This window comes from Propithecus coquereli, unplaced genomic scaffold (assembly GCF_000956105.1).
Source record: "Propithecus coquereli isolate 6110/MARCELLA unplaced genomic scaffold, Pcoq_1.0 Scaffold209, whole genome shotgun sequence".
Classification (NCBI taxonomy): domain Eukaryota; kingdom Metazoa; phylum Chordata; class Mammalia; order Primates; family Indriidae; genus Propithecus; species Propithecus coquereli.
In genome coordinates, this window is record NW_012145967.1 from 4,292,388 (window position 1) to 4,349,478 (window position 57,091).

General features: G+C 56.1%; 1 protein-coding gene across 1 annotated transcript; it reads right to left on the reverse strand.

The window, feature by feature from the left end:
• Positions 1 to 6,845: 6,845 nt before the first annotated feature.
• Positions 6,846 to 51,881, reverse strand: IGSF9B (immunoglobulin superfamily, member 9B). Its single transcript, XM_012644289.1, has 20 exons — positions 51,818 to 51,881; positions 41,267 to 41,464; positions 39,410 to 39,556; positions 33,927 to 34,078; positions 33,505 to 33,622; positions 32,214 to 32,355; positions 31,754 to 31,899; positions 29,312 to 29,454; positions 28,853 to 28,993; positions 28,650 to 28,766; positions 28,295 to 28,445; positions 27,057 to 27,168; positions 24,625 to 24,800; positions 23,436 to 23,662; positions 22,494 to 22,578; positions 20,257 to 20,418; positions 19,841 to 19,886; positions 17,631 to 19,280; positions 10,021 to 10,142; positions 6,846 to 7,513 (listed from the first exon to the last, which is right to left on the reverse strand). Exons 1-20 carry the CDS (start codon positions 51,879 to 51,881, stop codon positions 7,305 to 7,307), a joined length of 4,308 nt encoding a protein of 1,435 aa, XP_012499743.1. The 3' UTR covers positions 6,846 to 7,304.
• Positions 51,882 to 57,091: the final 5,210 nt, after the last annotated feature.

Consider the following 57,091-nt stretch of genomic DNA (forward strand, 5'->3'; position numbering starts at 1 on the left):
CACACACATATCATACACCACGCACACCACACACACACCATACACCCATCCACACACCAATCACACACACATACACACATATCATACACCACGCACACCACACACCCATCCCACACACCAATCACACACCACACACACACATATCATACACCACGCACACCACACACACCACACACACAGCATACACCACACACCATGCACACGCACACACAATCACACACCAGACACACCACACACACACCACACACACATCATATACCACACACCACACAATCACACTCCACACACACATCACATACCACACACACCACACGATCACACACCACGCACATATCACACTCCACACTCCACACACACCACAGACCACACTCCACACACGCATCATATACCACACATACCAATCACATACCACACACCATGCATGCGCACACACACCAAACACACACATCTATACCACACACACCCCACACACCATGCACACACACACCACACACAGATACCACACACACACACCATATACCACACACGCACCACACCATGCACACACATACAATCACACACCACACACACATGACATACACATGTACACACCATATACACACACACTACACACACACACCACACTCAAATACCACACACATCACAAACACACACCCCATACGGATACCATACACACCATATACCATACACATACCACTCCCACACACGACACAAATACATACCACATGCATACCACATACAACACACACACACTATAGAAACACACCACAATACACCTGCACACCACAGACAGACACACACACACCACTTCCTGGACCTGGAAAAGGAACTCCGGACTAGACGCCGGCTGCGGGCAGAGATCAGGGAGAAAGCCTAGTCCCTGCAGGACGGGCGGGACAATCCCGTTTCTCTGACCTGGCCAGGACCCCGTGGACCCACGACAGACCTCTCATTGTTTGCAGGAGGCAACGCAGACACTCACTGATAGAGGAATTCATGATCTCCCTTCTGAGAATCGCAAGATGACCATGAGGAGGGTTGCATCCCTTCCCCAGAAATGAGGTCTCGTAGATCCTGAGGCCAAAAGGCGGCAAAGGTCCCTGAACCCTCATCCCCGGTGTGAGGGGGCTGGGCATCCGCCCTTCCACCCACTTACGTGAAAACCCACGCGCCGCCCAAAAGCATGCTCGCAGCGTGTGTAAGGCTGAAAATGCAAATCCCCTCCCCCAGCCCAACCCTCATGCCCTCCCCGACTACTCCCCCAACCACCTCCCTGTCGTGGACCATGCACACATTCAAGATCCCCAGAGCCATAAAGAAGTGGGGGCTGAAGGAAAGGGAACCTAATTGGTATGTATAGGGGGCTAGGGGAGCAATCGCCCCAGTTCCCAATATGAACCTGGGAAATCCAGTGCCTGGGAGAGATGGGATTGGTGGAGAATATTTCTTCAAGATACAAAAGAAAAATGGGCCCAGACAGCCATTTGTGTCTCCATCCAGTGTGATAGGAAAGGTAGACAGCCTAGAGACCAGGGACAGGAGCTGCAGATTTGTGCCACTTTACTCGAACTCTCCAATCTAGCTCTCCCAGGCAGCAGTCAAAGCTGACGGCGATGTCACCAGCTCCCTTCAGAAACCCTAAGTCCTACCACTGATCCACTGCAGAAGAGAACACCCACAATTTCAGTGACTGCTTGCTGTTCTACCGAAGTATTTAGCAACAGTGATTCCCTGATTCTTCCTTCTCTAAGGTGCAGCCAGCCATTAATAACCTTTGCACTATGCTTAATCTTTCCTTCTGCTACACAGAAACCTTTGGGGTGTGAGGGTGTCTTTGGACCTCATTCAATCTATTGAGAGTTTTTCCATCAGCTTAAAATGAGGTCATGAAAAAACTCCTACCCTCTTAGCAACCCAACACACAAAATATTTGGTGAGGATATTATATCTGCCCCTGAAAGACTGTTTTTAAAGTATAGACGGGGGCCCAGAAATAAGGCTCCGGACCAGTGTAGATTCACCAGAAGTCAAAGGGAGGGGTGGTAAGGATATCCCCACCCAAGTGTCAAGTTGGTAAGAGTGCTAAAGTCCAATCTGGGCTTTGATCCTTGGTTTATTGACTTCTTCTAAAGAAGAGATTTTTCATTCTGCCTCTTGATGCAAAAAGCAGCAGAGTTGGAGACATTAAGGAGTGCAGAAGAATGGGTGGTCTCTGATCTCAGGGCAAAACTTTCACCTTCCTACCTCAGCCACAGACTGGTGAACTCGACCTATCAAAAGTAGAGAAAGTGAAGGCAAATCCTCTAGGTATGAAGCCGCTGCGTAGCTTCAGGCCCAAAGGGAGCCTGCACACCCCAAGCAGAAGGGGTGAGAGAGGGAAGTCGGGCCCCAGCCCCTCCTCTCCATCCCGATCACCAATGTCTTGCGAACATTTTCAGACCACGGAAGAGGGGAGGGGCCACCTGCCACTTCTGCTGAAGGAAACACACGAAGCTCTTGGGAAGGAGTCCTTCTCCTCCACCGACAAGGAGCCAGTGACAGGATGGGCAGCTCAAGTTTCCCAGCCTTGGGCCTGAGGAGCCCCGAAAAACAGACAAAGTGGAAATACGTTACAAAGATGTCCCTGTTTGGTTTGGGTACTTAGTGTTTGAGGCTAATTCGAGAAGAAGCAAGCAAGTCTGGCTAAGAAGCAAGACCTCTTCTAAGATCCAGTCTGAGCCACATGCCAGGACCCCACCCCGCAGTCTGTTCTCAACTAGAGGCCCCCTCCCACATGCCCTGCACGGCCACCACGCCCCAGCGGGCCCCCACCAGGCAATCACCCTTCAGGGTAGCTAAGCTATCACGTGCCCCAAAGAGAGTGGTGAGGCTTCATGTTCCCTGGCGTGGTCTCGCCATCCTACCCCAGGGTCCCTGCTCCTGATCCACACCTGACCTAACACCGTACGCCCCTTCCGGCCTCACAGACACCTGGCAAAGCGCACAGGCCTCCCCTCCACGCTCCCACTCTCTAACTCCCCTTCCTGAAACCCTCTGCCCCACCTATTACCCCATTCAATCTAAATCTGGCCATTAAGACACCTCCTGAGCCCCCTCCCCAAAGCAACAAACGTAGCACACAGGGCTCCACACACCCATCGTGCCGGAGCCTGCTCTGCTGTGTTTGGGAGAGGATCCCAAGGCAGGGCTGGGCAGAGAAGTCCCGGTGGGAACGTGCACAGTTCCCACAGAGAGCCGCGGGGGCTGTACTCACGGGGAGGGCCTCCTATGTTCCCACCCGTCTTGACCTTCTCACCCCTTCCTACTGCTACCCAATAATCACTGAAGTGCCCCCACCAAGAACCTCCTTTACATGCAAGCAAAGCAAGCCCAAGATTAACCATTAGCATTTCTTTTCCTAGGTTTCTCTACATATTAATAAAATGTACTTTATGTACAATTCTTCCCCCAGCCCACCCCTGAACTCCCAAAAGGATTTTGCTAACAGAATTGGAAGGAACAGATTCCAGCCACATACTCTTCAGCCCTGGATACAGATCCGGGCAGGGCAAAGACGTCCGGACGCTTCCTGAAATCTGTTCTCCTCTGCAGCTACTGTTTCGCCAACCTTGCCCTCCCCTCTGGCAAAAAAAAATAAGTCAAGAAATTCAACATCTGAACCTTACCCAGTTTCCTCTGCATGAAGAGAGCAGAGGAATAAATAACTGAAACCAGTTCAACCCCAAATATTTTAGATCACAAATCAAAAATAAGACAGAGGGCATGGAAAAAAATCAGTAAGTACTCGGCCCAATCCACCCTTCTCGAGCCTTCCCTGAGAGCATGGTCAGAGACAGGCCCCCTCCAAGGGGGACGCAGACCCCGTCAGCCCACTGGGAAGAAGGCCTCCTTCCTCTTGGGAAAGTAGAACCTCAAAAGGCCTCTTATAGCCCCAGTCCCTTGAGGAAAGCTGCCAACAGGCACAGCCACCACCAGACGCCGGCCCAGGCCACCCACGACGGCCCCGCATGGGACCCGGCTCAGCCACGGAGCCCTGGCCCCAACCAGCAAATCACGAAATGGGGTTCGCCTTCTCCCCCTGTGGCTCATGTTCGCTCCCTACATGTGTGCAGTCGTTCAGGCCCCTGGGGACCGTTTTACCCGCTTCCTGGTCTGTGGGTCACCTGACACTGACACAGCCAGTTTCCAGCCATGGCGCAGAAGGAAGAGGCAGCGCCAGTCCGAGACACAGGAAAAGGTTTTCTTCTGAGTCGCTTCTACCACAAGACCACCTGACCACAGAAAGGGACGTCTAGAAGACTTGGGATCTCCCACAGAGTGGAGCACGAAAGTCCTAAGAAGCTGGATAGTGGTCACTGCTATTGTTCAAAGGCAGAATACGAAGGACATTGGTCCCTAGAAATGGCCACACGCCCCTCATGCACATGTTCATGACCACACTGTCACACACGTGCTCATACCCAGCACCTACGCGTGTGCCCGTGACATCGCCACTGCCATCCCATGGAGGGAGGGGCTTATGTCCTGCCAATTTCCACTGGGAGCGTGGAAATGGCTCCAAGGGGTGCACGAAGGCTGTTGGCCTCCAAGGATACTGTTATAAGAAGCCTTCTTGGGAGAAGAATGAGTCCTAGGCCACTGAGAGATAGCTAGACCTGGTGTCCTTCCTCTGGCCTGGGGGACGCCACAGGGCAGCTGCCACCCAATGTCAACAAAAAGCACAGCTCCCACCGTTGGATCTGATGTGCTGAGGTAAGGGGCACTGCCGGGGAGGCGGAGAAGGAGGGAGTCAGCACCTCTGTTAGCACTGGGGCCCCTGGAACCCAGCGTCCAAGCATCTCCGCACACAAAGTGTGGCTCTGGGCCCTGTGACACCCTAAAGGAGTAAAGCTTCCCAACCCTCCTCCTCTTTTCTAACCTCGGGCCTAGAATTCCAGGACAGTGCTCAAAAAAGTTGGCCAAATTCATCCCAAAGTCCGACAGCCTGACGCCCCATGTTCCCAGTCCATCCCAGGACCTGGACCAACCACCCTGAGCTCCACCCTGGTGGAGGACTCAATGCCACCAGGGCACGGACTGGTCCCACCCTGGCATTCCAGGTAAGCCTGCTCCCAACACCCCCAGGACAGTGCTGGAGCGAGCAGCACGTGGAGGCACGGGGCAGAGGGCACGCTGCCTCTGGAAAGAACAGTCACCAGCATCGCCTCTTCCACTCCGCCCGAGCTGCCAACCAGTAGGCAAGTGGATCCGCACACCCCAGAGAAGGGCATCAGCCGGAAGGCCCTGCTTCCACCATGAGGTGCATGGCCCAGTCCCACAGGGGCAGAAACTCTGCCCCGCGCACCTCTCCCACCGCAACACCTTCAGACGCATTGAGAAGTAAACTGTGGTGGTGTGACTCAGGTGGTGGACCTCAGGGCAGAGCCGGTCCCCAGCTCACCAGGCAAGAGAAGGAAGCGCCAGGGCCTGTCTGGCAGAGAAATCCACCCCTGATGGAGGCGCCAAGGAAAGACCAGCTTCACAGCCCTCCGAGGACCCACCCTGCCCTGGTCATTGGGCCGAGCCTCCGGCAGTGGCAGTGAGACCCGCAGAAGCCTTCCAGTGCTCTGACACGGCCAAGGTCCAAGCAGGTAACCGGGGACGGGAGGAAGCCCCCAAAACCAACAAAAAAACAACAACAAAAAAGAAAAAACTCAAAGAACCCGGCAACCAACCTTAACCCGGGCCAAACCCAAAAGGGGGGCCCCCGCAAAAAAAAAGGGGGGAGATGGCAGATCCACCCTCCACCCCACCCTCAGGGCTTTCTGCCCAGTTCCTGGGCAGCACCATTATCTTACTGGAAGAGAAAAATGCATCTCGGGAGGAAGATGGCCTCACAGAAGCTTCTGGATGCTAACAGTTTGAACTAGGACAGGACTTTGGCAGAGGAAATGTCGGTGCCTAGACCCCTACTCACCACCCTTCTGCCTGTGTTCCTATGCCTCAGCCAGCTCCACGAAACGGAGCTGGGGAAGAGAGCAGGGACCCAGAGTGCCCCAGACGCAGAACCTGAGGCTCCCTAGCTCCATCTGATCCCATCCTGCTGGGGCTGGGGTCTAGGGGGTGGAGAACCCCAGGCAGAGAAGACTGGCAGGCAGCACGTGGCAAGCACAAGAAGGAGCCGCAGGCAGCTCTCAAAGTGGCAATTAATCAATGTGGGGAATTAGCTCCCACAAAGGAAAGGAGGATCCGATCAGCCGCCGTGGAGCTGTGCTCCAGACAGCGCCAAGCCAGACACGGTATAAATAGAGCCCGGCAGCCTGGCACTCAGCACAGGCGCCTCCAGAGTGGGAGGACAGCCCTCCGAGGGGCCCCCGGCCCGGCTGGACCTAAGGAGCTGAAGGATGAGCTCGAGTCTGTGCACCAGGGGTTGCCTCTGGCCCCACAGCTAGGCAGCTGCTACTTCTGTAGCGTGAGCCCAGTTGGAAGGAAGAAAGATGCCAGTCAGGGTGCCTGGCTGCCCTTTCTTCACCCAGGAGCCAAGAAATGAAGGCTTGTGTTAGTTCTGCAGTAACTCACTGCTGAAGCCCCAAAGCTAGCAGCCGGTAATCACAGCAAGTCCCCATTTCTGCTCTGGCTGGGAGAAGGTAGGAGAAAAACAGTGCATTCAGCGGAGAAGCATGAGTCCTGCTCTAGGAGGAAGAATCCCCCGAGACAGATGCCAGGCACCCAGCCGGCTCTGGACAGCCTTGCTCACAAACCCCAGCTGGCCACTGCCCTCCTCCTGCCTGCGCTGACCACAGAGAGCAACAGCACTTTGCTTCAATGTACATATATATACACATAGAGAAGCCCACATACTACATACATATGCATTTGTATCTATATCTATATATAAGCGGCGTCTGGAAGATGGGAGGGAAGTCCAGCCCTCTTCCAAGACTTGGAAAACTGAGACAGAAGCAGAGAGCAGGAAAAACCACTGCTTTCCTCTTCTTCGTTTCTAAAGACATTGAAAGAAGTGAGAAGAAAATCAATCTAACGAAGCAGGGGGAGGAAGGGAAGAGACAAATGTCTCCCTGTCCCCAATTCACTTCCTGACCTCGACCCACAGGTAGAAGGTCTGCCCCAGCCCTCCGTCCTGGAGGCGCGGCCGGCTGGCCTGGATCTGGAGGGAGACCTCCACTCCAGCGGGAGTAAGGGCACACGGAACAGAGGTCTGGGCCACCCCCTAGTGCTCAGAGGAGGACAAGTCCCCTCGCAACGTCCCTCCCTGCCCCCTGAGCCCATCACCTCGCCCTGGGGACACTTAGAGTGGGGCCAAGTTACAGCAGAGTGGCATGGCCAGGGTCGTCGTGGTCCACGCTGTTGAGAATTGCTGTCTGGTCTTCCGGAAGCTGGCGGTGACACAAGTCTGAGAGCCGGGCAAAGGGGTCGGGACGAGAGTGTCTCTTCTTCTTTCGGAGGCAGACAGCTTCATCGGGCCGCAGAACCTGAGAGCTGGGAAGCTGCTGAGCCTGGGAGGCAGAACCGTCTAGGGAGACGGGCACAGGTATGCAAGAGAAAAGAGAAGAAGTGGGTGAAAAGGAAGCGTGCAGCCTCACACATTCACCTCTTCCACCTGCCACGGACACATTCTGGGTTTCCAACAGTAAAACAAATGAACCACATGGGTGTAGGGAGGACAGGACCACATTGCTGCAGAGAAACCACCTTCTTCACCACAAGGCAACAAACCACCCAGCCCCGCTCACCTCATGAGAAGGAGAGTCAAAGTTGGATGGGAATGATTTTTCTTTCTGTCAATTCACAGAGCTAGTCAATCAATCTACACATATTGCTTTTTAGTGCCTCCCGGGTGTCAGGCATCATCCCAGGTACTGGGGATCAGAGCTTCTAAGAACAGGTCAGGACTCAATACATTTTTCTCTCCCACCCCAAGCAAGGACAGACTTCACCCAAGGTTTTAATCATATCCAACAGTCAGGCCTGGATGCTCCCTGGACTGCCAGGGCCACTTCTCTGCTTCATGACCTTGCTGGGGATGCAGCTGGAAAGTCTTTACTTTCTAGAAGATTATACTTTAGTGTGGGGGTGGGGAGGAAGAGACAAACTGTCAAGACGTAAAAAATACAGAAGGAAAATTTGCAGATACTGAAAGTGCTGCAAAGACAGACAAGGTGTGATAGCAAACAACTGACGCACTACTTCTGCTCCCTGAAGGGTTAACACGTGAGTGAGTCGAGTCTTGACTTGAGAGCCTTCCACAGATCCGAAGGAAAATTACTCCCAACAGAAGGAACGGCACGTGCAAAAGCCCTGAGTTAAGAGCAAACGTGGCATGTTCCCGAGATGGAAGGCAGCGCATCGCAGCCAGAGCAGGATGAGGCTAGAAAGACGGATGGGGTGTCACAGGAGTTTGAAATCTGTTCTGGTTGCAATGGAAGCTTCTGGGAGGTTTTATCAGAAGTGTGTGTGTATGTGTGTGTGTGTGTGTGTGTGTGCGCCCGCGCATGTGTGGGGGGGGAGGGCACGCATGCTCACGACTGAGTGAGGCTGCTGTTACGAGTTCTAGAGCTCGCTCTGATGGCTGTGTGTGGAATACACTGTGCAGGGTGCAAGGACGGGGCAGCCAGGCAGGAGAGGAGAGCGGCTGAGAGTGCAGGGGTAGCTGCGGGAACAGCGGAAAGGGGCCAGTTTCAGGCTAGGTTGGAGCTGCTGACTCGGCAGACCTTACCGAGCAGACTGGATGGAAGATGTGAAGGCAAGAGCGGAGGAGAAGCAGGTTCGGGGAGGATAATCGATAACTCTATTTTAGACATCTTAAAGGCTGATAAAACACCCACGTGCATTGCAGTGGGCAACTGGAAATATGAGACTTGACCTCACGGAAGAGATCTGGGCTAAAGACAGACATTTGAGAGTTGCGAACATAGAACAGGTAACAGGACCACTGCCATCAGAACAAGAGAGAATATAGGCATCTGATGAGACTTTTTGCAATGAATAAATACATAAATTATATATACATATACACACACACACATATATATATATGTGTGCATCTTAAACTGAAATGGGCTTAAATGGGTTGAAAATTTAGCTTTGGACTCCAGTTTCTCACTCAAGCCCTAAAAAACCCATTTCCTTTCTCTCTGCCTCAGTATTCCCATCTGTAAACAGATAGGCTACTAAGACCACCCAAAGGATAAGTGATCAATAAGTCATTACCACCTTCCAAAGATTCAAGGGGCGCCACTTCTGTAACCCTATCTGTAAAGAGAGTTACTCTCTAGTAGTTGTCAAAGATCTGCAAAGATACTGTCCCACATTCTTTCTAGACAGCCTGCCACAACACTCCCCAAACCACTGGTGACAAGAGAGTCTCTGATAAATATTAAGGAATTTTCTAAAGTCTAAAAGAGGGCTGGATTATTTTGCACTGTCTCAGAAGCTACCTATCCCTGCTGGATAAACATCAGACATATTGTAGTCGCGTGGCCCTTTGCATGACACAGAGGCTTCACTCTCTCTCACTGAGACAAGCGTGGCCGACATGCAGAGGCTGGGCCTGTGCCGCCACGTACCCTGAGCACCGAGCAGGGCTTCATCATGCCTGTGTTCAACTAGAAGGCCTGAAACAATGGAGGAGAAATTTTTAAGGAGCTGGAAATATTTGAAGGTGTACTACACCCAGTGAAAAAAAAACGCATATATATTTATGTTGTTTCAAAACACATTAAAACAATATGATACATTTTCTAAAGCTGTATGCACAGAAAAGGTTCTGAAGGCACGTGGTTCCCTAGGTGGGCGGAAACAACTTGGGAGGGCAATCAGAGATTTTAGCCTTATCTTTCTTGTTTTTTACATGAAAGTTGCATTTGTATATTACTTAAAAACTGGTGTTAAAAAAGAAATAAAGAACAAGAGAAGCTGGGGGATTCAACTCTAGAGAAAACCCAAGGCTGGGGCCTGAGCCCAACACTCCTCATGACGGCAAGGCACGGTGGAAAGAGGAACAGCCTTCCCACCATTTACCGGATCGTTTCTTTGACTTCGAAGAGCCCTTGGATGACTTTTTGGGCTTCTTTATCCGTTGGTATTTCAGAGCCTCCAGCCTCTCAGGTGCAGCAGCGTTCCCGGGTGCAGGTGGAAGTGTTCTGGAAGGGACAATTAGAGAGGACAGGTCAGCTCCCAGATGAGGGAGCTTTTGAAGAGGGGCTGGAAGAAAGGCAGATGGCTGACCCACAGGAGGGCAGGGTCCAGTTCTACGGAGCCCAAGGTGTCCACAAAGGCTCCTTGACACCTGCCTTTCTATGGCTCCTGGAAGGAAGAAAACCCTGTAGAAAACTCCAGCGGCATGGACCACCTCAGACGGAACCGCACCCGCAGAGCAACCAGAAGACCCTAGGAAAGGGAGAGAGAGACTTTAACGATAAGCCCCGTCCCACGTAACTCAAGCTGGGATGCGTCAGTGGCAGAGAAGGAAGCAGGTTCAATGTCTGAAGTTCCTAGAAATCATCACAGTCAAGACCTTTGAATGAAAAGTAAGGGGCAAATGAGAGCTGAAGGTGAACAAGCCCCCTCCCCACCAACAGTCCCCCGTCTGGGGGATGGGAAGGGCTGAATGAGAAAGCCGGCGCCCAGTGAGACACACGACACAAAACCTGGCTTCACCAGGCTCGTCCCCTCCAGCTGCAAGATTCAGGCAGAACCTCAGCAACTGATGGCAACAAATACTTGCTATGTACCACAGTTTCAGCAAGGGTGTCTCCTTGACCTGCAGACGAGGCTCAGACCTTCCAGCCATGTAAGAGAACAAAAGAGGGTGGCAGGAGATTACAACAGAGCACCGGGACTGGCAGCCTTGCAGAGCCCTTGCCGTCTGTGACAAGCGTCAGGGGGTCTCTGCATTTTAAGATCCCACAGAGAAAGGGAGGTGGTTGGGAGAGGAGAACACGTATCAAGTCTCTCTGTCTCCACCGTGATTGTGAAATGGATTTTGTCATTTGCGTGGCGGGTCGACTGCACGGTTAGGACGTGGTCACCAATTCACCTGGAGCCCCTGCAGCAGCCCAGGTAGCAGCAAAGGGGCTGAAGAGGACTGGGGAGGGGGTGATCTGCGACACTCTGCACACTGGAGAGAATTTTTCAAGAGTCATAAAGGAAGAAAACCTAGAAAACGCATTATCAATGCCATTTCTTCTCAAAGTTAGCCCAACTGGGTGCCTGGGGAACAAAGGGGGAAAGAGAATGATGGGTCACTCTGTCTCCCACCAGCGCTGGTATCAATCAGCGCGTGATCGGGGAAGCAGGGACACTCTAGGGCCATGACGCACGGATGTGACTCACACTCTTCCTCGCCTCAACCTTCATATCTCTCTCCCCCATCTCCAATGCAATCGGTTTTTGATAAATCCTGATTAAAAGAAGTAGGACAGACAACACTGTGAGGGCAAAAGAAGTCCCCAGAGGTCTGCAGGCAGGCTGTCTGAGGTGACAAAAAACGTTAGAGGGACGGGAAAACTGCAGCTCACCTCCCAACATCAAGTATCTTTGCAGGGAGGAGGGAAGAGGAAACGCACAAGCTAACTGTAGATAAGCCTCTCTCATCTCTGGGGATTCCTGCATTAACTGGCAATGAAGTGACCTCCATCTTCCTTGAGGGATGTCATCAATCTATAGTCCTTTGGTCCATAAGGTAGTATCAAGAAACTCCCTCAAAGTTCAGGTCAGAGACAATGTCTTCATTTCCCGTAGCCCCTGACAGCAGAGCTAAGCAGCTCACACAGGCATATGCTTCCCATGGGAAAGTGGTCCAGCTCACCGTCAGAAGTCTCCCCCAAAGACCCAATACGTCAATGCCACCTTCCTTCCTCTTTTACAAACCCCGCCGGCTACCCACAGAGATCCTGCGCCACCGGCAACAGCTGACAGGGAATGTGAAGGCAGACAAAGGGTGACATGCCTAGGGCAGGAGGGAGTGTGCCTCGCCAATGCCAGTGGAGTGTCTTCACCCCCTCCTTGACTAAGGCTTCTTCGTGCTGCCTAAAAGGAAAATCAAAGACATGAACCCACCCACGAAATCGACCTCTGTCTTCTGGTCCTGGCCAGCCTCTTCAGAAAGACTGCACAAGGTAGGCAACGCAGGGCCTGTGCGGGCACACGGCATGCACGAATAGTGCCTCCAACCCCACCCCGGTCCACTAAGGCACAAGAGAAACTGGGACAGGGGACCCCCTGTGGAGTCTTCAAGCCAGGTGAAGCTGCCAGAGTGATATGGTTGTTAGAATCAACATTTACCACTTCTATCTATTTCACTTTTATCGTCTAGCACTGATTTACAACTTACCATGTGAGGCACTGTCCTATGTTCTCTAGGAGAACTGCCTTTAATCTTTGTAGCAACCCTAAAAGGTAAGTACTACATTGAGCCCCATTTTTCAGATGAAGAAACTGAAGTCTAGAGAGGTTAAGCAACTTGTCCAGCAATCCAGTTATCATGCGAGAGAACCAAGCCTCTTGGCTAAACTGCTCTTCAAAACTTCTTCCCGATAAACACAGCTATAGAAGCTGTATAGAAGAAAACACTGCATGCACACCACACCTGAGAGATAAACCTGCCCCGCAGTGCATGAGTGGCTAGTCACTCATGTTCTCTGCTTCAGTGGCAGAGCCAGGGTAAGACAGACCAGCGGTAGGGAAAATCTGGCAGAAGTTCTATCTTCAGACAAAAATTCCCAAACAGTAATGATCCATTGAGAAGTAGAAGCCAATTTTCCCTTGAGAAACAGCCAAGCTACAGCCCTTCCAGGATATCTGCTGCCCACCTGTTTCAATTCTTGGCTCAGTGCTCAAACACAGCCACAGGACAGAAAAAGCCTCCTGGACACACCAAGACACTTGCCCAAGGCAGGAGGAAGAAATGTAAGCAAGTGTCTGGCAGGACGGGCATGAAATGTGTTCCAACAGACTTTACAACAGCATGTAAAGGCTTCCTGGAATCAAACTGCCTCCCTTCTCTAGGAAGGCTGACCATGTCCACTGCTGATGTCCATCCAGGGCCCTTCCAATAATGCAGGTTTGGTCCTGATGCCACAATGGGAAGTTTGAGTTAAGCAACTCCATCGTATCCCTAGAACCAAGCTGTTGCGTGAACCTGATTTTGACCTACAGATTACCCTAATACAACAGAATCCAACCCTGGGCTTTCCAAGAAGTTGAGGTCACAGTTCTCTTTCCAGTTGGCCAAAATTCTTCCTAAACATACAGGAATGTGCAAACTCTGGGGCTTTCCTTCTCCCAGGAAGCCTGGGTATTACTGACAGAGGAAGGCCTCAAAGCCTAGGCCTGGTGGTGTTTCTTGCAGTTCAGAACTACAAAAAATTGCCTAGAATTTAGTTTATTGCTCCTTTTTTTTCTTTCTCTCTTTTCAAAAAATCCATACAAAACCGAAATCATGCCCAGGTAGCCCAAGTGGTCTTAATTGCCTCGCTCTCTGCTTACCCAGAGGAGCTGAGAAAAGATGCAGCCAGGTTCAGGCAAACCTCAGGATGGGAAAGTAAAACCCATCTGGACATTTCCTGCCCTTCATGCCTGGGGAGCTGACCATTAACGCCCAGTTTCATCCTCCCTCGATCACCAGGGTCAAGCAGTGGCTTAGACAGCATTTCCCTCCTCTTCTAACTGCCTGAGAGCAAACTTCGCTTGCCTGATTATGCACTGCGGATGGGAGGCAGAGGAAGTCCACTTGTGTACAAGCCCCAGCCAGAGAAAAGGCAAATGCATCCTCCACGTCCACGTGGAAAGCCAGGGGTCTGCAGGTCTGCGCCCACCCAGCCTAACTGCAAGGTGGGACCTTGCCAGTGGGGTCAGCGCTCAGGCCCGGTGCTCCGCCTCGGAACTCAGCAGGGCTTGTTTCCAAAGCGGGGCTCCTTCCTACGGCTCCCCTAGCCACACCCATGTTCCCGGACCGAGGCCTCGCGGAGGTCACTGCAGGTCTTAACTGGGAAGGGGATTGGAAGGAGATGTGGGGACAGGGCACTACTAGTACCACACGGGGGGCTAAGGATTGGCTCGGCCACCCCGTAGTCCACAAATGGGACAGGCCAACTCCCCACGTTGAGATAGGAGTTAAGAAGAGGAGAAAAAAGGAGAGAGAAAAGCGGAGAGGCGAGGAAACAACTACAGGCACGGGCAGAAGGAACAGGAAAGAAACTGAAGGGAAAAGAAACAGCGAGAACGCACGTAGACAAGAGGTGTCACAACTTCTCCAAGCAAGACCAAGTGGGACACATGCAAAGGCGCAGCATGAAGACAGCATCTACGGAGGAGCCTGCGGCGCCCACGGCCCAGCAGCTACCGCACCCCGGGAGGCTCTCAGCAAGCAGCAGAGCGAGGGCTCCTGCTGCCGGCACCAGCAAGGGCTGACCTGAAGGAGGCAGGAGGATTTCCTTCTCCTAGGCTGGGGTGCGGCCAGGCCCGGGAGAGGAACAACGGTCCATCATCGCTGCCCCTGGTTTCTGGGTTTGCCACAGCAGCGACAGGCTAGCTGGGCTCTCAGGTCTGGCCCAGTGGGGGCCCTGGGGAGAGAGGGGGCCAACAGAGTCTGGTGAGGGAGAGAGGAAATAACAAAAGAGAATGGAGTCCAGGAAGCTTCTAGAAGCTGGGTGAGTGCTGGTCTAGAGCGCACACACCTCCAGGGCACAGGGAGGGAGAATGGGGGAGGTGGAGGGCGCCCCACAGCAGGTGAGCTCATGAACGCTCGCTTGCTCCCTGCCGTGGCTGCGGCGTGTGGCTCCCGACAGCCTCCCCTCAATTCCGGGACCTCTGGGCTGCTGACAATTTCATAGCCGCAGATCATAAAGACAAGCCAAGGCAGTCCTCTTTATGGGAGGCCACTCCTATGACTGCACGAGATTAACAGTCCTGAGTTAGGGGAATCAGCCTCCCTGGACATCTCTAGGTAGAAAGGATGTAGCTACTTTTTGCCTGGAAAAGCCAAGGGCACCCAGGCTGGAAGCTCACTCTCTGCCCCCAGGTGCCCACTGCCTGCATGGGCACGTTCCCGGGGGCACGGGCAATGGAGGCTATAGGAAAAACGAGCACCTCTAGGTTACTTGAGAGAGAGTGAGCCTCAGGTGGCCCTAACCCTCTTTAAGAGACTTGATAGTCCCTAAAATGCCCACGTTCCTTTAGCTTCCACCTGGAAGGCCGCTAGAGGAGGGTCAGCCCTGGCGGGGCAGAGGGAGGGACGCAGTGCTGATCCCTGGGGGTTTTCTCCTCTCACCAGCTCCCTTCTGCCGCAGGGACACCTGCCCTCTCCCCCTGGGGAGGTCCTCCCGAGATCCTTTCCCTACAGCATGACCCAAGGGAGTCAGCACGGCTACTACAGGGATCTTAAAAGCAATTTGGACCCGAGGGTGAGGTCACATTTCAGTCCTGTGACAACCAAGAACAGGATGAGAATGCAAGGGGCACAGGGAAGTGGTGACACTTCCCTGCTCTTGCCCTGGCAGGACTTCAGGTGACCTGACCCTGAGGAAGACCCGCTCTTGAGGGAAGATGTGGGCCACACGTCAATGCAGTGCTCCTGGAGAGGCCCTAATGTGAAGAGCTCAAGAAGGCAGTGAGGGAGCAGCCACCCCAGAAGAGCCTTTAGGGGTTTGGGGAGGCAGGAAGGGGGACACTATGCTTGAGACTGCTGGGAGAACAGGGCGGGGGGCTGTTCCTGGACACCAGGGGCCCCACGGTAGGCCCCAAGGGTGCAGGGATGCCAAACCAATGCTGGGCATCTGGGTCCCTAGGGGCACATGCAGGGCCCTGGGCTTCTGGGGGAGGCCCTAGGTGTGTTGGCAGCAGGCTGGCGAAGTGTCTGAGTGAGGGGACCTACAGGGGCTCTGGGGGGCGCTGGACATGGGGGGTGGGGGCCAGAAGCTGCAGCGAGGCGGGCGCCCGAGCAAGCATGGCCCGGTGAGGCAGCCGGAGCGGCAGGATATGGGGAACCCAGAAGCCATGGGGATCGAGGAGCGGCACTGCCACCCCACAGGGCGGTGAGGGGACATGGTTTGGATCCCCTGTCCAGGAAGCAATGGCCCTGCCAAAGCCCCGTCCGCCTGCCCGCCCCCGCCCGCCCAGCCGAGGAGCTCCCTTACCTATTGAGCTGAGGAGAGGCTTGTCTCGACAACACTGCCCAGATAGCTGAGATCAATCAGAAACAAAGCAGTTATCAACACCGGCCGGGGGCAACTGCCCACGCACACCCAGAGGGAAGCAGGGGGGGAGCACAGCGAGCACCGACAGGCGAGGCCAGAGAATGGGTGAGGGAGGAGAGGAGAGAGACGAGACCCAGACGCACGATGGGAGGAAGCAGATGAGCGGCTGCACAAGCACACACAGGGCTGCCACGACAGCTTCTGCGCAGGCAGAGGCGGGCCTAGCTGGAGCTCTCCTGTGCCCGCCACCCGCGCCGCACCCTTCTCCTCCCCAGCAGCCCGCGTGGGCTGAGGGTGGGAGGTGAGCTTGCACTTCCAGGTACCAGAGAGGGTGGGGGACGAGGGCAGGGGAGAGCACGGGGCTCCCTCCTCGGCCACCCCCATCCTGCCTACCACCAGGCCAGCCTGCTCTGGAACTCTCTGCTCCCCTCCACAGGCGGCTACATCAAGAAGAGAGACCAAAGGACGGAGCCAGAGAGAGAAAAAGAGAGAGAGAGAGAGAGAGAGAAGAGAGGGGCGAGGGGGGAGGGCATCCAGGGGCACTACAGAGACGTGGCAGGCTCTTCTGAGCAAGTCGGGCCAACTCAGAGGTGATGGCGAAGGAAGACGGGCAGAGAGAAAGACTGACTGGAGAGGAGGGGGGAGGGCAGGGCAGAAGACGAGAGAAGAGGAGGCACAGACAGGTGTCCAGGCCCTGGTACCTGGAATACCAGCTGCTACAGTTTAGAGACTGCTCTCTCAGGCAGGCTGATCGCGGGAGCTTGTCTGTCTGTCTCTCTGCAGCTTCCTGCGAGGCACACAGGGGGCATGGGGGTGTGGCTCCCGCACACGGTCACAAGGCCTGACACTTTTCTCGGCGCCTCCAGGATGCACCACTCCAGGAGAGGCCGTGGAGGGGGCTGGAGTCCGGCGCTCACAAATGCTGCCGAGGGGCAGAGTTTGGACAGGAGGCGCCTGGCCTGGTGGTCCTGGGAAGTCAGGCTCTGGTGTGGTCCTACTTAGCAAGGAGGAGCGGCCGGGAGGAAAAGGAGGCTGGACACACCACTGCCCGAAGCCAGGATCGCGGGGACGCGGAGAGCCCTCAACGCCAAGAGGGGCTGGGCGTCCCCTCAGAAGCCACTTGCTCTGATACACCATGCCCCCCTTTCTCCGGTGAGCCGCTCCCAGGAACACTGTGGGCCTCTGGGAGCTCTAGGCCGGGTGGAGAAGATCCCTCACATTTCTGGCAGGGCACCTGGGCAGGTAAGCCCCGCCAGCCCGTGCCCACAGCCTGCCAAGGCCGTGGCCGTGGTGGCCAGACTGCTCTCCCGAGGGGATGCTGCAGCATGTCCGAACAAGCCCTGTCATTGGGTGGATGGACGGGTGTGGGCAGGGCGGCATGTGGGGAGGGAGGCTGATCAGGTGCGGGTGGCAGGAGATGCTGCGCACACTCACCCTGAAGTAGGTAATGTGGGTGGCGGGGGCTCCGGTCGGAGCAGTTCTTCCCCCATCCTTCGAGGGGAAGGTGTCTGTCCAAACACATCCAAGTTGTCCCCAGGCACGGCAGGCGCAGGGCCCGGCGGAGGGGAAGGGTAACCTGTGGCCAGAGTGGTGAAGCCCATGGCGGGCCGGTAGCTGGGGCTCCCGCTGCGGCTGCTCTGGGAAGGGGAGCCCGTGGACGGCGTGGACTTGCGGGAGAAGCTGACCGCAGCTGGCGGCTGCAGGGTGATCTCCGACATCTCCGCCTGCTGCAGCAGGCCCGGGCGAGGCCGGGCACGGGCAGCGAGCTCTGGGGAGCCGGTGCGGGAGCTGAGGGGGCTTTGGGTCAGAGGTGAGAGCCGGGAGGGCTGTAGCACCACTTGATGTAAACTAGGCTCGGCGCGCCTGGCCTGCCGAGGGCTGGGCCGGGGCCGGGGCTCATACCACCGGGTGTCCAGGCCAAATGTGCTGGGGCCACCCTGCCCCCCCGGCTCGGCCGGCTCGGGGTAAGGCAACACGGGTATGCCCATACCTTGGCTGGTATGTCTTAGCTGCCCTTGGCTCGCCAGAGGTTGCATAGGTCTGTCCTGCCACTTGGCGGCGGGGGGCACTGGGACAGGGCCCCTGCCGGGCGACTTGCCCGCCCAGCCCTTGGGTGCCTCCAGGGACAGGATGCCCGGGTAGGCCGCGGGCACCTGCAGGGAGCTGGGGGGCAGTCCTCGGGGGAGGCAGGGCTTGGGCTGCAGACTCTCGGCGACGTCACAGGGGTGCAGCTGGTGGGGGAACATCATGGCTGGGGCTTCCAGCCCCCCAAAGGGGAATTCTGGCCGGCCCCAGGGCTCAGGGGAGCGCCCTCCTGTAGGCGTCTGAGTCAAGGGCAGCGTGCTGTTGGAAGCATTCTCTCCGTTCTCCTCAGGGATGGTGGGGTGCCCGAAGGGCCCCTCGCTGTGCAGGGGAGGGGATGACAGGACAGAGCTCAGGGGGCTGCCCACTTCTGGCACGTAGAAGGGGGGTGGCTCGACCTCCCCAGGGCTGCTGCTGCTGAGGTACCCATAATACTGGCCGTGGTGGAAGGGCCGGGGGGCAGGGGGCCTGGCCTGGCCTGTGGCCTGGAGCCGACCCTCCAGGCCGCTGGGACCCTCCAGCCCACGGGGCTGGAACCGAGGGCTGTATGCTGGTGGTGGCAGGTAGGACTCCTGGCTGGATGACAGAGGGGTCAGCTGGGACTTGAGGGCAGCCACAGATGTGGGCACCAGCGGGTCCTCATTCTCCTCGTCCGACTGGCGGAACTCCGGGTACATGTCCGTCTCTTCCGCGAAGGGGAAGCCCTCAATGTGCCTGCTCTTCATCGAGGGCTCCATCTCAGCAGGGTCCATCACAAAGCGGCCGTCGGGCCCCCTGCTGATGAGCTCGATGGGGGTGGTGGCCTCTGCCTCTGCCTCGGCCTTGGCCACGCTGTACTTCTTGCTGCTGATGGCCCTCTTGGTCTTCTTGTACAGTGACAGCTCCTTCTCCCGGGTGGGGCTCAGCATCCTCTTGGCTGCGGGCTGGCCCTGGTCGTCGGAGGACTCTGACGGGGCCCGGAGTGTCCGGATGCTCTCCGGGCTCACCTTGCCGGAGGACAAGCTGCAAGGAGCGAGAGCCAGGGGGCCATGAGGCGCAGGGGCATGCTGGCCTGGGACTTCCCGCCCTTCTCCCAACAAACAACTAAGTCCTAAGAAGGTGATGCTGGAGAAAACCAGCTGCGTCTCTTGCTGAGAGATACTTTGGCCGACTCTCCATTGTCTAGATGTGCCTCAGCCTTCTTTGCAATGAACACCCCTTGTGCTTTCACTCTGGCCTGCCCACGTTTGGCACCCCCGCCCAAGCACGCCTGCAGCTTCATCCCCGGCTTGTGCGGGAAGCACAAGCGCATTTTAATACTGACTAAAGCAAGACATATTAAGAAGGCCTATCTGTTAGGATGGAAACAAATCAGAGAAATACCTTCCAAGGTTAGAGAGGAATGGATCATTCGCTCATTTGGATTGTTACTCTACCGCTCCCTCTCTCAGTGGGTCAGTTAACAGTCAACAGCTTAGAAACTCGGAACTGGGGCTAGGCAAGGCAAACCATCCACCTGTGCACGCCCTCTACCTCCTCCCCACATCCCACTGTACGGTTCTCCTAGGGTGAGAGACACTTACGGCGACTCCAGGCTCTTCCTGCAGTGAGTGATGGAGAGTGGAGGGTCTGGAAGAGAAGAGAAGAGGACAGAGCCCACTGAGGCCTGAGCCGCCAGCAGCTCGGCCTCCTCCTGCCCAGGAGCAGGGCCACAGCAAGCGCAGAGGGAAGGAGCTGCCTTCACGTCGGGCATCTCTGGGCTTAGCTCAGAAGCCTGTGCCCACCCAGGCCCTGCCTTTGCGCTGGCTCGGGCCCCGTCAGCCTCTCCCCACTACCCCTGCTTCCTTACTCCCTTTTTCAAATCAAGTCCCATTGGCAGCTCTACCCACAAGACCCCAACGTCCCTATTTCCAAGGGGAGTTCATGCTAAAAATGGTCCATCTCTCCCGATGGGGAGCATCTGAACTCAGGCTAGGTGGGGAAGGGGACCGACACCCACCTTTTTTGCGCTTGAGCTTACGCTTGCGCTGCTTGTTGACAAAGCAGGCGGCCAGGGTGCTGAACAGGATGGCAGCTGCCAGGAAGCAGATGGTAGCTACGATTCCAGCCAACACAGGCCGTGCCAGCCCGTCCGCGGTCAGGTCCGGCTGCGGGAAGATGTCTGCAGGGAGGGCAGAGAGCGCTTGAGTCCATCCCTCCCCTGGGCCGCCACCGGCCCTAACACACAGCCCTCAAGTATCCTGCCCTGCCACTGTGGGACAGGCAGCACTGAGGCTCAGGCCCCATGCTCAGCTCTAACTGGAGAATCCTGCACGGCAACATGGCGAGGGAGAAGGGGAGGGTCTGCAGGAGTCGAGTGATCTTCGCATAGCTTCTGAAAAAGACAGACATCTATGCCTTACTTCAGCGATAATCTGTACTCGCTGGTGCTTGACATTTTGCAAAGCACTTCCATGCATGTTATTGGGCCTTCTCGCATTACCCCCATGAAGTAGACAGAGCACACGTATTGTTCCCACTCGCTAAATGAAAAAGCTCTGACTTGCTTAGCTGGAGAGACTTGCTTATGCAGACACTGCCATCAGTGCCAAAGCAGAACCCAGTTGTTCTGACTTCCAATCTGGGATCTTCTGCCTTCCACCATGCTGTCTCTACAAAATGAGAGCCCAGGTATGATGGCACCTTGAAGGTAAAATAGTATAGCAGGGAGAGGGATTATTACAATAGAATTCAGATCCACCCATCTTTTAACCCCTCACAGTACAGGCGTGCAGCTTTCTACAGGGAGGATCAGCATACTCTGGTCCTCTCAGGTACAGAAGAATGCTACCGCTGGAAGGGACAGCAGAGACAGGCCCAACTGTCTCTTCCTAGGTAAAGAACTGAGGCCCCCTTCATGTCCAAATTCACGGAGCTCATTAATGACACAGCCAGGACTAGCCCCCGGCCTGTGTATTATACCCACAGGACAGTGACATCAGTAAGTGCCACTCCAGCTTCATCACAGGGAAAATCGATATATTGTGATATATTTGGCCAGAATTCATTGCTACATCAATAATAATAATGGATAAAAATAATTGAAATTATGCTGATTGGTTGAGTGGAAAATGAACGCTACAGCCTTCGGAAAGGGGAGACCTAAATACAGGGAATGCTGAGGTCGCCGCGTCCTCATTCACCCATGTGGAATCGTCTGACTAGGCGTGTTTCCTTCCGGGAGCCGGGCACAAAGCTACCGGAAACAGAACAGTCCACTGAGATGAGCCTGCAAAACGCTCAAGTCTTCTACTCTGGCCTGGGCTGTTCCTCCACCTTTGAGTCTCTTCCTGGAGAGAAGCCAAGACAGAAGGACTCCGGTTCTGCTGCCTATAGGAGGACAGCCTTGTCTTTTAAAAAAGTCTGCTGACCCCTAAGGGAAGAGGCAGAAATCACACCCCACTCCTGCCCCTGCGATCTCCTGCCACTCCGGCCCTCCCCTCCCTGCAGGCTGCCCACAGCGGTGCCTTCCTAACGCTGCCGAGTGCTGCTGCACCGGCTCCTTGGCCGAGATCCTTGCCACCCGGTCCCGGTCCCGGGGGTTCTGGGCAGGCAGCGCCTAAGGAGGTGGCGCCGTTGCCTGCCTGCTCTCCCCATAGCAAGGATGCTCCTTCACTCGGGGAGGGGCCCTGCGACGTTTCAGGAACTGTAGCTGGAGAGATGTGTAGCAATGGGACCAGGGCCAAGAGAAAGGAAGATAAATGGAGAAAATGCTAGGGAGATGGCTTTATTTAGCCTGAAAAGATCTAGGGAGAGGAAGGAAGGGAGGCAAACAACAACAAACAACAATTTTCCAAATAAAACCCATGTAATTATAAAGAAGTCTGTAACAGGCATTCAATAAATGCTTGACCTGTTGTTCCTTCCCACAGATTCACGGCCCCACCCGCATTCCAGAGTATAGCACTAGAAGAAACCAATGCAAAGCAAGTAGCGCTTAAATCAAGTCCTTTTTGATCACTGTAAGATTAGTTGAATTTCTTTACGTGGCTATCTTACAGGTGTGTCCGAAGCCTAAGTTGGATAAAATCCCACGCATCACGGAAGCTGGGATCTGGCGGGCTTAAGGAATGCCGTGACTCACACGGTTTCCAATCCAGCCTCTCCTCCTCTATTAGCTGTTTAGCAAAGGGACTCCCATGCGGCTCCGGGGCTTACGTCTTCGTGGTTGTAAGAGAAGCCCCAACCCCAAAGTACCTGTGCTGGAGACGCCGGCGATGTTGCTGGGCTCGCTGATCAGATCCTGCATGACGGCCAGAACCCGGAACTCGTACCACGTGTCCTACAGCCCCAGGGACAACACGCTGTCAGCCGAGGGACCTGAGACAACCACTGCCCCTCCACCTCTGGTCCTGCACATGGCCTCGCACGGAAGGGGGAGCCCCACGCACTAAGCACCGCTCAGTGTCTGACGGTAAGTGACTGGTAGCAGTGGCCAATGCTGTGTGTAAACACTCCCACCGTGGCTGGTTTCAAGCTGAGAACGTGAGATCACTGAGAGAGGTGGGAAGAGATACGCACAGCGGGCTCTCAAGGGCCACCATGAGCCAACTGCAGCATGCCACTAAATGAGTGCCCAGGGAAGGAAGGGAGAAAAAGAGATGAGATCGTCCCTGTCCATGAGAAAAGCTGCTTCCTCTCCCCAGCCAGAGAGAGATCCAAGTTTAAAGAGGATCAGCTGGAAAAACAGATAATGCGCCTTCCTCCAGGGGTTCTAAATTGTTAAAAGAGGGGTCCCTTTCCCGGGCAAACCTACAAGACAATCCTTCTGGGACTCGTCCTGTCCCGCCCAGGTGAAACTCAACAGGGAGCTGAGGTCAGTGATCTGTCTGTCCATGCTGGCCTCTCTCCCTTCCCTGCCCCGCATGTGTCAGAGCTTGGGGAAAATCCTCAATGCAGCACAAGTCCCCACGGCCACCAAGCTGGCCCTGAATCTGTGGAACCTCTGCAGCCATGATCTGAGGAGTCCAAGCCTCAGCAGCAGACCTGGAGAACCCAGGAACGGTGGTGAGGAGGTGCAGCATGCGGCTTGACCTCCTAACCTGAGCAGGTCACTCAAAGCTTCACGTCACGTCACTCAAAGAGTCACGTCACTTCCACAATTTGGGAAGAAGCAGCAAGGAAAAGCAAGGCCCTCACCTGTGACAGATCCTTGGCAAAGAACTCTCCGTCGGTGCCCGGGATGGCATCGTCAAGCATCTCCCAGCGCTCGCCGACGCGGAACTCCATGATGTAGCGGTCAATGGGAAAGCTGTGGTTGGCAGGCGGGAGCCAGGACAGGAGCACACCCTGCTGAGTCCGGTTAGCTATGAGGCACCTTGGTGGGGTGACCAGCACCAGGGGTTCTGGAGTTGTAATAGGGAATGCTGCGGCAGGGAGAGGGAGAACAGAGATGGCATCAGAGCACCGAGGTCGCCATGGACCCCACGCTCCCGCGCACATCATTTCCGGGACAAGAGGGGAGGGAGGTCAGGGCCAGGGGAGCCAGAGAGTCACGATTCTGCATTCAGGGTTCTGCTAAAGAACATGCACGGGGGAGTCATGAACCTCAAAAGGGAGGAAATGGGAAAGAGGGAAGAAGGAAGAATGCAAGGGAATCAAAGTCCCTTTTGCGCTCTTCCAAGGAGCTGGGCGTATCTTCTCACAGCGCCCTGGTCACTCTCAATTCCCTTCCTGGCCTGGGGGGACACAATGAGGCCCAGCAGAGGCTCTGAGAGCCGGGGTGAGCATCCCACCCTGCAGCCCACCTTGGCGGCTGTTCAGGAGAGGATTGAGGAACAGGCGGGGTCGTGCCGCCCACTCCATCTGCAAAGAGCCTGTTCCCAGCGGCCCTCCCTCCCGCCTCAGAGGACAGCAGATGCAACCGTGCTAGGCAGGGAGAAGTGAGCAACTGGATCCAGGAAGGAAGAGCTGGCATGTCCTAGATGACTCCACAGCTAGAGTCGGCCGCACGCCTGCCACCGCACAGGGCCGGGGCCAAAGGAACGGGTCTGCAGGCGGGGCCCAGGAGGAAGGGGTCCCAATCTCCCCTGCAAAGCCACAGAAGTTGCAAACATGTGGCCTCACAAGGAAGAATACAATTCTAAGCCTCCTTCCATCTAAAAACACAACAGGAATCTGGCCAAAAGTGTTCTGAGACTGGACAAAGCCCACAGAAGAGTACAAGTCCATACTGGGAGATCAATGACACGATTATGTGAAGCACTTAGCAAGGTGCCAGCACGCAGTAGACCACACATGTTCGCTGCTTGGGCCACCGCTCTTACCACCTCTCCCCCCAGCTCCTCCGGGAAACAGCCTCCAGACAGCCCGGGCCCCGGGCCCTCACCTAAAGTGTTCACAGTGACCACCTCGCTGAAGGCGCTGGTCCCCAGCTTGTTCTGGGCCAGGACGCTGAACTGGTAAGCCGTCTCAGGCTCCAGGCTGTCCACCAGCAACCAGCTGGGTCCCGGCGGCACTGGCAAGGACAGCCAGTCATGGGGCCCAAACTGTGCCCGCTTCATCCTGGCCACAACAAAGAGAGAGGGCAGAGAACAAGGGGTCGGGTGGGTCACACTGGAGAGAAGAGGGTGCACGCAAGGTCCTCACAGAGAAGGCAGTGGCCGGGCCTGGCATTCCCAGGTTCAAGGGCAGGAAGAGGGGATGACCGAGGGGGGAGACCTGCCCGGCTGTGGCTGCGCCAATCCTCACGATGCCCGTCACCAGCCATGGCTGGTACCTCCTCCTCTGAGAGGGCCCTTAGGTGTGAGTCATGCTCATGACTTGTCATGTGACCAGTCGCACTGTGGGAGAATCCCACCCTGGGTATAACCCCAAGAGTGGGCTCTGCCTTGGGAGGGCAAGAACACTAGAAAGTGGGGAGGCACAGCTCAGCAATGGTAGGACTAAGGAAGGAACCCAGGTGACGTGGCTGCCACCCTCCCAGGGACAGTCAAAAGTGGGACCCAGCGTAACCCACAGGGCTCCCTCAGTCCTGTCCGATTTGGATCATCTGAGGACATCCAGGGCATATGACAAAATGCCCAGGGTCTCCCCACAGTGGGACAAGGATCCCTAAGGCCTTCAGAGTTAGAAATCACAATTCAGGGCAAGATCACAGCACGCGTGGAGGGCACTGAAACCAGGGGTGAGGGTTTCCCTGGCTCTACCCACCCCCGCACCCTCCGCCCCCAACAAGCAATACAGGAGCCGGTGGCAGTGCAGTGCCACCAGTCACCGCAGGGGGGAGACGTTGTCCCGTAGGAATGTCCTCTGCTGCAGCACTGAGCTGTAACTCAGTGGATGCTCACCAGGTTCCCCTCTAGGTATTAGGCTGCTACCATGCATGCCCAGGAGGGTGAGCTGAGACAGCAGAAAGCACAGCAGAAAGAAGCTAGTGCCAAATGCCTGAGTCAGTACACGGGGAGTTAGAGGCATTCAGAAAGAAAGGCGGGAAGGAGACCTCCCCCAGCCCTGGCACCCGCCCTTCCCCGCCAGGGCACTAAAGCAGTGAGCAGCACGTGATGGAGCGATGCAGATGAGCAGCAGCGCGGGGCGAGCCACAAGCAGCAGGGGAGCCCCTTGTCTGTGCCAGACCTTCCACTCGGGCATCCCCAAAGATGGCTCGGCCGTGCCGAAAGCCCCTCCCCTGGCCATGCAGCCGCCTGGCAGCACCGCGATCTGCAGCAGCCACTGGGCAGGCTTGTGAGGAGTCCCCCAACCCTGCTGCGGGAGGAACAAGGAGCAAGGGGCGGCAGAGTGTTCTGGTTACAACTCCCACCCTGCAGGTGCGTTCACCTGTCCAGAACTCAAGATGCCCAGGAAATTGGCACCAAACCACCAAGACAGGCAATAAGGAGGTTCCCTTCTCAACTTCCCTTGCTGTTGAGAATGTATCGAGGGTCTCCTGAATCCCCCTGAGTTCCCCTCTGGAGTCTCATTTTTCCTCCTCCCCAGGCTCCGGCTGGGCCTGACTAGAAGCACAAGCCCAGGTGAGACAGGCCTGAAGGAGGCAGTGAGGAGGCTCGTCCTCCCCGCCCAAGAGTGTCACCCACGAGGCAGGTGGCCACAGTTCTTGGCTTGGGACAGGAGTGTGGGGAGAGAGCAGCCCCGGGGTGATGGGAGAAGGTCAGCTGGGCCTCTGTTTCCTCCTTTCCTGGTCCTCCTATCTTCACCCTGATTCATGCATTTTTGAGATTTCTATGTTCCCTAAGGCTTGGGGACACTGCTCCTGGCTACATTCACAACAGAGCAGTAAAAGCAAGAGAGAAACACGGTCTTAGAGAGAAAGTGCCACTGCTGAACACAGCCAGGAAGGGGAGCATCACTTCTCCACTCTGGGTTCTGGGACCCCTGGGAAAGGGACAGAACGCAAATTAGACTCTACCCTTCAGGATGGGCTATTCCACAAAGCTCTCATGGATTAGGAGTCTCTCCTAGACTCCAGAGGAACCTAGAGGAATGAAGTAGGACATGAATCAGGGAGCAGGGGACCAGCCAGGAGGGGCAGCAGAGAGTCCTGGACGATTCGGGCCTCGGCCCAGATGGGCACCCCAACCCCCAGGACTGGGGACACGGCCCTGCCCAGAGGCCCTTACAGACCGCAGGCAACCGTTGCCCACAAGAACTGCTCACTGCCTCAGCCCGCCTCGCTGTCTGCAGGTCTGGCAGGAGAGGAGCCACCTCCTCCGCCCTCCCCCCACGCGGGACCGCCTGCCGTCAGGCCAGGGAGGGAGGAAGCAGAGAGCAAAGCGTGCGGGGGTGACTCACAGAGGTCCGTACCAAACTGAGAATGTCTGCTCATATCCTCCATCATAGCCGGGTTCCCAGGACACGTTGGCAGTTGTCATGGAGACCTGGACCCGGACACTGCCCGGGGCATGGGGGCTGGTGCCTGGAAGCCAAGCGGAGACCTCTCAGACTGAGGAGACCTGGCCCTGCGGTGCTGGGGGCCCACAGTCTCACTGCAGGGAGCCTCGGTGGCAGCAACATGCAATACTGCAAGTGACATTACTGGGGACCAGGGGATGCTCTTAGTGCTGGCTCCCCGACCCTACTGGTCAGCGGGTTGGGGAGGGAAGCCCACCCCACTGTGCAGTCTGCTGTGACTAGATCGCATGAGCATCAGGAATGTGGGCCAAAGGAAAACCAGAACACTCCTCATCCCAGACCCAAACCCTGTGTTCCTTGGGCAAGCCAGAAACACTGTCCCCTAAAGTCCCAGGGAAAGCCGAAAAGTCCCCTCTCCTGCAAAGCTCTCTGGCCTCACGAGACAGCCACATTCCACCTGAACCCCACTGTGAGAGGCAGCACGACACAGCAAGTAAGAACTTCAACTGGGGTTTGAGTTCTGGGCCCAGCACTTACTAGAGACGTGACCCAGGGAAGGGGTTCCAGCCACGCCAGCCTCGGTTTCAACGGGCATAAATGAGGGAAACGTCAGCGCCCACCTCCTGAACTATGAATGGTTAGGCCTGCAGACCCTGGGTAGGTACAGAGCCTAAAACTGCCGGGAACAGCTCAAAAGTGTTGGCTGTGGTTACAATCACAGCTGTCAGACTGAGAGGGACAGGCTTCAAGGGCAGGCGAGGTCCTGGGGACACCTACCTCAGGTCATCAAAAATGGGAGCACCAAGGAGAGACGTCCCCCCACCCGGCCCCAGGCCCCAGGTCTCAGCTCGGCGTCCCCATCCAAGATGCCACATGGCCCACTCCTCTGCATCCCAGCCTGTCCAGCTGGCTCCCTGGCCCTTCAGCTGGGCATGTCCACAGTCACTGCCAGCTACACAGCTGCCTCTTTTCTGCATCAGAAGGGGTGCTGGGTACATTCTGCCCATCCCCATGTGGAGAAGACCTCTGCGAGGATAAGAGCTTCCCTTACAGAGCCCACACAGGGCGAGGGCTGCACCTGTTGGACTCTGGGCTCAGGGGCTGGACTGACTTCAGAAAGACACCACAGTACAGACAATCACCATGGGACGCCCCCAGCACCGAGCACCGGACCCCTGCCGGCCACATACCGATGACGGTGAGGTGGGTGCTGGCAGTGATGCTTGTGACCACATTGGTGGCGACACATTCCCACTCCCCGTGGTCCTCCTTACTCAGGGCGCGGAACTGGAGACTCCCGCTGGGCAGGGCATTGTGCTTGCTTCTGCTGGGCTTCCCTACCTTGGCAAACAAGGGGGCAGGGAAGAGGGCAGGGACAGAAACGGAGGTGAGGAGAGAAGCCACCGAACCTCGATGCTGCCCCTGCTGCAGAGAGCCCACTGCTCCAGGAAGTCGCCTCGCTGCTCAGTGCAGACCCAGGACAGAACCAGCCACCGGGTCCCTGCCACCTCCCCAACGGCCCCAGGAACTCCAGAGCCCAGGTACCTTTCTCCACGTGATGACAGGGAAGGGGTCCCCTGCGGCCGCACAGGGGATGAGCAGCTCCCGGCCAGCTTCCTGCCTGTACTCCCAGCCTGGTAGCACCGTAAAGTACGGGGGGTCCTGGGAGGAGGGCACAGGCACACACATGAAGTCGGGTGTTCGGGTACGCGTGCGCGCGCAGGTCGCTGACTGCCCTGGGGCCTCACCTTCAGGACAAGCCGCGCAGGAGCAGACTGGCCCATGGTCCCCAAGGTGTTGTAAGGCACACAGGTGTAAGTGCCAAGAGCCTCCTCTGTGGCCTCCTCAATTCGAATGGAGCCATCCTCCATCAAGGTCCAACCTAGGTTCTGCCGGACAGACAACAGCGCAGGGAGCGCGGTCAGGGCGCGGGCACTCTGTCCCAGCTCCCCCTCCAGGCTGGATCTGAGCTGCGCAGACAACACCAGACCAAGCCCCAGCTATAGCTGGGGCGGGCATCGTCCGGCATCCCGGGAGAACTGCAAAGATCCTGCCGGACTACAGACCCCTACGGAAGCAGCTCTTTGTCTTCCCAGAGATTCTGGAGGGGGCAGGAAAGTCCTGGCAGAAAACCAGGCCCCAGAGGTAGCATCTCGGTGTCAGGAGGGGCCTCTCATTCTGAACCCCAGCATGCGTCTCTCTAGCACCTTCTCGACCTGCAGGGGACGGCCGTCTTTGTTCCACTTGACCACGGTGGCCGGCGGCTCTGCATCCACAGGGCAGCGGATATAGCCATGGATCCCCACGGGCACATAAATGACAGGGGGCATGTTGAGGACGCGGGCAGGGTCTGTAGAGAGTTAGCGTGGGTGGGGGACAAGACAGACACAGGGGCACCAAGTGAGCAGTCCAGGCGGGGGCAAGTCCGCACACAAGCCCGGACAGGCAGGGCTGCTGTTCCCAGCGCCTGGAGGCACCCAAAGGCGCGCTCCAGCCTGCCCCGTCCACAGTGCTCCTTAAATGCTTCACCCATCAGGCAAGGACTCTCCACGCCCATCGTCCTCAGCCCCTAGACTCTGAGCCCCAAAGCCAGCACGCGCCCTTTCCCAACCGCTCCTTATCCCGAAGTCTCTCTTGGTTCTACACACAAGGCCACCAGGGGTGTAACCACAAGAGGGTGTTCCTCCTCCTCTCCATTCTGCTGTTTGTCCAGTCTCCCTAGGCCTTGGTTTCCCCATCTGGTTCTGCGGTTGAAATGCAGAATCAACCCTGCCCACAGGACAGACGAAAGGCTCTCGGGAGAGCGGCGAGAGAGCCCCACTCATCCTGCCACACAGCCTGAGTCACCTCCTCTCCATTCTCCCCAACTTCCCCCAAGGGCCACGGAGGAGAAGGACACAGAACTAAGGCAGCAGTGAGGATGAATGAGCTGGTATCTGTTAAGCCTTCCGAGCTCTTCAGAGAACAGCATTACATAAATACCAGGCCCGGTTATATATTTAGACATAGCTTCCTACTTTTGTGTGGTAGAGTTTTTTTTTTTTTCTCCTCCAAGGTTTTCAAAGGGTTTATGAATGGGAAATACTCTGAACACTGCTTTTTAGCAGAAATAAAGATCCTCGTCTCACCCACCTGTAAATCTCAACCCCCTGGCTTTTCTTTGAAGGCAGGAAGGAGGTAAAAAAGGACAAGGAGGAGTGGGCGGTGCTGGCGCCGGGAGAGACGGGGAGACCAGCGCACACCTCCCGACAGACAGACGCCCGCGGGTGCGAGGCTGGGGCCTCATCCCAGCCAGGCTCGGCACCCCGGGGACCACCTCCCATCAGCTCCCTCCAAGGCCGCCTTCCTGCCCGGGTGGCACAGCCGGCAGCCCGCCCCGAGGGATGGGATGCTCCAAGGGGCAGGACTCCCCTCCCTTCAGTTCTCGCCGCTCCAGCCTGACTCGGGGCACGGCCCATTTCACTCACGAGCAACTCCTCGACTCCTCTCTCACTGCGGTCTGGTGGGCCAGACCTGTGGCCCTGGGCCTCACGGCCTCACTGCACGCTAAACGTCCTTTTACGTTGTGGACAGTGGAAACGACGGGCTCCATCGCGATGAGAAAACGATGAGAAGGTGAGGTTGGGGGCCTGCGGGGCTCAGGAGGTCCCTCTCAGCCCCACCACCATGACCACGCCATGGCGGACGTGTGCAAACACCCAGCTCTAGGCAGCCGTCAGACGAGCTCCGCCTCTGGGGCCACCAGCTGTTTCTCTATTTGTCCTCAGCTCCTATGCTGACCCCCAGCCACGTCTCCAGACTCTGCCACTTCTCACCCCTGCCCCTCTGGGTGTGAGCAATCCTCCCACACCAGCCCTCATTGATGGAGAGCCTACAGCAACAGCGTGGGGCCTTTGTTGCCTGAGTGACAGGGCCATCCGGAAATCAAAAGGAAGACATTAATCTTCATTACTCATCCTTCTCTCTCACACATACGATCAGCTTGCTAGGGGGTGGGAGAGCGACTGGCCTTCCCAGCACTGAAGATTAGCAAACAGAATTATTGTGCTCAACAAAAGCCCACGACTGCTCTGGGTGAGGAGCAGCTCATTCATCTGCATCTCTGGCAACCCCAGGGAAGGGCGCCCAGGAAGCAGGCATGACAGCTCGATCGAGACACCCCCGAAGAGGGCCCTCTTGCCCTTGCTGGCCACGGCCACGTCCATGGTACGGAACGGCAGGGGGCATGGCTGGCGGGAAACCTGACACTGCACTGGCTCCAGGCTGCGCTCCCTCAGTCACCCGGGAAAAGAGCAACCGCTCAAGGTACAGAGGTGCTGGCCAGCGTCCAGCCCAAGGATAACGTGCAGAACAACTGCCCAGAGGGCCCGCTTCTCCTCGCGCCCAACCTAAGCGCAGCTGCTGAGTGAACTGGCTGGCACACACAGCGATGCCCGGCCGCAGAACACACCAGCAAGTGCCGGGCCACCCTCCTGCCCAGCGGGGCCTCGCCTCCTCTCAAGCTGCCCCCTTCCTCCTCCTCATCCTTCCTCCACCCACATTCCCCTGAATGGTGCTTGGTGTCTGCTGCCCTCCAGCCTGCAGTCTGGCTAACGGGCCTGAACCTTCTGGAGCCCCCACCAACCGGGCTCTCCCGCACCCCTACTCACACTGCACCGTCAGGTAGGCTGAGGCAGAGGGCGAGCGCCCCAGACTGTTGCTAGGGACGCAGGTGTACTTCCCTGCGTCCTCCGGCTTCACCCGGAAGATGATCAGGGTTCCATCGATCAGGATCCGCACCCGCAGCTTCAGGTCGCTGCAAAGCCAGCAAGGAGACGTGGGGAGAGGTGTTGGCAGGTGGGAGAAGGGGGTCCTGCCGTAGACACCAGAGCAAGGTGGCAACGGGTCACCTCCACCTCCCCTAGACCTCGGGCCCCCTGGCATTCCCAGGGCCCCTCTCTCAAAGCCCCTCCGTGCAGACTCTGGCCTTAGCATGTGGGACACAGACTGGACCACCCGCCTCTCCAAGCTTCCAGAGCCCAGGGGCACAGGCGCAGTGTCTGCTCAGAGGCCTCGCTCCCCAGAGACTGGGTAGGGACCTCAGTGAGAGGGTCCGAGCCAGGTGCTCACTTCTGGAAGTAGACGTTCTCGTCCTGCCAGTACCAGGTGTAGGTGAGGTTGCCGGGATACGCCTCTGCCCGGCAGGTGAGCAGAGCATCCTGGGATATGTTGACGGTGATGTTCTCGGGAGGGGAAACGATGAAAGGCGGCCCTGGGGAGACAAGGAACAGACATCACCTCACCTGATGGGGGAGGGCAACAGCACCAGCCTCCTCGGAAGCTCTGAGTGCCCCAGGAAGGGGCGCTGGGGACAGCACAACCCAGGCAATTGGCACAGAGACGCTTCCACATGCTGTCTCACGGCACCATCTCCACCACACCTGCCACCTGCACCCACGGCCGCCCAGACCAGCCGTCTCTCTCACATACACACACAACCCTTCCTGCCCGTGCTTCTCCCAGAAGAGCCTGAGCCAGAGACACACAGGAGGGACAAAAGCCACTCTTTTAAAATCCAGAGCAAGGAATGATCTCGCCTTTGGAGGAGTCAGAGCCTTGTGCCGCCCACCAGCTGGAAGTCAGGAGGGCAACTGGGGGTGCAGAGGCAGGGCAGTGGGTGCAATCCCTGCAGTCCCTGCGCTGGCTGCCCAGACAGAGGCACCAGCTGCAGCCTCCTGAGGAAGGGGCAGCTTCCATCCAGGCTGCGGCGACCTCTGACCTGGCTGTGGCTCCTCACTCAGAGCAGGAGGCAGGAGGAGCATGTGCCACTGCCAACCCTCCCCTGCGTTCCTCTCGCAGGCAGGGGCGAGGAGGCAGAGCAGAGGATGGGCTCCGCACAGACCCCTCAACTCAGATGCTGCCCCATCCAGGGCAGTGCCCGGCCCCTCCTTAGGGACTCCGGGGCTCCAGGCAGGACAGACTGGCATCTCCTGGTGCTGACTGCACAGACCTCAGCTCTGCCAAATGCCCTTAGTGTTATTTAACAGTCTGGGGCTTGGACTGAATTCCTATATTTATTGATGCCATCACTAATGGATAGATGACCCGAGGGAGGTCTCCCCTCCCGGGGAGATGGAAGCATGGCAGGGATGCTATCTGGACAGAGGGAGAAACCAGAAACCCAGGCAGCACAGTGCCTCCCTGCCACACTGCGTGGTGCTTGGCCACAGCCTCTGGGCCCAGCCCTTCTGCAGGCAGGCCTGTGTGAGGGGAGGCACGCGGCACACAAGAACCCCGCACAGCCCCTCATGGGCTGCATCTCCACGCCAGCCCCCGCTGTGCCAAGTGTGCCCTGGGGAAGTGCCCTCCATAGCTCACCTGGGCCGATGTCCCATGAAAGAGCCCAAGGAAATATCCCTACCTTGGACAAGCAGGTGGGTTGTGTGGACAGCCTCCCCCTGGATGCTGTACGCTCGACAGGTGTAGGCGCCTCTGTCCTCCCGACTGACTGATGTCACCGTCAGGCTGCCGTCACTCACCTGGGGGTCAAGGACAGGTGGAGCTCAGCACCCACCCTTGGGCCCCACCAACGCTCGGAGATGCTGAAGTGCAGATGGCCCCAGGGACACATGCACTTGGGGATACAGAGGGCAGGTGCCTCCTTGCCGATCACCCTCTAACGACACAGACAGGATGTCTGCAGCCACGCTGAGCTGTTGGCTTTCCACCTCCTCTGAGCCTGCGCACACAGTGTCAGTGGCCGGCTGCAGCGGGAGGTCGCCTTGGAGGGGAGAGAGATGGGGAAGAGCAACTGCTGTGGCCCCAGCCTAGCACCACACTCACCTGGTACTTCCCACTAGCACCGAGGAGCGTCCCCTCCTTGAGCCAGGTGACGATGGGCTTGGGGTTCCCAAAAGCTGTGCAGGTCATGGTAATACTGCCACCCTCCTTGGCCTCGATGTACTGGGGGGGTGTTTCTGTAAAGGTGGGAGGGGCTGCAAAGGACACCATGACAGTGAAGGATGGAATCAGCCAGGGGGCTGCCCTGCAGGCAGTGCCCGCCCTGTGCGCGATCCTCAGTGCGGCTCCCCGGGTGCAAGGAGGAACCAGCAACGGTGAGGAGTAAACTCTGCCCCGAGTGTTATGGGGGAGGGAGACCTGCAACCAGACTCAGCCTGGCCAGGTCCAAATTTTACACTGTTTCCACCATACTTAGTGCATCCTCAGTAAACTAGTGTTTATCGAGCATCTACTGCAGAAAAGCCACTGTGCTCGCCGCTGGAGACATGACATCAACGAGACAGCTCTCTAGTGGCCCTTCCAGAACTCGTGTTTGCCATCAGCTCCCCAGACTATCTTATCGTCCTTCAGCCCTTCTCCTCAGGATTATTCCTCATACACAGGAGCCCCTACTTCCTGAACCCCAGCTCCGCCAGGTCCCCACATTTCCCGGACATTTGCCCTCTGAGCCCTGTCTGGGCCTAACACAGATCACAGGCCAAGGCTACAAGGAGTCTTACTTTTCCCAGATTCTGCCAAGAAAATCATCCACCTTCCTCCCTCTCTGGCTCCCGTGGGTGAAAGTGGACAGCCCACTCTGCAGGCTCCTCCCTTCTCGATTCCCCTCTGCCTGTGCCAGGTTATCTTCCCCCTGCATTGGAGATTTGATTAAAACTCCATCCTGTTTGGATAATTGGCTTTGAAGAGACTCATTTGCCTGAGCTGCTTGTAGAAGCAATCCGGTCAACCTTAACCCCTTGGACCATCAGTCCCACCATCTTCCAGGTCTTCCGAAATGGCAAGGAGGTCCCCATTCCTGAATGCCAGCCCAGAGGCCCAGGGCAAAGCTCAGAACCCAAGTTGAAGCACTAGCCTGTCACTTGTCGTAATCTTGGGGAGCTCACTCAGCCTCTCTGGGCTTCATCTAAATCATCTCCGCTCCAGAATTGATGTAAGCAATAAATATTTGTGAAAAGTATCTTGTAAAATGTTGGTTATCCATGCCATTACTACCTCCAACATGATCATCTCCCCACCAGCCGCACTAGTGAGGAGCTCTGGGAGGCATCTCCCCTCCCCCACGGCTCTGCCCTGAGAACTAGGCGGAGTGCTCTAGGCCCACATTCTCCCTTCCACTGAGCTCCAGCCACAGTGGCCTTCCTTGTCTTCCTCCAGTGTGCCAAGATCTTCCGCCCTCAGGGCCTTTGCATTTGCTGTTCTTCCTGCCTGGAACTCTGTACTTGCATCTCCTTTGGTTCGTGCAAGTCTTTGCGACAACACTGCTTGGTCAGCCCATCCATATAAGATAGTATATTCCAGCATTCTCTACTTCCTCACACTGTTCTGTTTTCTTCCCTCTCTCTCTCTCACTCACTCACGCACCCTTCCTACCCACCCTTCTCCCAGCAAAGCCCAAGCCAGAGACACACAGGAGGCACGAAGGACACTCTTTTTAAATCCGGAGCAAGGAATGATGTTGTCTCTGGAGGAGTCAGAGCCTCGTGCTGTTCACCAGCCAGAAGTCAGGAGGGCAGATGGGGACACGGAGGCAGGGCAGTGGGCAGAGGGTGCAGTCCTCGCAGTCCCTGGCGCTGGAAAATATGTATTTGTTTGCCTACGTCTTATTTATCTGTCCACTTTATTACAACGGTGGCTCCTGGAGAGCAGACCCCTTTTGTGTAGCACCCCTGTTTGCCCAGCCGTCAGCACAGTTCCTAGATGCAGCAGGGTGCTCTACAAACGTCTGTCCAGTGAACAAACAAATGACACAAATAAATGAATGAAGGGTACACACATGTGCACACCCACAGGCCAATGCAAATGCCAACACATACAACTTCGTAAGAGCATGACCACTTTCTTCTACAACCTTCAAAGGCCATAGCTCAGTGTGGGCACAGGGGACACGTGGAGAGTGACCGTTGAAGGAATTAAGCAGCACGCTTCATCACACACAAAAACACAGACGACACACGTTCTCAAGAAAATCAATTCTCATCCAGTATCTAAGAACATACTAAAAATAATGATAAAAAGTCCCTCCACGTCCCTGTACCGGGATCCTAGAATCTCAGCCTGTGGGACTCTCTTCCCCAGGCAGTGTGTGCGCATCTCCAAGAAAGCCCTCCTCGCCCGGCCTGTCCCCCGAAATATAGTTAACACAGCCACGGCCCCGATTACCTCTGGTGTCAAGCTTAAAAGAAAAGATAATAAATTAAATTTACATCCTGAAGTGACAAATTACTTACTAATTACATAATTACTTTATTATTTAGGTGCTAATCAGGAAAGTACTTTGAACAATTTCGAGTTTTCAGGAAAATAATGGTTTGCCTCGCAATTATTTACTGAATTAGATGTTAGCTTGCCAGCTGCACTTCCAGGCTTAATTCTTTTTCACGAGTGCCCTATAATTAATAGTGCAGGTTAGAAGCAGGCTGGCCTCTCCTCCACACAATTCACCAGCCTAAAGCAACCCTTGGCTTGGGCTTTTCGGGTATTTTATATGTGATAAAGAAATAATTGGGTTTGTTTACGCCCAACTGGTCTTCATAGAAAACACAGAAGGAGAATGAGTCAATTTGTAATTCTAATTTTTCACTGGCCTTTCACTTTCCAAAGGTGATCCCTGTCTGAAAATGCCAACATTAAACATTCTAGTTTGGAAGCGATGGAATGCCGGTGCTTGGATTTCCTCCTTCACTGATGGAAATGTTTGTGCGGAAAGGAATCTCAGAACTTGGGCAGAAGGGAAAGCAGCAGAGAGACCTCTCTTTTACCGTAGGAGGGTCTGTTCTGCTCTACCTGTTCGCGGGTAGGCTCCTCGATTAGGCAAAACACGCTCTATCGCCAGCCCAGGTCTCCAGCCTGCAACAGGCAGTGTACCCCGCCCAGCTGTTGCGCCCAGCATTTCCACGTGAACACCCTGCCCAGGCTCCCGACTGTGCCACTCCCTCCCTCTGCCAGGAGTCCCCTTCCCACCTCCCCCCTGCACTGAGCTGACTCCGCCCTGGCCCGGTCTCTGAGCAGAGGCCATTTCTCCAGAGCAGCTGGCTCTCCTCTGTCCTCTCAAAGCCACATTGCGGTCGTCTCTGGACTCAACGTCTCCTTAAGAGCCAGGACTGGGTCGTGCCTCCCGCTGTACCCTCACAGCCTGCCACAGGATGCACATGCAAAAGTATGCTTTGAATGGACAATGACTGATGGATTCACAAGGACTTTCAAACTACCAAAACCCTCTGCCTCTTCCAGGCCTGCCTCCCTGCTATTCGGTTTTCATCTGATTTTATGTTTTTCTCTCTTGAGAAGGAGGATGGCCAGCATCTCACACATAATCACCCACACGTAATTAATGTTCCAGATACTGCAAGACATTTCCTCACACAGCATTTCATTTCATCCTCGCAACAGCCCTGTAAATAGGCATTGGTTTTTGTAACGGACAAAGCTGAAGCTCGAAGAGGTAACTTGCCTTGCCCAGATCAAACAGCTAACACACCGCAAGCTCATGACACAACCCGGATCCTTTAAGGGTCTTGCTCCACGCTCACCGCACTCCAGGCAATCAGGAATTCCCAAAGAATCCGCCCCCACTTGCGCAAGCTGAGACAGAGATGCTACGGAGCACACAATTCCAAACCAAACTCTACTTTCCCATCATGCGCGTGTGCACTGAACACTTGGTGTCTTGGGTTCCTGAAACGGACCCTACCAGCCAGGATGATGTGAGAGGAAAGCAGGCAGCACCGCGAGATGGTTTCCACTCCGTTTAGGAAAGGGCACAGGAAAGAAAGGAAGCAGCGTGGAACTCTTGGCCTGGTGTTCATCCAGGCAAGCTTGTAGCAGCAGATTTACCTTCTTAATTATGTTTTGCTTGGGTTACTGTTCAGATGAGTTTTCATTCCTTGCTCACACAACAGCTGGCATCAAAAGGGGTTGACTCAAAAGCTTGGTGGGAGGTAGGGACAACCCACCCAAGATTTAAAATATGTCTCCAATCAGTCTGTCGGGACTGATGGACAGCAGCCAACTGCATCCCACGTGCAGGGTGGGCTGGGCAGCCTAGACCAACATGCATGTGGGGCCAGCATCTTGGAGGTTTCTCTTCCTACAGGCCAGTGGTCTTGCTAAAATATAAAACACTCTGTTCCTCCAGGACCCTGGACAGGTTCCCAGACCAGAAAGATCCCCACCAGGTAGGGAGGGCAGAGCCACCCTTCACAGCAAACCAATGCTGAGAGAAGCTTCCAAGCCAGGAGCAACACCAGCTTCTCTCTCCCAACCCCAGCATCTACAGTCTCAGACATCAAAACCATAAGGACCTAAGCTGCATGCGGCACATGCCAGCACCGACACCGTCAAAGCCTCAATAACTAGCCCAGTGTCTGAACACAGTGGTGGCTGAATACATGTCTGTCATCAACTGAATAAAGAATAAGGGTCTGGCAAAAGAAATGAAGCAAAACAAAATGGAAAACCCGCTCCCCTCCCACTGTGGAGACCACTTCTCCTTCATGTTTTCTCCACAGTTCCAGCTCCTGGCTCCTCCAGAGTACCACCTCCCACCCAGCTAAGGACTCTCCGGGTCACACAGGGGAGCCTACCCACCGAGGAGACCCCAAGGGCCCAGCCCCCGGTGCTGTCACAGCCACCCCAAAGTTCAGCAAGCTCACCTGGCCCCTGGCCCTCACCCGACGCTGGCAAAGTATCTACACACAGCACAATTCATCTAGCCTGAGCTATAAATAGCTGACGGTCACGAAAACTGTTACTCTTCCCAGGATCCTCACGCTCTGTTAGCTGGGAAAGCCCACTAGAGCCAGGACCATGTGTGGGTTTGCCCACCGTGGTCTACCCATCGTCTGCCACAGGCCTGGCCCACGACATACTCCTCAAAGGAACACGCGTAACGAGGAGCCACAGTATCAATCCAAGAGGACAGACCGACGGGGGGACTACAGGGATTCCACAGGGGAGTGGGCTATCAGGGCCGTCCCAGAGCTGGGAAATGATCCCAGCAGGGACCGATTTTGCCTCCACAAAGCCTTAACATTCCTGGTTTTGAGAAACAGCTTCCCTCCCCCCTCTATGGGACTCTGGCAGCACCATGGGCACAGGGAGCTGCCCCTCCTACGTACCCCCTGCTGAGCCCAAGGCCAGGACGACCAAGGGGGCACCAGAGGAGGCAGCTGATAACTCACAGGGCCAGGGCTGCCCCCGCACCACAGCAAGGGGAGGGACACAGAGCAGTCGGGAGAGGGGCTTCCCCAGGGCAGCCCTCAGAAGCAGTGTTCCCGGGCCACCCCCCGGAGGCGGCCCATACGCACCATTGATAGTGAGGTGGACCCAGCTGCCATTGTGGAAGGTGTCATACTGCTGGTCCAGCATGAGCACTTTGCACTCGTACCAGCCCTGGTCCTCGGAGCGAACCTGCTCCAGCCGCAAGGATGCCTTATCGTGGAGACTGGCCCGGCCTGGGGGAACAGAGTGGACAAAAGCCCCAGAGACCATCAGGACAAGGCTAGCAGCTCCCCGCTCCCACCCCAGCCACAGGCAGGGAACTCCTCATAACCTTTGCACCATTTCCCATGGCAGGGTCCCCAAATAACAGCTGGCACCCACCTCCAGCAGCAGGTGGCAAAGGAAAAGGCACTACGCCTTGGCCACAGAGCCACTCTCCCTCCCCAGCTGGCCCTGCCCCAGCCAGCAACAGCAACTCAATGCGTTCGGCACTAAGAAAAGCCTCACTTCCCTAGAATACTCCCATTCTTTTGGAGATCTCCCGGACCAAGGTAAGGCATGATGGATACAGAGCTGAGAAGAAAAGACAGAGAGAGGGAGACAGAGAGTGCCAACAGAAGAGGATGGGGGCCGCCGATGGGCCCTGGAGCACCTCAGGTCGAGTGGTAGCCCTATCCCTGTCCCGGCTGGGTGCCCAGGACCGCCTCACCTGGCTTCCCCCTCTGCAGGGCAGAGGGAAGGCAGGCTGGGGACAGGATGCTAGGGTCCCCTCTCCGTCCTTCTGCCAGTGCCAGAGAGACAACACATCCTACCAAAGCCCAGCAACTCTAGGAACCGAGGGCAGTGGGGCCCATAACCCCCGGGATGAGGAAAGCGTTGGTAGGCAGAGCAGAGAGCCCTGAGCCACCCTTCCTTAACTCCACCCTCGCCCCCATCAGGATGCCATCTTTCTCTCGCTTGTGGCAAGGAGAAGGTCAGAGATGCAGCCAGAGCCCCCTCCTCCTCGGCAGCGGGGCAGAGCAGCCCTCAGGGTCAGCCCCACCTCACCTACCCCTTAGCCCGAGCCAATTACCTCGCCCTCCTCTGTCTTCCTCCTAGTCTTGACACTGGCAATCTGCCCAAAAACCAGACCATCAAAACCAACCCTAGCCAAAAAGAGAGCCAGAGACACATGCAGAGGAGAGGAGGAGAGACAGAAATGGAGGCACTCTAACAGAAAAGCAACTCAGAAGCCACAGGTAAAGGTAAAAGTCAAGGCCACATCCTACCTGTGTCCTCCCTTCCTCTCAACCCCAACACACGCTCACGCACACACACACACACCATGCCCTGCTCCCCGCAGGCTGGGGGCAGGCGGCAGCAGTGAGTCACAGCAAGGCCACCGCTGGTGGGAGTAATTGCCAAGTGAGACACAGCGGGGCCAGGAGGAGGGGAGCGCTGCGGCGAGGCAGAGGCAGCAGAGACCAGGCGCCCGCCAGCCACACAGACAGCAGGGGCCAGAGACGCACACGTAGGCTCGGGGATGGGAGGGCGCCCCAACTTAAGAGCCAAGCCAGACAGAGCAAATCCTGCCCCTGCTGCCGCGGCCACGCCTGGCACAGGGCGGCGCTGACTCAGCTTCCGCCCGGCAGGAGCTGCTCCCACTGTCCTTGCTCTTGCCCACCGGCGCTCCCGCCCCCAGCCTGTGCTCTGTGGAAGGGCTTTATGTCTGCATCGCCTCCTGTTCCCTCTCCTCCCGCCACTTAATTAAAACCTACCGGAGTACAAAGGATCAGAGGAAAAAGACAGAGACTGTGAAGAGGAGAGATAACAGCCATCAGGGAAAGATAAGAAGCAATAGAGAGAGAGAAGGGTGCCGGTGACCTCCTGGTGACCACTGGGAGCCAGGTAGAAGGCACAGCAAGGCCACGGCCAGGAAGGGAAGCCCAGCACCCAAACCTTACCTGCATACTCGGGGTCCACGTGGGGCGGGTAATAGCCAAACTTGATGAAGATAGGGATGGGGACCCCGAACTTGAACCACTCTACGACATAGGGCGGGGGTTGTCCCGTCACCGGGTGGATCACGTCGCATCGCAGGACCACAGCCTCACCGGCTCTCGCGGTCACAAACTCGGGTTCCTCTCGCAGGCCGTGGGCGCCTGACGGGACAGCCAGTGGGACATAGAAAGGAGGTGACAAAGAGACCCTGCCCTGGCAGTTCCATGCCCGTGTCACAGGGCTGCCCCCCATCCTCGTTGGTCCCTGTGGCCCCACCCACCCTGCCCTCCCTGGAGGGTCCCAAGTACACCCCCTCCCCTTCTCCACCCCTCTGTTCACACCCGCCCCTTCCCTGGGGCCCAAGCATCCTCTAACCTGGGGGGGAAGGGAAGAGGAAGGAAGGAGAGGGGAGCCATTACTTTCAGTCCTGCAAGTCACACCTTCCCTACCCAGCCCCAAAGTGCAGCAGGTACAATCATGCCCCTGCCCTCCTCTGACAAGCCCCCAAGAATTATAAGGACTCATAGACATGGAGGTGGGGGGGCCTCAGCCCTCTCTGTGGAGGTCCGTGGCCCTGCCCAGCTGCAGCCACCTGTGAACATAGAATGTTCTTCCTGAACGAGGACGCTTCCCACGAGAGCCTGGTAGGAGACGGCAGAGCCAGCCCTCCTCCTGCGCCCGCCCCCAGGCCGCCCTGGTGTGCGCTGCATCACACAAGGGTACTCCATGCAGGAGCAGGGATTCCCTAACAAGCTAAGCAGAGGCTGCCCATGGCAACACCAGAGGGAACACCCCGCAGCTGTCCTCCAGCCCCTCCTCCCGACAGTGCTGCACCAGCCCTGCTGAAGACGGGGAGCGGGAGGGGCCTGCCGCCCCCCATTTCCCAGCCCCAAATCCACCAGCCTCTCTCAGAAGCCCCAGACATCATCACCTACAGGAGAACAGGATGCTAGGGACAGAGGAGGGAAGCCCTGGGCTGTCCCTACCTTTGGCAGAGGACAATGAAACCAGATAGCTGGACAGGGCACGCCCATACTGGCTGGCAGGGGAGGGGGCAATGAAGGAGGCAGGCAGGAGGCCCACCCCCCACCCCTCCCGCAAGCTGGAGCACACTGTCCCACGCACTGTCCTACACACCGCAGCACCGGCTCCTGGGCCCCAAACAGGGCATGTAGCCCCACCCCAGCAGACACTCCACCCACGCCAGGCCTCTGCGGCCAGGCAGGCCACAAGGTCACCTTGTCCAGCTATGCCCCATGGAAAGGGACAGCAGAGGAGACGCCTGAGCCCCACATTCCCTGGTACTACCCACCACTCCCACGTGGACCCAGGCTTTCCCCAGGCCCACCCCTCCCAGGCCCGGGCTGGGCGTCCCGACTCTGCAGGCAGCACCTAGGACAGCAGCTGCGGCATGGAAGCCAGAGGCTCAGAGCCAGGGAGCCTGCTGGGTCCTCCCACGCAGAGGACGCCCGGAGAGCAGCACCAGACTCTGTCCTTCCCAGTGCCTCGGTCTGACTTTCTGCATCTCTGACCCATGTGCTCCTGCTTGTCTCATCTTTCCTTCCTGCCTCTGTCTGGTACCTCTCTGTGTCCGTGGGTGTGTGCGCGCACCTGCGCCTGACTCCTCTGTGTGCCCCCCACCCCCACTCTTCCTGTCCGTCTCTGCTCCTCTGTGTCTCTCTGTCTCTGTCTCCCAGTCCATCTCTCTGTCTCTGTCTCTCTCTGGCTCCTTCTCTTTGTGTGTCTCTCTCTCCCTCTCGCTCTCCCTCTCCGGCTCCTTCTGTGTCTCTCTGTCTCTGTCTGTTTGTCTCTGTCTCCCTCTAGCTCCTTCTGTGTGCATGAATGTGTGTCCCTCTGTCTCTCTCTCTTTCTGGCTCCTTCTCTGTGTCTCTCTGTCTGTCTCTGTCTGTTTCTCTCTGGCTTCTTCTGTGTGTGTGTGCATGTCTCTGTCTCCTGCTCCTTCTCTGTGTCTCTGCCAGTGTCTCTCTTTCTCTCTCGCTCCCACTCTATGTGGGCGATCCTGTCTACCTGCCTGTTTCTGTCCCTATCAGCATATGTGTGTGTGTGTGTGTGTGTGTGTGTGTGTGTGTGTGTGTGTTGGGGGACGGGGGTCTGTGGATTTCTGTTGGCTCGTGCAAGGGGAAAGGGTCTGCCTGCTACTCGTGCAGGGGCTCTGTCACTGCATGCGTGTGCTTCTGTGTCTGTCTCTCCGTGTCTGTCTGTATGTCATCTCTGTGTGTCTCGCTTTCCCCTCCCCCTCCCCTGCAAGTTGCGAAGGGAGGAGGAGGAGGCAAGCCCATCCAGAAGCTGATTGGCTCCCGGTGACATCACTGTTTTCTAGAGAAAGAGCTAAGATCACAGAGTATTTTTGGAGCAGAGCAGAGTGTTACACTCACCTGCCTGAGGCCCCAGCAGGTTTCCCGGTTCTCCCCACCCCCAGCCTTGCTTCAGGCTAGGTTTGCATCCCAGCCCTCAGGGAAGGCATGGAGGTGCCCAGCTCCAGCAGCTGGCCCCACACCCCGAGGGGCACCTCACAGGCCAAGCCTGGCTCCCAGCACCCAGGAGCACAAAAGCTGATGCTGGACCAAAAGGAATGGGTGAACGGCGGGTGCCATGAGCAAGCAGAGAAGCAGCATGTGTGTGTACGTGTGTGCACGGGTGCACACACTAGTGTCTGCAGCACAGCCCTGTGGGGAGATGAGAAAAGAAACTACAGGAGCCTGGGGAAAAGGAGGAAGTTATTCCAAGGGGGCAGGTTACCTGGGAGAGGGCAGGGTGGGCCACAAAGGGTGGCTCCTTTCCAGGGCTTTAGCCCTAGGGCCCAGGTACCAGGAAGAGGCCTGAGGGGAGTGGCAGGCACCTCTAACAGTTTTTGCTCAGAGGTCTCCAGGGGGCAATGCCAGAAGTCTGCACTGACACAGGTCCCCACAGCCTGGCTGCTCGTTCACACCTCGCCTGCCTCATTCCCACTGCATGGCAATGAGCAGCCTCCTCGAACCTTCCAGGCCCTGCAAATGCTCCAGGTCCCACCCCAGCCCCAGCCCACCCCTCAGCCCACCCCAGGCAGGCAGCTCCACGCACGTCTCTCTCTCAAGGACCCTTTCAGCCAGGCAGAGGCAGCTGCAGAGAGGACACATCCCAGAGATGATAAGAAGACAAAACAAGAGGCAGTTTCCCCAAAAGAAAGCAGAGGGGTGATAGCCCAGGCCCAGCCTCCACGCTCAGTCCAAGCCCTCTTGGTTTTCTGCATCCTAAAATATTTACCAGTTTTCCCTCATCTCCTTCACACAGACACACAGACAAACACACACACACACACACACACACACACACACAGTGCATTCTCACTCCATCCACACAAGCACTTCCCCCAAGCCTGATCCTTTCTGAGCCAAAGTATGTCTAATAAAACACTCTCTCCAGAAAAGCTCGATGTGAAAAAAAAAAACAAAAACAAAAAGTAATCGGGCTGGCAGTAGAGAGGGAAGAGGGGCTTGGTGGAGGAGAGACCAACAAACCCAACAGGGAGAACCAGACTCAAATTCAGGAGCCAAAGGGACACAGGCAGCAAGGCAGGAGGGAGCTGCAGCCGGCCAGGTGCGAGCTGGCACAGGCGAGCCCAGCCCGGCAGAGAGACGTGCGGGGACACAGAGACACAACCGCCAGAGCACCCAGAACCAGGACTGTCCCAGAAACAGAGCTGTCCCCGGCAGGGCTGGCTGGAGCAGCTGCCCACTGCTGTGAGGGGAGTGGGCAGGGCGGACGAGGGGGCGCAGGGTGGGTGGAGCGCCCCCGTCACAGCAGCCCACCGCAGCCCTGGGAGGCTGGCCTCCTCTTTCAACGGGGAAAACTGGCATTGGCAGGGGGTGGCACAGCGGGAAGGCAGGTCTCACACGCCCTTTTAGAGAAGGCAGGGAACAGCAGTGCCCTGAGCCTAGCAAATCTGCAGCTTAGGGAGCTGCCCAGCCCCTTTGGAGCTGTTCTGGCAGGAAAGAGCGAGCAGGAGGGCAAGGGAGGGTGGGGTGGCCCCTACGGTCTGGCTGACCTTTTGGCAAGCCCATAGGGTACCAATCTCTCGCTCCCTGGGCCAGGTGGTACCCAGTGGGCAGCTGAGTCCAGGGCTGCCATCAGACCCCCTGTGGGCACAGAACCACGAGGCCTCCGGAGACTGGCACGGCCCCGCATCCAACACTCACAGCCCAGAGCTCCTCTGCAGGGAAGGGCTGGGAGACGGAAGGTACCCCAGAGAACAGGACACACTCTAACCACCAAAGGAAGGTATGAGGAGCCAGGGCTGCTGTAAATACCGACTGCATACCAGGCTGTTCGAGGAGGAATGCAACCTGAATCTCATTTACCGCCCACAGCGGACCCCGGCGGAAGTACTGTTGTCTCCAATTTGCCAACGAGCAACCCGGAGGCTGAGGGGCTCACCCAGCCACGCATTCCAGCTCCATCACACAACTCTGGCCCACCCCAGGCCCAGGGGACCAAGGCTTCTCCCCGACTCTCCCTCCCCTTTCTTACCGAGTCAGAGGTCAGCCCTCCCCACCCCACACTCCAGATCGGTTTCGAGAGTCCAAACCCTGCAGCCCAGGATGGCTGGGCAGGCCTGTCTCAAAGGCAGCTGGGCTGTCTCTGCCTGGCTCTGGGGAGAATGTCTGCCTGAGACGCTGGAACCCCTGCCTGGGGCTGGCTGGCGGCTGCGGGAAGGGGGGACACAGAGTGAGCCCCAGCCGCCGACGCTCATTAGTACAAGTCCTTATTGGAGCCTCCTCCTCTTCCTCCTCCTCCCCTGGGCACCAGACTTCCAAACCACAGGCCTGTTGTCTAATAATACCAGCGACAGCCACCGCCACCTCCATCTGCCAGCCTAAAAATAATCCCTGCTGAGCCCAAAAAAGGCACAGCCCCCAATAGTCCCCCAATCCCTCCTCCCCGACAAGCCAGGAGGCTCCAGGAGATTCCAGGAAGCCGGGAGACTCGGGTGCTCACCAAGTGGGAGGCACACACCCAGAGGGGTGGCAGGAAGAAGGCCAAGGACAGACTCGCCGTGGCCCAAAGCAAAGCGAAGAACACCAGGAAAGTATGAGATGAGAACAGACCTGTGCCCAAACACCGATGGTGTCCTTGTTCTCCTTCTCAGAAGGCAGGAGGGGTAGAGGGCATCCCGGACACCCTTTGGGGGTCACCCCCTCAGTGTCCCCATGGTCATCCCAGCCCCCATTCCACATCAAACCTCAAAGGGTCAGGGCCAAAGGTCAGGGAAGTCCAGACTGGGCTCCTTGTGAAGAGCAGGGCATTGGGGAGGGAGGGGCGGACGCCCAGGCTCCGCAGGCTCCTTCCCTCTGCGGTGCCTCTCCTGCCTGACCCTTCTCAGCTGGGCTCCCCCCAGCAGCCAGGGAGGCAGCCATGCTATTAGCAACCTTAATTTGCTCTCAGCTAGATTATGTTTCCAAGAGCCACTGGCAGGAAGGAAGTCAGTAATTCAATCTCTGCTCTGCTCCTTTAATGGCTCCTCAGCAGAAAAGCAAAGCCACACCCCCACCCCAGCCCTCTGCCCCTACTGGCAAGCCCTGCCCCGCACACTCCGGTGCCCAGGAGCCTGCCCTGGAGTGGAGGCAGGCCGCCAGGCCCCGCCAAGAGAGGGCACCCTGCCACGAGGCCGGGCTCGCCTCCGTGGGTAAGGTGCCGCATCAACACGGTAAGTAAGTGGGAAAGCTAAGTCCCATATTTACTCCTGGGGAAATGTCAACATTCCCCGCTCTGAAGCCAGAAAATAAAGACAATGACTCACCTAGTACAGTTTGTGCCTGTGAGCAAGTCTGTGCCACAGCTCCGTCCGGTGGGCACATGCCAGGAGGCACGGGGGGGCGGGGGGCACAGAAGGCCGGGCTGAGAGAGGCCTTCTCAGAAGGACAGTCAGGAGGCTGAGCACCCCTCACAGCCCCAGCCCACGTGGAATCTTTCTCCAGAACCCTCCTGGAGGCCCATCTTGGCTCCCCAGCCTCCTGCTTATTCACGCAAGAGAGAACAGAAAAGCAGGAAGATTCCTAAGAAAAATAGGTCAGCTGCCTCTGGCAGACCGGGCTCACACCCATGGGCAGTGCCCCTGGTGGGGGGCTATAAGCTGCCTGTCCAACCCAGAGTCCTCCCATCTCACCCTGCAGTGTGCCAGGCTAATGGACAACCAGGACCACAGCCCACCCCTAGCAAGACAGACTGTTTCCTGCACCTCCGTGAACTCTGCCTTCTTCTGCCCCCCTACATGGGCTTTCTCTCTGGGACCTCAGGCAGCCTACAAGGCAGCCCCTGGGCTGGAGCCTCCCACTTTGGTAACTTCTGGGCTGCCTAGACTCCAGTGCAGACCAAGGGGACAGGAAAGCAAGGAGTCTGCTCTGAGGCTAGTCTCAGGGTTGCAGCACTCAGAGAGGACCAGCTCCCACCTCATGCCCACACACTAACTGTCCCCGTCCTGCCACATTCCACACCGACACACAAAAACACACAGGCGCTTGCACATGTGTGTGCTCCCACACATACAGGCTGCACACATATATGCACACAGGCATGCACACGGACAGGTACACAGGCACACGTGCACACATACCTCCAGACAGCTGAAAGTTCTCACCAATTACAGCTCTTGTCACCATTCAGACCCACTCTTCAGGCAAGCTGCTTAAGACATGCAAGGAAGCAGATGGAAGGGGACCCTGCACCCAGCCTGAGAAGACCACACGAGGTGGAGCAGGAGCTACGTTAAATCTCAGGCCCAGTCCTCTTTGAGGCTCACCTCCCACCCCAACAGCTTGGGCCCGGCAAACAGGAAGGCTGTGGGGGAACGAGGGAGCAGGGCTGAGAAGGAGAGGGCCAAGAGAGGAGACACAGCAGGCCAGGCTCTGAGAGCTGGTGCCCTCGCCAAGAGAGAGCAAAGGCACGAAGGGAGGGAGGGGCAGAGAGATGCTGGGGTTCGGCAGCTTCCAGCTAGGCAGCCTCTGCTCCTTAGGTACCCAGATCCCAGTTTCTGTCTCAGAGCCATAAACATGAAACCACCCAGGGTCTGGGACCCAACAACTCCAAGACTGTCACATGTTGGGCCACAGGCCAGCAACTGAAAGCTGATCCTTCCCATCGCCCCTCGGCTATGCCCTTTCCAACACATCCCCCCAAAACATCTCCCAGGGTACATGCTGCCAGACACACCCCTGCCTCCAGCATATGTGCTGGGGACACACACACACGCATACACACATGCTCCACTGACCACTTCCTGAGTCAAGTTCTTCTCAGCTGATGGGCTGCCCTCAGGGTCTTGCTAGCAGCCTCCAGGTCTAAACTTCCTCCTCCCCATCTTAGTTACCAAAAGGAACAAGGGTGGGCCAAAGCCATGAGCCAGAGTAGAGGGCTCTGGTCCAACTACCAGCAGGATCTGAGCCAGAATCCCTTTTTATCTGGGGACACTATAGTCAGGGATAATCCAACCACAGAATCCGTGATAGAGGAGGCAGCCTTGGGCATAAAGGCCCAGAATTCCCTCCCCCATCTGGGTCCGGAGTCAGCTAAGCAGGGCCAGGGGCCTCCCATAGCGGGGCAAACTCTTCCCAGCTGGCTCAGCAGTCGTCTGAGATGCTGAGACTATGCCAATCACCACGCTCCAGACTCCAGGTACCACTCCAGCCCTCCTCACCCTCCCAACCTGTCCACTGACCTCAATCACCTTCCAGACACACATGATCAAAGTCAAAAGAAAGAGCCCATCCATCCCTACCTCTGTCCCACACCTGGGCTTGATAGTTCCAATACGACACTACCTAGGGTCCCATCCCCTTTCATTCCTCTGCTGGAGCAGCCCCTGCTTAGCCAAATCCTAAGAGCAGCATCTCAAAGTCCCTCCCATTCAGAGATCGCCCGAGAAGTCACCTCTCCCAGTCAGAGAACAGCTGAGCTCTCATGGGGACTCTCGCCAGCATCTGAACACTAGTGCTTCTCACGTGAGCAGGCGCCCACTCCCTCCAGAGGCCACGTGCTATCAGCAGCTCACCTCCTGGGCTCTGCATCCTTCCACAAGCCTCTGGCCACTGACAACACTCCAGCTTTGCAGACCTTGCAAAGGACTTCCAAGCAGCTTTGAGGCCTACACGCCCTGCACAGGTGTCCCTAGAAGGCAGGGAGACAACAAGTTCTGCCCAGACAAGGTCAGCCCATGAAAGGGTCTCAGTTCCTGACAGAGGTAGCCTAACAAAATCCGCCCCCTCAACATACTCCCAGTTCCTGGTGGCCTGAATGGCCCAAGGCAAAGAAATTGAGGAAAAGTCATTGAAATAATAAGGTTAATGTTTATTGAGCATATACTATATAACAGATAGCTATAAAGAAATGAGTTCTTTATACCACTAATGTTCACCAAAAAAAAAAAACTCTGAGCTCATACTATTACCCATTTTCCATTGATACAAGTGACATTAAGAGATGTTGAGCAGTTTGTCCAAGGTCAGAGGGTCAGCAAGTGGTAGAGCCAGGATTCGAATCCAGGTAATTTAACTCTAGACCTAGGTCTTTAACCACCAGACATAGAGTCACTTTAGGCTAAAAAGACCCCAAGACCAGTAAGGTCACCCTCTGAGTCCAGACAGGATTGTGTGTCAACTCATCCCAGACAGAAGGACCTCTCTGCACCCTAAAGGAAGGCATAACCTTCATGCCCAACAACCTTCAATGTTGGAAAGTCTTTCCTTCTGTCTTGCCACTCGGTGTGTTGCTGAAATGTAAACCCATTTTCCTTTATTCTGTACTTAAACTTACAAAGAAGTCCATTCCCCCAATCCTGAGTTGGGTTTGGAGTCTATTTCAGAAGCTTCCTTCAGCCTCTCCTTTCTATTCAAAGATCCCAGCTCATCCTTTTGTGCTTTCAGGGACAGTCCCATAGCAGGAACATACCAAAAACTGGCGGGGAGGAGGATGAGGGCATTGGAAGACTACAAGGAAATGGGGGAGAGGGTGAGGATGAGGCTACAGACAGATTCTCAAGCACAACCCGACCCACCTCACATCCACCCCCACTCCATAAGCTTCTGCTGCCACCCTGGCCTCAGTTTTCCCACTTGACAAATAGGGAGTTTTAAAAACAGCCAGATCAACAAATCATTTGACAAAACCACCCTCCACTGGTTCTGTTTTCAGACAACCCCCCCCCAGTAGCATAGGAGACATATTCCATTCCAGAAACTTTCTCCAAGCACTCCCCCCTCTACACCCCCAAACAAGGTGATGAGCGGACCCTGTTAAAGGCGCCTCCTGCCGACCCCTTCTGCCCTAGCGCCACTGGCAGTGGGTGCTCTGGGTGGCGGGTCCTCCCCGCTGACTTCCACCCACGGACCGGTCCTCTCCTGCCGCCATCTCCTCCCGGCTTTGTGAACTTGCCCGCAGCCGGGTCGTGTCTGCGCGCTGAGAGCCGTGAGCTCAGAGTCCTGGCACCCTCCCGGCTCCGCTCCTACTTCCATACAAGGGCCGAGAGCCGGGATGCCACCCAGAGGCTTGTAGGTCGCTTGTAGGCTTTGCGCGTCTCCAAAGCAAAAGCCCGCGCGCTCACGCACGCATCACCCAACTCGCTGTCTTCCCTCTTGCCTCTTCCCCAGATCAGACCTGGGAAAGCGAAAAGAGAACCCTCCCCCCGCTCCGGAATGCAGCAGGGGGGACCCTCTCCCCTTCCGCGGTCGCCCCCCGCCAGCTCTGCCTCGCAGCCGGGGGGGAGGGCGGCGTGGGGTCCGCGCGGCTGCGGCGCGCTCCCGGGGAACTTTTGCTTGGCCTGGGCCCAGATGCGGCTAAGATAGACGCGGGCGCCTGCCAGGGCCAGCCAAAAGCGGACACTCCTCTCCTCCGAGCTGGCTTAATCAATTCTCCTTCTCCCACGGAGCGCCAAGAGTCCCCCGTCCCTGAAAGGGGGAACCGACCCCTAGCTGCCAGGATGTGTGGCAGGAGGGCCGCGAGCGGAGCGGGGGGTGCCCGCAGGGCCGAGAACCCCGTCCCTTAGACGTGGTGCCGAGAGTCCCAAGGCTCTGGGTCGCGCCTCCCTGCAAGGGCTCCTCCGCGGAGCGGTGGCGCTGCGTAGGGCTCCAGCGTGCCGCAGCCTGCCCGAAGACCCGCAAACTCCGCAGCAGCCAGAGTTAGGAGAGCTGCCGACTCCCCAAAGCTCGAGGAGGCGGCTGCTTGGGCAAGAGGCAACGGACTCGGCGCGCTGGTGCGTGAACCATAGGGCCCAGGGTGGGTGAAGCCAACCTCGATTCCAAGGCGTCCTTTCCCCGAGTGCCCGGCAGCCCGTGGGCTCGGTCCCCTTCCCGCCCGGCTCCTCCAGCCTGCGGCTCCGGGCCCTCCCCGGCAGCGCCCCGGGATGCGCCTGGCCGGAGCCCGAGCCTCCCCGTGAGAAGGCGCGGCGCGCCGGGGAGCCCAAGCCCGGGAGCTAGGGGCTGATAGCGCCGGGAGGGGCAGAGGAGGGACGCTGCACTTCAACTCACCTTGAGCCGCAAGACCTCGGGTGCTGATCACACTTGCTATCAAAGTGGCCACATACCAAATCATAGTACTACCGCGCGCCAGCCAAGAGCCTCATCCTATCGCAAAGTGCCCCTGCGCCCGCACACTTCTTGTGCCCGAGCGCCCGCCTCACGCCCGCCTCTCGCCCGCCTACGCCCCGCGCCGGTGCTCCTGCAGCCCGGGCGGCCAGCTCTCCATCCCTCCTCGGCTCCGCTCGGCTCGGCGCGCAGCCTCCCCGGCCCGGCGCAGCGGCACCTGCACTGCTAGCCGAGGCAGAGCGCAGCCGGGTCCACGGTGAAGCCTAGCCGGGCCGGGCCTCCGGGACCGCCCCCCACCGCCTGCCTATTGGGCAGTGCCCACAAATCTAGATTGCAATTGGCTCGGTTGTCTGTCCGTCGCAGAGCGCAGGAGGCGAGCCCATTTCAAGGTACGTTGAAGTGTGGCGAGCACAGAGCCGCAGAATCATGCGCATTGCCGGCGAGAAGGCGTTATAGCGTCTCCGCTCTGTTCTGTTCTCTGCTCACACTGCATGGCAAGTTTCTGGTGACGGAAATGGTAGCTTCCTACAGGACCCTGACATGTCTCAATTACCCTGGTCAGGTTGAGGGGATGGAGCCCCCGCCCACCCATGGAACCCAACATCCGGTTTCCATCCAGCAGAAGGCAGTTCCCCGAGGACCATGCTGATGCAGTGATGGGGAAGCCCAGGAGCGGGCAGCCTGGGAGAGATAGGGAACGTCCTTCGCTAGAGATCTTTTCAAAGAGGTCACGCGCTGCCTCCTCCACCCCCACTCCCTTCCGCACACAGACACTCTTCCCCAAGAGCAGCACACCACCTCCACCAAACGTGATGTTGAGCTAGGCTCCATCCAGCCTGCAGGCAGGGGGATGACTAAAATGACCTCTAAAAGTCGTTAAGATTTGGAATGAATCATTCGCTCAGCTGTGAAGTGTCACAGACCCCTCTGGAACACGCATACACACATGCTGCCACCCCCAGTGCCGGTCATCGTTGCTCATCATTACTAAATCTTAACTTTGAGCAATGAAAGTTTTTTTTTTCTCTTCTCCTAAAAAAAGGCTTCATCCTCGTGCACATGAGTCCTCCCCTCCCACCTTCCTCAGAGCCTAGCCCCATCTCGGCAGAATGAAGCCAAGATGGATTTGGGGAGCAGTTCAGGAGTTCGGGATGGAGGAGACCCCAGGAAATGGGAAGCGGGGCTTCTTATTCCTGCAGAGGAACATAGGCAGGGAAACTGGAAGGTCTTCGTATTTCCCAATACCCCTACCCTAGCCTCTCGTTATCCCCTCCCCCTGCATGGTCTTATCTGCAGAAGAAATAAATGAGTGTCATGGAAACATCTACTACAGTCACCTCACACCAGCGTTCTGAGGCTGCAGTGAAGATATTTGTTCTTCCAAGGAGGGAAAGCACTGGTAAGAATCACACAGCTCCCCAGGATGGGCTGTTGGCCAAGGAAGGAAGACAGAGGGGCAGCGAGGGAGAGCTCAGGAATGTCATCCTCTCAAAGCACTCCTTAGCCACAAAGCCCTGGCTCTAGGATGTCAAGCACCCAAAAGAAAAATAAGGAGACTTTCTCCTGGGAAAGCACATGCACATGTACAAACACACACACACACACACACACACAACATGCACGCACATAGAAAGTGGCTTTGAACATTGGAGGTTCAGCATTCTCTGAAACCTGAACCCTCTTAGCTCACTGGCAGCCCGGAAGTGAAAAGCTGGGATCCCCAGCAGAGTAGTAAACACGTTGGTCAAGTTTTAGCACCTGGCTATAATCTGGAGAACCAGAACTCTGGAATAACCTCCTGTCCTCTCCACCCACTCCGCTCATGCAAACACACTCAAGATGCATAACTCGGGGCACCTCTCTCCCTGAGCCATTATTTCAGGTTCTCTTCCTGGTACAAGATGCCTTTCTTGGGGCTGAGAAGTGAGCTGGAAGCTCCAGGCCTCATTATTGCAGTAATTTGCAGGCAGCGTGCCCCAGGGTAACTCCTCCCCAACACACATACACATACACACACACACACATACACACACACACATACACACACACACACACACACATACACACACTTTCCCACGGTCCTAAGGCTGTGAAGCCTTACTGGAATCCGTCTGCAGAACTAGTGATTATAGGACTCTCCTCCTTCCAAATCTCTAAGCAACTAACTGTGGCCGCGAGAGAGATGCTAGATTCCCAAGGGCTAGCCCCAGTTCCTCAGCGTTCTTAGGTGTAAACAAGTCAGGGGAGTGGGAAGTATTAGGGGTCAGAGAAAGCTTCCCCTAGTGGCCTTCAGGGTAAGGCCACTCTCACCATCCTTCTGGACTGCATTTGTTTGACCATCTACTTTGTCCTACTCAGAGTGGGGGGTTCTACTAGGGAATTAAAGCATCTGTCAGATTGCAAAGAAAAAAAACACACAAAACAAGCTTAAAAGTATGAGATCGGTTGGGAAGGGGTTCAAAGGAACTATCTAAAGAAGAGAATAAACTTCTTCTGGGTAAGTTTACTGGAAATAGTGTGGAACAAGGGAGTGAAAACAGAAAGGAAAGGGAAGAAAATTGAAATACAAAGGGAAAAGTTATCATCATCATCATCATCAGATATGTCTCAGTTGGTTTCAGATCAGCTCAAGAGAAATATACCACATCAGGTCATAGTGAGGAATAAGACCAACCAAAATGTTTTCATCTTGACATATGGCTGAGCTTTGGACCCAGAAAGGATGGCAGCCCCTTCCTGGCATGGACATATCCAGTTAAGTGTGGACCCCAGCTGTTGGAGAAGGATATAAGGAAGGAACAGGAGCCATTCTCATAAGCAGCTCCTTGGGGTACTTGATAGTCATCAATGTCCCCAGTAAGTGCAGTGATCTATCCAGGAATGCTATGGATATCAGATATGGGAGTATATGTCATCTTCTCTTAACCTCACAGAGGCATTTACTTTTTGGAAATACAGAACACTAGTCTCGTCAGTTAGTCTACAAAAAACCCCACCTGGCCACCTACCCACCCATCCCCACAGGCCCCTGGAGGGCAGGTGAGAAAGGTGGCTGACGGGAGCTTCAAATCTCAAAGAAAAGGAAACTGGCATCACTCGCTCCTCATATCCGCTGAGCCAGTAGGACTCAAAAACAATAATTCACTCACCTGTCGCTTCCTACCTTCCTCAGTAGCTCCAGACCTCTTTGTAGAATCTAGGGTAGAACAATTGTTGGGACAGCTGCTTGTGAAGAAGAGAGGCAGCTCTAAATCAAAGCAATTTACTCGGCCGGGCGCGGTGGCTCACGCCTGTAATCCTAGCACTCTGGGAGGCCGAGGCGGGTGGATCGCTCAAGCTCAGGAGTTCGAGACCAGCCTGAGCAAGAGCAAGACCCCATCTCTACTAAAAATAGAAAGAAATGATCTGGACAACTAACAATATATATATATACAGAAAAAATTAGCTGGGCATGGTGGAGCATGCCTGTAGTCCCAGCTACTCAAGAGGCTGAGGCAGGAGGATTGCTTGAGCCCAGGAGTTTGAGGTTGCTGTGAGCTAGGCTGATGCCACGGCACTCTAGCCTGGGCAAAAGAGTGAGACTCTGTCTCAAAAAAAAAAAGAAAAACCAAAGCAATTTACTCAAAATGAGCACCAAAGACCATGTGTTTATATAAATAGGAAACTGTATCAGTTGTCTGCCATGTAAAAACCCATTCCAAAATATTGCGGCTTAAACTAATAAGACATTCATTTGCTCACAAATCTGCAATTTGAGCAGGGCTTGGTAGGGACAGCTCTTTCTATTTCATGTAGCATCAGATCCATAGGGGCATGGAAGTTCGACTTTCAAGGTGGCTCACTCATATGGCCAGCAAGTCAATGCTGGCTTTTAGCCAGGGCTGCCGGCTAAGGGCTGTGGTTCTTCCCCATGTGGGATTTTCTACATGCTGCTTGGGCTTCCTCACAAGGTGGCTGGGTTCCAAGAGCCGGTTCCGATGGAACCCGGTGAAAGACATATCGCCCTTTATATCCCAGCTTTAGAACACACATAGCATCCCTTCCAGCAGAGTCAAAAACCTGCCCCAGTTCAAAGGGAGAGGATACAGATTCCTACCTCTCGATAGAGCAGTGTCCCTGTCTCATTGTAAGAAGGATTTGTGGAATAGGAGATTGCACAAGTAGGGAGTGTTGCAGCCAGTTTTGATACAATTTGCCTTGAAAACAGTCTTCAAAACTAAAGCACAAATGAACTCTAGAAGAAATCACTAGAAAGAAAGGTATAGTAAGTAGAGTTCTCCAGAGAAACAGAACCAACAGGATGAATATAGATATAGCTATATAAGGGGGATTTATTATGGGAATAGACACATGCAATTTTGGAGGCTAAGTCCAACTATATGCCAGCTGAGAGCTGGAGAACGAGAGAAACCGGTGGGGTAATCCAGTCTGAGTCCGAAGGCCTGAGAGCCTAGAGCTCTGATGTCCAAGGGGCAGGAGAAGATGTCCCAGCTCCAGAAAAGAAAGCAAATTTGCCCTTCCTCAGCCTTTTTGTTCTATCCGGGCCCTTGATGGATGGATTGAATGATGCCCACCCACACTGGTGGTGAAGGTAGATCTTTACTCAGTCTACTGATTCAATTGCCAATCTCTTCCAAAAACACCCTCACAGACACACTCAAAATAAAGTTTTACCAGCTTTCTGGGCATCTGTTACCCCAGTTAAGTTGACACCTAAAACTAACCATCACCAAAGGGCTTGACGTACACTAGCTGGATCTCGGAATTTTCTCACTTTAATTTAAGCTGCCATCATCAGTCCCACATCTCAAAGATGTACCCTTGACCCTTATAAAAAACTAGCCTGTTTATAAAGCAAATCCTTTCACCTTGTTTTCTCTTAATATACCAGAGACCAGTCAGCATGTTTTAAAAGAACTTGGAAGGAGAGAAGAAAATAAACAAAGAAAATTGGATTCCTGAAATATAAATATCTAATCTTAAAATCTGATGCAGGAGAAGTGGAGAAAATCTTTGCAAGGTCCTCAAACTCTCCTATCATAAGAATTTTTCATCTGGTTTCAAAATGCTGACAGAACTTTGCAGGCACCTTGCGTGGCTTCCTTCCCTCCTAGCGCCCTGCTTGTCTCTTGGGTGGGTGGCCTCTGATCATGAGTTGTTTCTCTGGATCCAAGCAGCCCTTCAACAAGTTCCTGAAGCCTTTTTCTTTTTCTTTTT

Coding starts and splice junctions, on each gene's coding strand:
- IGSF9B (XM_012644289.1), bottom strand. CDS start 51,881: ATGATTTGGTATGTGGCCACTTTGATAGCAAGTGTGATCAGCACCCGA. Junction 31,900..32,213: donor GAGAACGTCTACTTCCAGAA/GTGAGCACCTGG, acceptor CTGGCTTTGCAG/CGACCTGAAGCTGCGGGTGC. Junction 10,143..17,630: donor CCCACATTACCTACTTCAGG/GTGAGTGTGCGC, acceptor TGTCCCTTCCAG/AACACTTCCACCTGCACCCG.